This window comes from Chinchilla lanigera, unplaced genomic scaffold, assembly GCF_000276665.1.
Source record: "Chinchilla lanigera isolate Chin_1 unplaced genomic scaffold, ChiLan1.0 scaffold00075, whole genome shotgun sequence".
Classification (NCBI taxonomy): domain Eukaryota; kingdom Metazoa; phylum Chordata; class Mammalia; order Rodentia; family Chinchillidae; genus Chinchilla; species Chinchilla lanigera.
This window is the reverse complement of record NW_004955476.1, coordinates 1,372,690-1,444,258: the sequence shown is the minus strand read 5'-3', so window position 1 is coordinate 1,444,258 and position 71,569 is coordinate 1,372,690. Positions and strand designations below refer to the sequence as shown.

The window sequence follows — 71,569 nt, the reverse complement described above, 5'->3', positions numbered from 1 at the left end:
CCTTCCCCCCAGACCTTCCCTGCGGTGGCCTCCCCCCGTTGGAGATCGCTGCCGCACCCCCTATTTGTCCTGCTTCCATCCAGGAATGTTATTTATAACTGGAGTATACAGTCGTGAAAATCAGAAGCAACAGAACTTGTGATTTATACCAAATGAGCCCTACATGATTCAAAGCGCAGAGCTTTAAACTCTGCCTGGAGCTCCCCGGCACCACGCCCCTGACACGCAACCCGGGTCCCAGAGAAGGAAAAGAAGACTTCCACAGCCCTCTTCCCTTTGGAGGGGCGGGGGGGGGGGGGGGGTCCAATTCCAACAATTTCAAAACACTTTTCTCTGAGCTTTTGCACCTCCTCTCCTTCCCACGCGTTTAACGCCTAAACAACTTTGGCCCCAAGTGTCCCAAAGATGTCCACAAATTAGCAAGACGGTTTTATATTAACAGAAGTTTCACCTACATGCTCTTCTGGTCTCTGCCCTATTTTTCTTGATATTTCCGTATGCAAGCTACTGTCTCATTTGCCCCTCCCTGTACATTGTGTTCCCTTAGCAGGTTAAAAAGATCATGAACAACCAGATAAACTCCAACTCCTTAGTGTACAGGGCAGGGCATGGGGGTTTTCACGCTGGAGGCTGAGCCAGAAGTATTAAGTTTGAGGCCGACTTGAACAATTTTTTGGAACCCTATCAGAAAATTAAATTTTAACAAAGATCTGCGGGTGTAACTTAATGTATAGCACTTGCCTTGTATGTGTGAGGCCTGGGATGGCACCTCCAGAACACACACACACACACACACACACACACACACACACACAGTCACACACAGAGTGTATTGTGCAGTCCAGACACTGAGCTGAAAGATTAAGAGGTAAACTGATGTCAAAGCTCAGTGATTCCAAGAGATCTGTCTGCTTCAGCAGTGTATTTTCATCAGAGTCGGGACAGTACTTCAACCTGGAGCATGTCACCTTTAAAGCGATCATTAATAATCACACACTTTGCAGGAAATGGGATTTCCCAAGACTCCTGGCCCTGGTGGACAAGGACACCTGAGCTCATGTTGCATAGTGACACCACGTCTGCTCCGCCCTCTGCAGTCTAAATACACCTCAGCCTTAGTGTTTGAACTGTTCTCTCCAAGGCCCCTTTTTGCACCTCAGGAATCTCAGAATTCCTAAGTCACGGTGATCCCTGAAAGAAGGGAAGCTGGTCTGGGGAGGACCGTGAGAGCTCTCTTGTCTTCAAGTCTCAGTGTAATTAGCCCATCTGGGGGATGGGGCTTTTAGCTCTTTCCATTAAAAAATAAAGTGAAAAAATAAAGTGTGACATATGTTCTGTCATCGCTTTGCAGCACCACATCCATTAACAGTAACAAGGGTTAATCTCCACAAGGTCATAAATCTTTCCTAGGTAACTAAGTACTTCAGTCTCCTCCTACAAGTGCGTTTCTTGAGTGAGGATTTTTTATATGGATCTGTTAGGCTAAGGAAATCCTCATAGAATAGACCCAAGAAATTCTAGCGGCAACATGGTTGCTTACGTGTTTGGTAGTTGGTGCTGCAAGTGGAGGCAGAAACTGGCTTATCTAGCACCAGGTCCCAAGGCCATCTTCCCCTGCAGGACAACGGGCCTCCATGGTTTCTCTGGTGCCAGGGGCTTCCTTTGATCATCATTCTGCCTCTTTTTCTAGACCCCCACATGCCTAGGGCTCAGTCCTCAGCCTTCTAACCACACTCGCTCCCTTTAACAACATCTACGAGTGACTCTCAAATGCGTGTTTCCTGCCCCAGTCTCTCCTTTGAATCCTAGGCTCAATTACTGGTTGCCTAGATATGGGGGGGGGGGGCATTAGAGGAAACAGCAAGGGCTGTGGGGTTTACTTTGGGGGACGATGAAAATGTTCTAAAGTTGACTTTGGGATAGACCTAAGACCTGCACAGCTGGTGGTGGGTGTAAAACCCTTACAGATATGCACAGTAATAAAAGGATTGTGTACTTTAAATTGATGAATTGTGCAGTGTATGAATTATATCTCAATAAAGCTATTTTTGAAGCTTTCCTTAGCCTCAGAAAAGACTGTAATATGGCCATGTAGGAATTTTGACTTTTTGTTCTTCCCGAACTTGCTAACTTCTAAGTGGATGGCACCAGCCCTTGGCAAGTGATTTAACCAAATAAGCCCTGGTCACCCTCCACCTGCTTTCCCTATGCCCCTGACCAAAGCCATCCAGCCCTTCTAGGATACCTTTAAAAAAAAGTCCCAAATCAGCCACTTCTCATCAGCTCCACAGTTCCCGGCTTCCTCCTATCCATCCTCATCTCTTTTTTGGACCGCAGCCATAGATTACCAAGTGTTCTCTTTGCTTCTATTCTTGCTCCTTACAATTCAGTCACCACACACACACACACACACCCCACACACACACATACCAGAGGTCATAGTCTGTTTTTTCCATTGCCCAACATTCCACCTGCTGTCGTGGTGTTTTGGAACAATCCAAACGTCTTACGGACTCCCTGCCTTCCGCCCCATCCTGCCCCTCGCTCCAGGCGCTTTCTTGCGGTCCTTCACACCCTCACTGTGCTCTTTGCATTTGCTGTTCCCTCCACTGGGAATGATCTTTCTGAGTCTTTGTATGACTCACTTCTACCGTGACTCAAATCTCTGTTCAAATGCTGTTTTCTCAGAGAGATCTTATTTCAGGAAGCTTCTCCCTTCAATCCCCACCTTCTGTCTTATTTTATTTTTTATTTTAAAGAAAAAAGTAAAACAGAATTTCAAAACAAAATGATAAGAGAGTAACAATAGTGAATACAGTGCACATTGTTGTTCTCAAAGTAACTACTCAGAGTCCAAGATATAGGCATGAAAAATTGTCCAAATGATATTAGCATAAACCTTTTCAGTGAGCTAAGAAAAACTAGTAATGTAGCTATCTTAACTGTCTTGTATTTTTTTTTCTTTTCTTTTCCTTCCTTTTTCCTTTTTTCCACCCCAATTTCTCTTTCCTCTTGAGCAGTTGCTTCCCAATGCACAATATCTGTTGTGCATTTTGCACCTTATTTACTCTTTCAGTTTCTCACACCAGGGAGACAATACAATGTATACACATGTGAGTCTGAGTTATTTCACTTATAAGTATGGTCTCAGGTTGCATCCATTTACCTATAAATGTCTCAAGTTTATCCTTCTTTGTGGCTGAGTAGTACTCCATGGTATAAAAATACATCTTTTCTATCCATTCCTCCACTGATGAGCATTCGGGCTGTTTCCAAGACTTAGGTATTACAAACTATGTTGCTATAAACATGGACATGCATCTATCACCATGGTAAAATGTTTTTAATTCTTCTAGGAAGATACCCAAAAGGGGAACAGCTGGTAGAATGGGACTTCCATTTCTAGTTTTTTGAGCAATCTCCATACTGATTTCCACAGTGGTTGCACCAGTCTACACTGCCACCAAAAGTGGAAATGGATTCCTTTTTCCTCACACTCTGCCTTGTTTTCCACAGTGCTTATTGTCACCTGAAATTGTAGCAGAAAATGTCCCCCTGCCAGTACGCTTCAGTTTCTTAGTTGCCCAGGTAACAGTTCCTGTTCCAGGTCAGGCTGCTCCTGTCTCCTAGAAATGACAGAACACTGTGATGCATAGCTGGTCACTATGATGCACGTCATACAAGCCAGTCCCCCATTGAGAAGCCATTCTACCTCTGCACTTCCTGCTTACTTATCTCATCTAAGAGATGATCTCTGTGGCCCTAGACCACAGAGATCAGAGCCTGATATTTTGGGAATGATCCCATTGACGTAAACAAATCTGTCTCCACATCCTGGATGTGGCTTTGGTGTTTCTGCTTGCTGTTGCAAAATAATGTAACTGACATGTTTACTTACGGATTACCTGTCTCACCCACCGTAATGCATTCGCCACAAGAGTAAGAATTTTGTCCTTCTTGTCCACCATGCATCTTTCCACCTAAAGCATTGCCTGGCATATTTTAGGAGCTTAGTAATTCATTCACTAGGACTTGAATGAATGAAACAGTTTCTCCAACAGGAAACAACACAGAGAACTGACTCTTCCCAGCACCAGTCAGCAACTAGACGACGGCCTTGCTCACCTGGCTCCACTGTGACTCTGTGTAGAGCAGCTGCCTTATCCCCAGGACCCCCGGAGCTGCTCTATCACTGACTGTGTGGGGCAGCTAGAGGAAGAGCAAAAGGGACTCCTTTTCACTATCTAAACTAAACCCATAAGCTAGAGCTAGTCCAAGCCCAAGAAACAATCCATCTCATTTACTGCCCTCCGAATTCCCCAGACTAAGTCACTCTCCTTCTTCCAAACAGCTTTACAGCTACCTTTATATGCTAGACATATAACAAGTTTCCTTATAAAAGAGGAGAAAATGAGATGATATTGCTATTATGGACTGGATTTTGCCTGCCACGCTGCCCCAAAAGATATGCTGAAGTCTTAGCCTCTGGTACCTAAGAATGTGGCCGTATTTGAAGGTTGGATCTTTGCATATATCAGTAAGTCATGGTCATTAGTGTGGGTCTCACTGAATATGACAACATCCTTGAGAGAAGAGGAAAACTCCAAGGGGAAGCAGGCAAGAACAGGCACGAAGGGAGAGAACATCAGGGGATGATGGTGGCCGACGTGGAAGTTGGCGGCCTGGGGTTACCAGAGGCTGGAAGACGCAAGGAAGGACCCTCTCCTAGAGGGATCAGGAGAGGCTCCCTCAACCTTGATTTTGGCCTAGGAATCTCCAGGACTGTGAGAGATTAAATTCCTGCTGTTTCAAATTTCTCAGTTTGTAGAGCTTTGTTAAGAAACCTGTAGAAAACTTATACAAATGCCAATTTGCTGTCAGAACCAGAGAAGTGTAAAAACACCAAGTTTCCTCTGTGAACGTAGCAGCCCCAGTGCTCTGTGAAATTATGTAGGGCTGACTTGGGTGGGTGTTTTCCATCCCTGAACTATACATGCGCTCATAAGGAGGGCTCCTACATCAATATGTGGGTTCCACATGAAAACTCTGTGCTTTATCCTAACAACTACAATCAACTTCAATGATATCCAAATTAGATGGACCTATATTTTTCTAAATTAACTATCTTGCCTTACAGAGCTTCAGACACTTTCAGAACAAAGCTGGTATAGATCTGTAGGAAAAATAGGTAGAAAAACATATAGGTAAAACACCTCATAATGTTTTAGATGAAACTGTTCTGATCCATAACATCAATAATTTGGGATGATCTTCGAGTTTCTGATGACAAGAACCAAGGTGTGCACATATTTAGGTTTTATTAAGTGTTAAGTAAGCACATGTTTATCCCAATGGAACAAGTAAGAGCAGGCACGCTGCCCTCCAAGACACCCTAAAAAGAGGCTTCACCCCAGCCCTGAATGCAATAACCTTACCTACATTTTCTTAGTGCAACTATGGGTGGGTGACTGCCTTCAGGCTTTCCATGAACTAATGTATTTGTCCCTCAAGCAATCCAGTCGGGTAAGTGGAATGACTAAACCTACTCTATAGATATGGAAACTGAGCCAGTGACCAAATATGTATCGAAACCAAGCTTCAAACTCAGGCAGTATGAACGCAGTCTGTGTACTAAATTATTACGCTCCACTCTCTCCACTGGAATGAAGCCTGTGAATTCAGCCTCTTGTTGAGATATTGTGAGTGAACAATAAATAACTACTGACTGAGTTCTGGACTCGTTGAGAAATACTAGAATCGGCAGGAGGCTAAAACATCACCTTCATTAATATAGAGATGGTGCTGGAAGAGAGTAACATTATGTGAAGGCCAAAATAGACTGGCCATCTGCCCTCACTCGGGGCTGGACATTGCTACAGCCATCTGCCCACTAACTGGGCTGAGAACAGAAAATAAAAGAAATCTCACTGGGAAATAAGGACCACTGGCTGTCACCCTCCTCCATGAGGAATGGGAGAGTAGAGAATGGGTTTAAAGGCCAAGAGTAAATGAGAAAAATTCCCCACCACAAAGACCAAGAGTGTAAAGAAAAGACAATCCCTTCAGTCAATGTTAAAGCATTTCTCCATAAATATTCCCTCGATTGTCTAATAGGTCAGGGCTGCCCCGAGGGCACTCACCCGGGTCTTTCTCTCTAGGCCTTAAAATGACCCTTTATTCCAGTTAGAAGTCCTGCATGCGCGGTGCTGTTATTACCACTCTGTAGGAGAATTAGCAGGAAGGCATCTTTTTCAATTTATACTGAATTGGGAAAGATGGAGCACTCCTCATTAAAATATAATTTTCATAGGCAGGCCTGTTGACCCAACACAGTGAATAGCTAATAGAGAAAATTCAGGCCACAGGATGGTGCTATGGAAAAGATAGTGTTGAGCAAGGAGAGCTCATTCTAGGTACATTAGGCAACAAATTTTCACATCCATCCGTGCGACTGGCTTTGCCTATTTGCATAAACTGCCTGGTCTAAGTGGTCTATTCCAATGCTTTTAGATTGTTCTCAGAGTCATAGGCCAAAAAATTTCTCTTCGCCACCACAGTAGCAATAAGCTCCCACACATTTCACAAAGGTCCAGTGGTCCTTCTGGTCATCTCAGTCCGTCTTACCTCCTGTGCCAGTAAGAATTCTATCTGGCTTCATATAATAAGAAAACTCCCAAATGATGGTAATGGAAACAGTAGATGTTCAATCTTCTCTCAGGTAGAGTAATTCTAGAGTTGGAGAGTCTAGGTTCAGTCTGACGGCCCTGCGAAGTCCAGGCCCCTTCTAGATCTCTTCGTGACTATACAAAGTCTTCCTGGTTAAATGTGGCTACAGATGCTCTAGCCATTGCATCCATGGTCCAGACACCAAACAGTGTAAGACAATGGAGAGAAGGAGATGAGCAAGCCAGGAAGTGCCACATATCACTTCCATTTACATTTGGGCAGAATTTAGTCACGTGGCTACTCTTTCCGTATCTATTACGCAGTGCCACGGAACAAACAGCCACGAAACTCTGTGGCACACAACATTACGCTTTTTTTTAATTGACAGCATTTGAGACAAATTAATGTTGAAAATGTCCACACTATTCTGCAACACCAAGCATCCATTCTCACATATCTGCAGGTTAGCTACAGTTCTGCTCATCCTGGCTGGCCTCAGACAGGAAGTTCTCAGACTGCATGGATTGAGCAAATTCTGCCTCTCACTGTGGATCTGTGAATTAATTCAATGACTCTGCCCCCTTGTCTTTTGTATTCCTTGGGCCAAACTGCCAGCCATCCAGGACATATTCTTCCAAGGATCCAAAGAGCAAGTGGAAATGGGTGATGCCTGTTAGGATCCAGGTGTAAAACTTGTACATGAGCTCCTTGATTCACGTGCTTGACCAAGGCAGGGGCACACGGGCAAGCCCAGTGTCAAGGAGCAGGGCACACAATCTTCCCACTGTCATGCAGCTAGTTAGACAGTACAGGGCTTGAGGGATGAAGGGGTCTAAAATACCATGCTTGCCTTACAGCTAAAGAAAGCTTCATTTACTATATATTTATAGCTAAGTGAAGAGACCTCAATGTGTAATACATTTAGTCATTTGTGAGGTCTCAGACCCAAAGTGATCCCACAGAGCACAGTACACATTGTGCACATTCCTTCCAGCGCTTGCCCACCTGGGCAATTATTTCCAAAACAAAGCACATAGCATTCCCAGGAGCCACGGCCTCTGCCCAAAGACTTCAGAGAGAAGAGCCTTCTTTAAAGACCCTCCCTGCTTGGGCTGAGACCTGGTTAATATAAAAACTTTTCTTTCATAAATTTCTTTCATAAGTTTCTTACATGATTAAGGCCCCAGAGGAGCACTGACCATCTGAAAATAACAAGGAAGATATTTTTGAGATATCAGCATTCCAAAATAACCCCTAAGAGGAATGCCGATAAACATCAATATCACTGGAGTTCCCTCCACCACAACAGTGAATTTTATGTATTTACATGGGATCCATACTCTGACTGGGGCAGAGGTCTTTGTGACTCTGCCCACCTTCTTGCTTGAAGAGATCATTCTCTCCGTGTCTGCTTTACAATAAATTCTACCTATATCTCTGTATGACCACCTATGTCTCTTGAATGAACTCTGTCATCAAAGGCACATAGAACCCAGAACCAAAGAGCAATGGCCTGGTTCTTCATAGAATCAGGACCCCACTCCCCAGTGACACCATGGTGGGATTCAGAGTAGGATGAAGAAACGGAACCAGGTCAAGCTACCAGACCTTGCAGGGAACCTAGAAATGTCCTGTTCTGGTGAAGTCAGAGATGTTGCTAAAGAAGGGAAGAACAGGAACACGGAGACAGTTAGCAGTCCCCCATCCCTCATGTCATATCAGCTTTGTGAAATACAAATACTTTTGCAGTTCCAGGTCACTGTAATCCTACCCTCCCCTGAAGACAGGGTTATGGAGGCTTGAGAACTTCCCATAAGAAGGCAAGGAAAGGGTGCTGGGGTTGCACAATCTCCATGACATGGAGATTGTCATGGGCCTCTTCTTACAAGTGTTCTCTTTGGAGCAGGTGTGGCAGAGTGATTTTTAGAAATACTGTACTTCAGAGGCCAAAGCTAGGAAAGATCAAATTCGACATCCGCATCAGTGGCCCCCGGCCAGGAAACACCAATGCACTCTTCACTAGCCTCTGTATTCCTTATGTCCCAGCAGATGATGTCTGAACCCTGTGCTGTCGCTGAAGCCACGGGATCGTCAAGTCCTAAACTACATTTCCAGCCTTCACTCTCACTTCCTCTCATCACATGGCAGACTTTCCAAATCTATCCATCATTCATTTGTATTTGCTGTTATCCACCTGGAAGACCACTCAGCTGCCCTCTGATGGTCAAAGTTCTCCTCATATACCAGCGCGCCACTTCATGAGGTCTTGACTGACGGCTCCTCCAACCCAGAGGGAATTTCTCCCTCTACTCCTCTCAGTCTGGTCTTGCCCTTAATCCTTCTGCGGCTCCCAGGACTTCCCACTGCATGTGAGGGCAGCACAGATGCAGGTCTTAAATCCCTGCTCACCGTGAGTGACTCCGAGGGAAACACTTGGTCTTACACATGCTTCTTTGCACATGGTAACTCTGAGCTCTGTTCCTTGTACAGAGCCCACACTCATTATTTGTTCATTCAATTTTTTAAAAACACGTATCTGAGTATTTATGGTATGCCACAAACTTTTAGGTCCTAGAGATGTACAAATAATTAAGACACTGAGTGCAGTGCAAGAATAAATGAATGAGCACTTCATCAGTGCCTGACAAAAACATAATTCTGCCTCCGTGTTGCTCCCCCATCATTACTGTCATTATCTCCTCGTGATCCTACTAGCGTAAAGAACGGAGATGAGCTAGATGATTTACAGTGTCAAAGTTCTCATAGAACGACAAATGGCACATAAAGGCAAGAGGAGAGTGGTACTAACCACATGTGGACTCAACTTTGTACAACACAATGTGTGGCCAGAGAAGTAAACCCAATTTTTGTAAAGTTTAAAGGCACTAGAGGAGATTTTGACTGTAAAGCCCCATCCCACCCATACTGTGACTCCAGACACCAGCTACTCACCCCACTGCATCATTTTGCAACCCTAGTTCCCACAAGGCGGAGTGTTGTGAAAGGATATGTGTCTCGAATACACTGGAATTCAAGGCCTTGGGGTTCTGTGCAGTGGTGAGAATCTGAATCCCTGGTTTTGGGAAAGAGGTCCAGAGAAAAGCGAGGGAAGGAAGCATGAGCAAAGGCGGAGAGTGATTCAAGGGTCAGGGAAAGCCGGGTAAGAAAGCACCTGCCAAGTGCAAGGAGAGGAATGGATGCCAAGTAAGTGCAAGAAGAAAGATGGGATGGAGGAAGTCGGTGTGGTTCTCACAGCAGACGTCACGTGGGCTCCTCCTGATAGATCCTGCACCCCTTCTGTCAATACACAGTAGGTCCTTCCATGGCTGTGTGAACTCCAAGCTTCACACTTGACCTTATCCTTATTTAGGGAAAGACTAGTTCAAAAGGTTATAAAAACACAACAGAGCATCTCCAGTTGAAGTATCGTGTGCCCAGTATCTGCTTTGAAACACTCCAAAGAAATGCCATGCACAGTGAGAAGAACGAGAAAACGAAATAGAGTTGATCATGATGGAAACCTAATGATCTGAGTCCAGGCGCTCATCCTTCTTTTCTCTCTGATTTTATGTGTAGCTGAAAATTTTCAGCATAGAAAATTTTAGAAATACAAGGAGGAAAGCAATCCGAGGAATAAGACAAGGCGATGAGCCGGCACCGAGCTCTGATCCCACAGGACAGGCGCTCTTCTTGCCGAGGACCCTGGGAAGGTCAGGCCCATCGCTGAGCTTGGCATGTGCTGCTCTGTGCATCTGCTGAAGCTCAGCTTCATGGCCAGACCTGAGCGTGTGTGTGAACTTCATTTCAGCGTTGGCTTGTGAGGCTTTTTCTGTTCCCACCTAGGGTGGCCCCGATCACACTGGGAGCCATCCAACACTGACACTGAGGCAGAGCGTGAGTGTGTCATATGTGCTGGAGGACAGAGTCAAGCTTCTGGGTCTACATGACCAGACAGGAGAGACCCCTTGGGGCCCCACCTCTGGGTGCGGAATATGGGGGCTACACCTCTCAAAAAGACGGGAACGGCATTGCTTCAAATATTTGTTTACTATGAACTTTGAGTTCCTTGAAATCTGCTATTGCTTTATTTAATTTGCCTAGGGCAAGGCTGGAGCTTGGCAGATGTTCCCTGAATTGGCATAAAATTGAATTGGAAATGGACAAAATAATCATTAAAATACACAGGGAGGTTTAACCTTTCAGTCCCCCCATGCAGACCTCTGATCTACCCAGATACTCTCTTTCTTTCTCCCTCTCTCCCCCTCTCTCCCACTTCTCTCCCCACTCTCTTTTCCCTCTTTTTCTCACTCTCTTCCTCATGAAGGATAATTAATAATTCAACCAACAATAGTGCATTCTGAAGGTTAAGAATATAGCAATTTAATTGATATTTGTTTCTGCTGGAGCACAATAATATCTCATTTTCCCCCGAGGGCAATTTTCCACTGCTGCTCCAGGTTTCTCACAATAAAACCAATCAATCCCGGGAAAACCTGAAGGTCGTTTGTTAAAAAAGAAAGATGGTAGGTAATGGGTTTGCAACAGACACAATTCCCACAATCATTATGTTTTAAACACTGACATTTATTTAGGGTTTTTTGGGCTCATACATTATTCGGATAAACTCTAATTTATATCTGTATATAATAGGCAAATATATAATACAATAAATTGCATTTATACACATAAATACAAAATTTGAGGTAGGGCCTCAAGAATAATGACTTTGTAAGTGAATAATGCACAGTATATAATACATACTCTACAAGATACTTGTGATGCATCACTTGTAACATAATATATTTTCTTCATGTACAGTTAATGAAAAAATATAAGGACCTGATTAGCGAACATATCTTTATTCATGGGCCACAGTACCCACATAAGATGCTTGCATTTAGGGTAATATCCAAGTATACAATTTAAGAAGTAACCTATTCCTTGATAGGTCCATAATAAAGTGCAAAAAAAGACCAACAAATGAGAGACAAAACAGTTCCTAGAGAATTACTAAGTATCACCCTAACAATAAAATACACCTATAAGGCAAATGGTCACCTGAAGATGTATTTCATCCACAGCAGGCAGATCAAACCAGTGCTTGCTTTTCAGAGGTGATGAATACACAGTCTGAAAACACCTTCTCTTTGGCTACAGGCTGCTCAGATGCGACCTGAGCAGAGGCCACAATTCAGAATTCCTTGGCCTTCCTGGACAACCAAAGCGAAATCTGGGCAAGACTGGAAGCTTCACTTTCCAAATCTCAGGCCCACTTTGTGGGAAAATGCGTATCCAGATGGAATCACCTGCCTTTGCTTCCAGCCCGCAGGTTTCCCTCGTGATACCCAGCGTGAAACACAGGAAATGCCTATTTGTTGGCCTTGGCCTTTTGTCGCTGCAAGACAACCTGCCACGCAGGGCACCCTCACTCAGGTCATCTGCCTCAAAGAAGCGAGTCGCAAGTGCAAACCCAGGAGCGACCACAGCGGTATGATCTTGCCACCACCTGTACTGAGTAACAGTGGTTGTGCAAGCCCCTAGGAAGAGGACAGTGACTGATGGCCATGGAAACAGAGAGAGAAGAAAACATTTAGGCACGGGAAACCATGCTGACAGGAGAGGGTGGACAGGAAGCGCCGAGGCACATGGAGATGTTAGGACAAAAACGTAAACAAAACTCAACTCCCAACGCCACTGCGGCATAAAGACACCTCAAGTCTCACCCAAAGATCATTGCATTACACTCTTTGTAAGGTGCTGCTCACAGAAATACAAGCTGATTACATTTCTTAGTATTAAAAACACATTGGAAATTTCAAAGGCGTTGAGGTCATTCAGATTCTGCATTGATCACAGATTTCATGCAATAAATAAATATACTGGAAACAAAGAAACAACTACCAAAGACATATTTGCACGTGACAAACGCAGCGTGTGACACAAAGATTAAAAGTTACTAGTATACAAGACAAATATTTGCATAAGAAGCCACAACACCAATAGTTAAGAAATATACATTATTTTCTCTTTTAAGGAAATAACAGGGTTACTGTTTTTCAATATGGCTTGTTTTTCTCTGAAAGGGTTTCTGATATCTGTTGGTGTTAGGAAATAATTTCATAACTGAAAAACCAACCAGTTTACACAGTGACCCATTGGAAGTACTTCCTAAGCAACTCAGTGTTTCCCCAGTTTGAAGGGAACCCTTTGGGTGGCAGGTGATAACCACACTATTCATTTATTTTTGTTCATTTGTTTTTTTCTTCCAGTTGATGGTGCATTTTAATAGCATGGGAGCAATCCATCTGGTCAGATACATCTCAGCTGTGAGCACCCAAGCTAAGTCCAGGGGAAGCACAAAGCTACAGATACATGACAACTTGACACACCTGGGACACTGAACCATCCTGTCAGAGAAAACCTCAAACTCCAACATGGCTGTAAAACTGACAAAACCAAATCTAAAAGCTAGCCAGTTCCAGAGAAGTCCAGAACCATTCACCTGAGCAAGTCTCTTGAAGCAAACTGTATATGAAATTAGAAAAATGTAGGAACAGAGGTTGGCACGGGAGCCCTAGCTGTTTACCAAGCATCTACTGTGTTTTTCTGGACAAATCCTAAGAGACACAAATACTGTATAACTATCCCCAAATACTACCTAAGGAGGGGGTCTCCATTCTCACAATGGAGTTAGCTTTCAGTCTGTAGACAGCGGTATCCATGTGGGGGAGCCCTCCCTCCCTTTAGTCACAAAAGTATTAATTAGCAGAAATAAGGTTGATGTCCAGCATCAGACTCAGTTTCAGCCAAGAGGCAAAAGGAAAGCCAAAGCCCATTCATCCTGACATGAACATACCAATCCCAAGAGAGAATGCTAATCAGTTTGAGATCTTTCCTTCCACCTTTGGATTGGAAAGTCTTATTATTCTGCCCCACCTCTCTTTATCAATTGTACAGACTAAATTTTGGTACCACTCTGTGACATGTGGAAGGGAATGGAGGTTCCTTATCCATATGGCTTCCTTGGGGAAATTTGATAGCGGACAGATCATAACAGCAAACACTGGACAGGCAAGGTCACACCTCAACTTCCTGAAAGTGAGTTTAGAAGCTCCAGGTTCAGTTTTTGTGAGAGTCAGCAAGGTCTAGCTCTGGGAGACAAGGGGAAAGGGAAAGGAAGAGAGAAGGAAAACATACTCCAGATGAAAGACATGAAAATCTACAATTCAGACCCATCTGTGTTTCTTTTCCCAACACCTTTCACGGGCTACTCTGCAAACCTGGACATTCACAGCCTTGTTGGCAAATGGTGATGCTCTTTGCCCTAAAAAGAAGGAAAGTGCTTAGAAAAAATAGTTCGGACACTTGCAGATACAAATGAAATCATCTTTTTAAAATGTTAACAGGAAAATCTGTTGTTGGGTTTCATTGCTGCTGAACAAGATGAAAATGTCACGTCAGTATACAAGATTTGAACTGAAAACTTTGCCTGAGACCCTTTATATGAAGGCAGATGAGTAAGAAAATGATTGAAATGGTCTCCCGGGGAGGAAACAATTTTAAGCTTAGATATTAATACTGTAAGAAAAAAAAAAAGCCCAGACTACACTATTCTAAACTCACCATCTCTATAATGATTCCTAAGATATTTATAAGGACGGAAAACACCACTACGAGTACACACTACATAAGCACGTATCACATTTTAAAAAGTTCATAAATGCATGTTCAGGATACAAGAAGATAATAAAGGTTACGGCTTCTTCGATCTCTGCAGACACGTGATTCGCTCTCATTAGAGTGCAGTTACAATGGGTGCTGTGAATAGGAAACTCTTGAAATTGAATTGGCTAAATGTAGTCTTAAAAGCTATAGTCTTATCTGGATCACTCACTACTTACCTAAGCTGCATTTATCTGAAATTTCTGTAAACACAGTGACCTAAGATGTGCTACCAGTGCAGTGAATATTATGGTTCCTTTCCCTTAAATTCTTCACGTCTTTGATTTCTCTATGACCATAATTGGCATTTAATGTCTTTTAAGAGTTTATGTCTTATATATATAATATATAGACAGAACCAGGGTAAGTCTTGTTTTCCCAGAGGTTGAAAGACAACATATCTACAGCTTATAGGAAGACACTTAGAGGAGAAGAAACAAAGGATCATGATGTTGAACCACGATACCAAGCATCACATAGAAAGCATAGTGGAGCTCTACTGTGAACATACAAAATTAGGCACAAATTATAAGATGGCTTCTTGTACAGGGAGGAGAAGAAATGACCAAAAGATCTCACAAGTGTGGTTATTAAAAGAAAAGATGTCTAAGGGCAAAGAATGGACGTTTTACTCAGCCCCCTAGTGTACAAGAGCAGAGCATCTGAGTTTGTAGTGTCCTTGCTCCAAATGAGGAAACAGATCTGGTGACGGCTGAAAATATGAACTTACCAGCCTCAGTAGTGTCCAAATGGACCAGCTTTGCTTTATATCCAAAACAATGTCTGGCCACTGCTGTCCCTCTAAATGTATCCTGTCCTGAGCTTCGGAGGCCTGAACGAAATCACTGCATTACGCAGCTCAGTTCTGCAATGCTGCTGTGTCCAAATTCACAGTCCTGAAACTCTGCCCTTCTATGCCTGGCACCCCAGTGACAAAACACAGCAGATCCTCCTCTGCTAACCAAACTGTGTACATCTCCTAGCACTCACTGAGGCCCCAAGGGATGAGACTGTGCTCAGGAGACCAACACTTCTAGAAACTGACACCATGAGCACAAACAAACAGCGCTTCAAGTGGTCCATATAGCTCTCACTATAGCAGGCGGTACTAGGTCCTACTTTTCTACCACACTCATGCATGGTTGTGAACCAAGATATGGAGAGGAGGATGAGAGGGAGCCTGGGAAAAATCTTAGGGGGAGGCAGAGAGAACACACAGGATTAAAGACTGGATCATTCCACACCGCTGGACTAGCACTGGGTACCCAGTTCCAAATCCTTGACTGGCAGTTTGAGTCCCAGGGACGAGGTCCCCAGGGGGTCGATCATGTTCTTGTAGCGCTCCCCGCGATGTTGAGCTAAGAATGGACCCCAGTCTGGCTGCGGCGAGCACACCAACTTCAGCCTCTGCAGAGAAATCAAAGACAGTCGTGGTTACAGAAGCAATGCACACCACCCCTACCCCCAGGGACCGTGCACTCATGCCCAAGCTGCTTAGGACCACGTTGGCACCGCCCCTGCTTAGGTTCAAGAGAGGTAGTTAGGAAGATCAGTCCCATTAATGAACTAGCCCAGGGATAATAGAGAGGAGAGTCAGTGTGGCTCGCTTGAAACTATTTCTATCACCCTGCAAGCAATATTACAAATGCATGTTTACCTTGCACAAAATTAATGAAGGATAAAGGGCCCATGCCTTAATTATACCTTTTTCCCTCCAAATGACAACAGTCTGTGAGCTACAGTCTGTGAAAGACGTGTGCTCAATTACTTCTGTCCTGTAGTCTCAAGAGTGGATCACTACATCAAAATAATTGCATTTGGTTTAGTATATTTTCCAAAAGTATATAAATGACAAGGAAAAAAAAAAGCAACCCCAAAGATACACTGCCAGCAGTGAGCAAAGGTTGTAATGGTCTATTGACAAAAATACTCGCTTCTGACTTGGTTCAATGGTGTGGGTTCTCTTAGGCAAGCTGAAAATAATGGGAGTGTCTCTATTCCTTCAACTGAAATTTTTAGGGAAAACGTAATTTGTCTGGAACGTTTTCCAGAAAAAAAGAAAGAAAACATATTTCTGACTATATAAGAGGGAATAATTATATGTTTATTACCTATTAAAGCAAAGCTGGTTCTTATAGCTATTAGTTTAATCTCTCTTTAATCATCATTTTGCAACCTTTGTGTCCCAAATCAACCATAATAAATTTGTAGAACTGACTCATTGGTTTAGAGAATTTAGCCTAAGACAACAGTAGCAGGAGCTAAAACTGGGTTCTGCTTCAAGGGAGAGAGATTTCTGGGTCTCACTGCGGGGAGGTTGATCTGGGGCAGGCACAGGCCCTCTCTGGAGGAAAATGTGTCCCCTTTAGCTCAAGGGGATGATGCGTAGGATGCAAACTGGAATGGAGCTTTAATAAGAAGACTCCTATGCTCCTCTTACCAACTCTAACTCCATCTGCAGGCCAAGGAGTACAGAAGCTGCCGGCCCACCTGCAGACATTTGTTTTGTGCACCTACTATGCACCGTATTCCCAACCCGCTTCTATGCCTCTTCCTTTTATCAGTCTGGCTACCAAGAGCAACACCTCCATGGCTGTTCTCTGCGCTTTGCTGACAGGTGTTTCTTCACCTTGATCTAGTCCAGGGCTTCTCTAACTTGAGCATGCAGCTGCATCACCTGCAAGCCATGCCAGGATTCCATTTCCTCCCTATTCTGGTTCAGTGGAGCTGCCTGGTACCTGTTGATTTACATTTCCAGTATCTTCATAAGTGGTTTCTGGACGAAAACCTAAGTAGCACTGGTGTGGTCCAAAATAACCCTGAATCAGGGGCTGGGGAGTTAGCTCAGAGGCACAGAGCCTGCCTGGCTAGTGCAAGGTTGTGAGTTCAATTCCCAGTACCAGAAAAAAAAAAAAAAAAAAAAAACAGACAAAATACCCCTGGATCTTCAAGCCAGAGGCAGGGCTGGAGGATCTGTAGCATCCCTACACATGTGACTTCTCATAAGTAAGAAAAGCCTGACCATACTTCACAGGTGACTCAACAAGTGGTGATTGGGGATTCTTTGCATTACAGATGGGAAACAGGTTGGGCAAGGGATTAAGAAAGCCAGTCCCACCTCATTTCAGTGACTGCCAGAACTCTCATTAAGTTAGACTAGAGACAAGAATCAGCTAGGACCTCTCAGTCATTCCTAACACAAGGACAAGAGGAACGGGTGGCGATTGTGAGTTTAATGGTAACAGATGTTTGGGACGGAAGGAGGCTTAGAGGAGAACAGGAGAGGGGAAAGCTGATGTCGATAAAAACGAGACTTTGGGATTTTAAATTACGGCTGAGGAGGGCGGAGGAGAAAGCTCCAGGAAAGAGGAGACACCGATCATTTATTCCCCGGAGCCGTCACCACACTGAGGAATAGCATTATAACAGCTCAGCCTGTAAATTGGCTGAGCCGTTCCATTAGAGGAAAAATAATAAAAATGGGTTTAATAGAAATGGTGGCAACTGTAATCACTTAATCACCAAGTCTCCCTCTTGAATAAGTTTACTGAATCTTTTGTTTTATAATGAAAAGAGCTTTTAGGGGTTCTCCCTTGGGAGAGGCTGGGGGGGTAGAATTACCTCAATAAATCTGCCAGGAGCCAGATGCATTTTTATCACAAACATAATTGGGATCCAGATAACGGAGCAAGCGAGCATGAGCCATCCCAGCACCATGGACCAGTTAGGGTAGCGGTAAGAGCCGTACGTCATGGGCTCCCACTGGTAAAAGCTGAAGCACAGGATAAACTGGGAATAAAAGAGAAACACACGCATTAGGACAGTGGTGTGAACTGTTCATTCATTCACCAGGCATGCGCTGAAGCCCCTCTCATGTGTCTGATGCTTTCGTCTCTATTATTGCATCTTATACCCACATTTGCCCTGAAATGGAATTTTCCAAATGAAGAAAGTGCATTTCAAAGAGAGGAAGATGACACACACTCAGCCGCTGACCCTGCACTCGCTGTCCCTTGGGAACTGAGACACACACACACACACAGACACACATACACACACACACACACGCACGCACACACACACACACACACACACACGCACACACACACACACACACATGCACATACACAGATATGCACGCAGTCAGGCTGAGAAGCCAACAGAAAGGATGTCACCAAAGAGACCGGGGGTGGGGAAGGGGGGAGAAGGTGGAAGTTTTCAGAGATGGCCTTTTTCTAGAATGGGCAATCAAGCTTCAGTGAAAAGAAAGAAGCCTGGAAAATTTATGTGTTTTAATTTTTAATGTCTTGAATCCACTTGACTTTCTCCTTGACTGGACCATTTCCAGAAGCTGCCACTAAAGCTCATACTCAAAGTGGTCCCCAAGCAGTGACTGAGCCAGAAAGCTGGTCCTATAATAAGCTGCGGGACAATGAAAAGCGTGCACAGCTCCCGCCTCCACGGACTCCAGGTGAAGGAGTCAGCACCACATGGCGAGCCGAGAGCCCAGAGATGAGCAGACTAATCTTGGCTCCCACTAATTAGCTGAGGGACCTTGAAGCCTCAGACTCCCCTGCTATGAGGAGCCTACAGTTCCCACCACGTGCAGAGCACAGGGGTTGTGGGAACAACGGTCTAGTATTTCCTCTGGAGCCCTCTTGGCTTTAAGAGAGATCACCAAGCATTTTCTGCCCACTGTCCCCATCGCTGCAAGCTTTGCCTGGCAACAGCAGTGAGACTGTCCTGAGGGCTGGGGTGAGGGGACAAGAGCGCTGAGAACAGAGGCACCTGCAGAGATGGAGGGAGGGCTCTGGCTGCCCCAGCCAAGCCTTCGCGGGGGTGGCGTTTCCCAGAGAAGACTGTGTGGCTCGCTGTATTTACCCTACCTACAATGCTTCAGCCCGGAACTATGGTCCACTTGCCTTCTCCATCTCTCGCCCTGCCATAAGCTATAAAATAACTGCCTGAAAATGATTGCAGGAAATTATGTCAGGAAAAATAACATATGGGAGTGTTTGGGGGAAATCACGAAGCACTGTACAAATGCAGAGCATCTATATTATTGTTGCAAAGCTCAGGCTGCTGGCGTGAGCCATTATTTCCAGGCAAGGATAATTCAATATATTGAATTGCACAACACAAGCAACACAAGCCTGGAGATAACTGTTGAGAAAAAGATGCTCCTATGGAAAGAGATGTGTACTTTAGGCCCTCTGTTAAACATATGCCTGTCGACTTACAAGCTTTATTAACCAGTCTATTGGAAGTATAGCCCAACGTAATTATGGGAAGCTGCTCCATTTCATTTACTATATAAATAGCAATACATCTGCTATGTGTGTGCATAAGTCAGTAACATGATCTGACTATGTATACAATAATTGCATGGCGAATATTTATAGCTCTATAAATCCATGAAGGCATGTGTAAAATGATCAATTTTATTTCAGAGGCTCTGGAGCAATTGAAACACATGATCTTAGTATACTGCAGCACATCACAAATATCCGTTTTATAGCAGGGCAAATGGCAAAGTGGAAGCACTGGGTGTGGTCCTTTGGTGCCCATTTCTAGTTGCACAAATATCACATCAAGCTTAGAGGTATAAATGTGTCCTGTGCTAAACTGGTTCCCCCTGCCACATCGGCTTTGGTAAATCCCTGTCCTCCAGTGGGCTTGACCATGAGTGATGGTGATCTAGCCACCAAGTCAGGTCTACCCCGACCTTTGGCTGAATGGCAGCCAATGAAGGTGCTGGGAACTCACAGACTGGCAATGACAATAGAAGTGAGGATGGAAATGACCACCTCTAATTGTCCCTACCTTCTCAACAGCACAGAGGGGAAATTTGGTTCAAGATACTTTCCAAAGCATTCTACAGCTTTCCGACATGAGTTTTCTCATTGAAATCAAGCAAAACACAGCATAGTTGAGGAGCATCCTCACAAAGCACAGCATCTCTAGAATTCCTCTTTTCTAATATTGTGCTCATAAAGACTAAGAAAGTTTAATGCAAGTACACAAAACTAACCCCGCTTGGAGATGACAGCCTGGGTTTAGAACATAGACTGGAAGCCTAGACATCCCTGGCCTCAGTTGTTGGCTCTGACATCTCCAAGCCTCACAGCGCATCTATAAAACGGGGAGGGCATTGACCAGCAGGAGGAGTGGTCATAAACTTTTGAGACAATGTCCATCACACGCCTCTCTCATAAGGGACCTCAGCACCACAGAGCAGCTCTGGTTATGATTGGGTGATGTGCTTCTCCAGGAAACAGCTAAATTCTCTCAAACTTAATCCCTTCTAGGACAGGAGAAAAAGGAAGACAGAAGCTAGAACAAATTCTAACTTGGACTCAGCCAAGAATAAACCACGAGGAGCAGTAACTGGAGGAAATGGCCGAGCTGGGCAGACACAGAGAACACTTGTGTCCGAGAGCCTGGCCGCTGAAGGGCCCCGCCAGGGACTGCTACTCGCCTGCAGGGAAGCCCCAGTTCCTCACACATGTTCAACTACCTGTCTCAGTCCTTTCCAACGTCACACCCCAAATCTGGTGGGACTTTTCAGACAAATTCCAGCCTCCTATCTGGGTATGACGTCTGCGTCAGTGCAGGCAGGGACAAGTCCTGAGTGGCCCTCTTGTCACAACCTCTAGCTTTTCAGGATGAAACTGGGGCATTTTGATTAAAACTCACTTTGTGACAAAAATAAAAAAAGGAAGGAAGAAAGGAAGAAAAGAAAGAAGAAAGGAAGAAAAAAAGGAAGGAAGGAAGGGAGGATTTTCTTTGCAATCATATTTTTATCCATTCTGTCTTGTGCTCCTTTTTTAATATTTGATTGGTATATATTTATGATGCATAATTATATTCATTTTGAGAAATATAATCAAAAAAGACAGTAAACGTTTTTAAAAATGTATCACAGTAAAGGACACATTGACATTATTTCCCCTCAAAAATATTCAAAGTACTCTCCCGCATTTCAGACACATGTGACCTGTCATTCTTATCAATGTGTCTTTTATCTTAATAAGTTTTTTTTTAATGTAAACATTCACTACCTATTTTGACCATCATTTTTGATCTCCTTACTCCCACTCTTCCCTTGCTCTCCTTCCCCATCTCCAAAAAGGCTACATCCTCCTTGTGTCTCTTTAAAAAAAAAAAAAAAGCTATATGTTTGCAGCACATAATAATTGTATTCCTTGGTCTTGTTTCCTAAGCAAAGTATGCACGCTGAACGAAAATGAAAGATCTTAATCTGGCTTCTACTGCCACCTACTGGGTGAAGCAGAAGTTACAACTTCCTGGGGATTTGACAACATGATCCCCATAAGAAGCCAGATAATAGGACAGAGGCAGGTGGGCTAGACAGGAACGGAAAGCAAGATCTCCATTAATGACTGTGCTTGGAGAGCAGCGCGAGGGAAACATAGCTTATGGCAAGTCCCGAAGGCGGCAACATGTGACTGCAAGACTTCACAGATTTGCTGACATGTGAAAGGGTCCCATCTTTAAAAAGATGAATTTCAGACGATCCCAAAATGTTACCTTCACACTGGAGGATGACAAGATAGTCCTCAAAAGCAAGAGAAATGAACAACAAAAGTCTGATTAATGCTAGCTTAGTTGTGGAGCAGCTGCACCGAGCATTGCCTGGGGGCATGAGTTCAAATCCAGACTATTGTTAATCATTAGGTGGACGAGGCTGGTCAAGTCACAAAACCTCTGGGCTTTAGTTTCCTCATCTGCAGTGTGGAGATAATTACTATACCTGCCCCATACAGCCCGTCATGGCTTAATCAGAATGTCCCCAGAATCCTGGTATGTCCAGCGGTGGGGCTTTCTGAAGGTGATTGGGTCTCGGGGGCCCTGTGCTTGTCAGTGGATTTATCCTCTGCAGAATTCAGAGCGGACTTTCTGCTGGGAGGGGCGGCCACTGGGGGCATGACCTGGAAGGGTACAGCCCCCAACCCAGCTTCTCCCTTGTCTTTGTGCTTCCCGGATACCATGATGTAAGCAGCTCTCCTCCACCAGACCCTTTCACCACGCCCTTCCTGCCCTGGAGCCGGCTGACTATTGAGTGAATTCCCTAAAACCCATGAGCCAAAATAAACCTTTCCTCTTTTAAGTTGTGGGAGTCAGGAATTGTGTCCCAGTGACAGGAAAGTGACTAAGACAGAACGTCCAAAGGAGACAGAGGAGGACCCTTGAACAGAACCTGAAGCATGTTAGCATGTGGTGCATGTCAGCTGTGACTGCGTTTGCAACCAGATTATAAGGCAGGTTCATATAATGGGAAATGCTCCAAGGAGTGCTCCAAAAACCCATGCATCAGATGCAGCTCTGCACCTGACCAGCTGGATACCTTTAGGCAAGTCACTTCACCTCTCTAAAGGTCAGTTTCCTCACCTGAAAGACAAGAATACTACCCCTCCCACCAGCTTCCCAGGTTCACACACAGGCACACATATCTTCAAATGTAACTGTCACATATGCATGCAAGGCGCTATCCATGAGAGAAAACATGCAGTCCTTACAGTTAGAATGGTTGGAGTTACAAACGCCCAGCAGACTTTCCAGAAAATGTTGGGCTGGAATCCAATCATCATCTCTATGTCCTCACAGAATCTTTGCAAGCCTGCAAATAAAGAAGCAGAGAGAAAGAATGAGGTACAGAGCCCCCAGGTGAGGAGGGGCAGGCACTAGAGCCCTTCATTCAAGAGCCATTGGTTGGGGATGGCCCCAGCCTGCTGTCAACTTGACCTCTATTATGCAGAGAATCATCAGACCAGTGACTTGTTGCCAGGAAGATTAGGGCAAATGGAACATTTAAATAGATATTAAATACTCTCTGCAGTGAGGTGCAAAAATGTCAGACTGCAGTGACATATAAAAAGCTCAGTTCCAGCCCAAAGGTCTCAGCACTGCCACAGCCTGGAAGTCCATGTATGTGGCTGTTTTCTGAGTTAGTCTGATGTGCTTAGGGAGAAGTCTGATACAACCAATTAAGATTGTAGTCAATAAATACAGTGTCTTATGAAAGCCTCGGGATTTAGAGCAAAAATCACTATATGTTGGTTTTCTGGCCCCCACCTCCCAAGAATGCTTTCCATCACCCACTTTGTTTCAGTCAAAGGATGGCTGGCTGTCTTCTCAGTCACTCAGCAACATCGCTTACGTAAAATACAAGGAAGACAGTTATTGTCCTGGCCCATGTAGCCACCATCCCTATACCCTGTTGGTTCAGGAAGGTTTTCAGACCACTCCTTGAAAGGGAAAGCCACTGAGGAATGTTTAAAATTGAATAGTTTCCCCCATTCCTTCCTGAGCTTGTTAGATGTGTGGCCTTCTCAGAACTGTGGGATCGATAATGCCAAACAGACCTGAGGTTCGCAAGTTCAAGCTCCTTTGAATTCAGCATTTCTGAAAATCCATCCAGCTGTACCTTGAAGTCACATGGCCCTTGTGGAGAGAAGGAGGCCCTAGTGCACTCACTCTTGGTGGGAGTGTAATTGGCACAGCCACTGTGGAAAACCTTCTGGGGGCTCCTCAAAAAGTTAAAGTTACCATATGATCTAGCAGTCCTACTCCCGGGGTAGAGTGAAGGGATTTCAAGTCAGTGTGGCAAACTTGACCTCTATTATGACACTTTATTAAGACACTTGCACTCCTGTGTTTACTGCAGCAAGATTCACAACAGACCTGAACACCTCAGCTGATGGCTGAATAAAGAAAATGTGAGATAGATATAGATATGTATAATATTTAGCCCTTACAAAGAGAAATAACGTCATACACAGCTACCTGAGTAGACCTGGAAGACATGATGCTACGTGAAATAAATAAGCCAGGCACAGAAAAACAAATACTACATGAGCTCACTTATAGGTGGAATCTTTAAGAACGGAACCCATAGGAGCAGAGAGCAGAATGACGGTAGCAGCCACAAGGTTAGGGGAAAAAATGATAAGTACTTGAGGTGATGGATACACCCATTAGCTTGATTCACTCATCCCACAATGTACACATATATCACTGTATCACATTACACCCCATAAATATACACAACCACAACCTGTTAATATCCAGTAAAACAAGTAACTGCCTTTATACTCTTAAAAAGAAGTGCTGCTTCTCCTATGCATGTAAAACTTTCATGGTAAAGTTTAGTAGAGAAAGGCCACTCTGGCCACCACCATCAAAACGCTGATGTTGGGATCATTTCCGGTCTTCAGTTCCTCGGATTTGCTTCTGCTTCCTGCCAACCTCAGACCAGAACATCGGCGAGCCCTCATCACTGAATCTCTGGGTTTCCTGGACAGAAGCATCTCAGAGCACAGCCTAAACTCAGGATGCGATACAGCAGCCCGTGCAAGGGGAGTTCAGGGAGCACCAAAAGCAACTTTACTCAAGTCGTTTGACAGTTTCTTGCTGAAGCTGAGTTTCCTGCTCTACTTAAAGGCAACTCTGATGGCGGAGCAAGGGAAAAGCCCTGAACCAGGAGCTAGGATCCAAGAATGGAGCCCGGTGCTGCACCTAACCCACTGTGTGAACTTAGCCAAGACCCTTCCCCTCTCAGAGCTTCGCTGGTTTAGTGAGAGGACTGGGCCAGGTGAGCTCTTGGGTATCTGCTCAGGGACAGAGGCTTCAGCTTGCTTCCTTGGGTTGATAGGCAAGAAACGGATCCTTTAAGCAGTGAACGTCACCAACTTGGAGTTGGTTGGTTTGTTTTCTTTAGTGTCTTGTCAAGCACCTTCAGATGAGTGACTTCTGGATACTACACCCCATAAATGTAAGTGAGGAGAGAGGACCAAAGAAACACAAGTCAAAGTTAAGGTCCTCATCACACCAAAGCACTGAAAGCAGGCCTCAGTTCTGAGAGGGAAGGAGAAAGAGAAAGATTCTAGAAACTTCTGCTGTTAGCATCAGTCCCGCTGCCCACTCTTCCTCTCCACTCACCCATCCCCAAGAGATAGTGACATGTGGCTTGACTGGGGACACTGATGTGACAGAGTTGGGGTCACACCTGAAGAAGACAACTAGCAGCCTCCTTTCAGAGGTAAGAGACCACGGCAATGTGCTCAAGCTTCCCCCGAGGGGAAAGGAGTGGCACCCCCAGTTGTGGAAAGGGAGGATGATAGGTGTTCAGTTTGAAGCAAGAGGCACCTCAGTAGCGCAGTCCTGGGGCTGACAGTGAAAAGGTTGAGTCCTGGGGCCATTTCAGACCTGAGTGTCACCTTCCTCTTTGGACCTCCCACAGGTGATACAGACACCTGATCTCTGCCTCAGACAGCTCCTGGTCCTGTGACTGCTGTCTGTGCTGCCAATTTGGAGACTGGCCCTGCAGATGCAGACCAGGGGCACCTACTGGGAACCACCAGGCGACCCTCCTCCCCCGTGCCTGCTACCGAGGCAAGCTCTCAGTCAGTGTCCGCAGCCTCTGCCTCACTCCAGAGCCCTCCAGCCCGGGTCTCCAATGCCTTGGCTCATGTCCAAGTCACCACTAGGAGTCTATTGTGTCTACGGCTGTCTTCACCTAGGCCTTTGTTTAGAGGGCTTCCCCTACCTGCTCTGTATGTTCCGCTAATCCAGTCCTTCAAAGTCTAACTTCTAACAAGCAAGTTGTGCAGGGAGCTTGGGCGCATGGAGAGATCTGCATGCTGCAAGCCCTTGAGGCCAGAGCATAAGACAGCAAGTGGTCAGCAAGAGCATAAGACAGTAAGTGGTCAGGCCTCACAAGGGAGCTGAGCAGCTGCTTCTCCATGACTAGCCTGAATTCACAGAAAAACATGGGGCTGGAGGAAAGCGGTGAACTCATGGCTGCTTTCTACACTCAACAAACAGAAGCAAGACTCAGAAACTGGTCTCCATAACAACCACACACGGCCAATCATCCAGAACTGGGAAGTCAAGGCCTTTCTTCAGTTGATCCATCGCTTGCCCTGTGAAAGTGTGGGGCTTTGGCCTCTGTAAACCACACCTTGCCCTTGGTCTGGACAGAATCCTGGGTGGGGACTGCTTGGGGTGGGGCTGGAGCGTCCTGGCACTTCAGTTGTACAGATGCCCAGGAGGACACTGTACCTGATTTTATGGGGTCCAGGAGGACACTGTACCTACATTTATGGGGCCCAGTCCTCTCACTAAACCAGCGAATCTCACTAAACCAGAATCAGGACACTGTACCTGATTCTTCTGCCACTGGCTGGGAACTCTTAATTTTTTAACAGGGGATATCACATTTTTATTTTATATTACATCCCACAAATTACATCTCAGTCCTGTGTGTACCTATGTACAAGAAACCCCCAAATTATTGTTTTACGGCTAACGTGAAATACCATACCTGAGACCCAAAGCCTTCTGCGTTAATTAGGTTTCCCTGCGTCGCTTAGGATTTCAGCCTAACAAGCCTAGATCTCAGTGTTCATTCCTTTTATATTATTCATCTCTGAGGTGCCACCTTCTCACGCTTTTCCTGACTACGCAGGCCCTGCTTTGGCTCTGGGCAGCACAGGGGCTCCTAGCTAGGGAGCCAACACTTAGCATTGACCTTCTCCATTTCGTAAGCACATTTTCTCTCCACTGGTAGCTGGTAGGCCATCTCCATCACTGTGGGAAGTTGTCCTTCTCCTCCCTATTTTTAATAGGAGCACACAGCATACAGTGAGCTAGCGGGTGGATGCCAGGGCGGGACTGTTCCATCGCATCCTCCCCCAGCTAGAAAGTCCCTGTGCTGGATCCCAGGAAAATGCCCATCATTTTTTCAATGTGATTCGACTTCAATAAAAGTCAGTGATGAGGTTCACCACTGTGCATACTCGGGAAATCCCACTTTAGACCTGAAACTGGCTGCCGATTGGCCTTTGAGCCAAGCTGACCTGAGAATCTTAATTGGCTATTTCAATCTAACCTTGAATATTGTATCCAAGGTTAACTTGAATATTGCATTCAAGTTAAAACTTGAATATTGTATCCGCTGTATATCAGCTGCCAGAAGTAGTCTAGTAGTGTAGGAGTCTAGAGATTATTAGGAGTAAGTAGAAAACACAAACAATCCACTTGCTTATTTCTCAAATTCTGTAGCCAGGAAGGCAATGCACTAAATGGATCAGGTTTCTTTTCATTCTTTGCAAAGGTTCTTTTCTTTCATTCTTGGCAAAGGTTCATGTTCAGGTGCCTCACACTAACTTGACCCTGGTTTGGGGCCTAAAGAAAGCTCTGTCCCCAGGAAAGCAATTCACATACTTGTGCAAGCTCTTTTTCATTGCTAACAACAGTGTTAGCTAATCTCACTGTTTTCTTTCTGAGATTTACTTCTTAACACTCCACCTAGATCCAAGTCCAGCCTGCTGGAGTTAGGATTGTGAGAGCTGCTTAAGGCCACCAGCTCCCTTAGGGACCAGAGGGTTTCCTGTCCCCAGTTAATTTAGCAAAGTTCAGGGGCTGAAGCACTCAGAGTTTATTTATTCCTTCCAAGCCAAGAGATCTAATAGCAGATATATGTGAAAGAGGGAGGAGGAAGCTATTTAACGTTTAAAAACAGAAATGTTAAAAGGTTTCCATTTTAATGATGCTTTTAAACCACACTGAATGGGCCTGCTTTATAGGGCAAACTGCACTCTCACCAGTGGAGCTTGTGGTATCATATCTCATTCTCCACTCTCCTAAGAATGAACTTCCAGTTCCTTTACAGTTTGCCCTATAAAGGAATAAATAAACTCTGAGTGCTTCAAGCTACACAGGCTTTGCAGCTACCAAGACTAAGATCTAATTTCACACCTGCAAGGTAGCAGCAGGCCATCGTCCTCAGATATTAACTATTCACCTGCCAGACCACACCAAAGGCACGCCCTAGAGACTTCTGAGTTTCACCACCAGTCACGTTTGGTCACTCTATGAAATCTGGATCACAGTGATTCTGAGGCAAGCTTGGAAGTAAAGGAGCAATTTTAATCCCATCATTGTCTTGTGGATACAGGTATTCTGCTTGCCAGGAATGCCTCAGGAGCCCTGAGGTCCTGCCTCTCCTGCAGGCATGGTGACTCCCTTACCGTAGATGTAGGAGATTCCCACGAGCTCGAAGATGGCAATGATGACGAGGGCGTAGGAGGCAGCATACGTGTCCACAAGCTGGAACATGTAAATTCCACCCTAAAGAGAGAGAAGCAGGCACCATCAAGCGGGCCCTGGAACTAGTCTCTCTCCTCCTGCTTCTAAAGCCAAACTTCCCCATCTTGGGGCACAAACAGGAGTCAAAGGGTCTCCCCTCTTCCCAAAAACAATAACCTAAACCTGGGCACATGTGTAAACTGGAGACCTCACCAGGACAGCAAAGCAGTTCCTTGACCCGCTCTGAATAATCAATTGAACAAGCACTCAGAAAAGTGATTTAACATCTGATGTTTCAAAGGCAAAGGTCAACACCTGAAGATATATGTGAAAGTAGCCGAAATGCTTTGTTTCTGCCTAAGCAAGCAATGACCCTTTTCACCCATATGTGCGTTTGATTGCCCTTCATATGACCTTTAGATACCTCTGGGCATTCTTCGTGCATCCCAACGTTTCTCTACCTTACTCTTTAAATCTCCTTACAGGAGGTAAAGCTTAGAAACCAACTCATTCAAATCCATCATTTTACAGAAGAAGAAATTAAGGCCCAGAAGAGTGACTTGCTTCAGGTCACACAGACAGCAAGAGCGGTGTATACACTGAGCGCGTCAACATCCCATTTACCCAGACATAGAAGAGATGGGAGTGACTCTAGGGTTTGGCCTAGGATGAGTAATAACTTGGAAATGTACCTAGCTGGTAAATGTGAAGTTTTATGTTTGCCATTACATTAAGTAGGACACACCTGTCTTGTTGGCTTAAGAAGGCTACATCTCTATTACAAGGATGCTAGAAACGTCCCTCGTGGCCAAGATGACATATTTCCCTCTGCGGTCAGAAGCCCTAATGAAGTGGTGCTGTTGAAGTGGAAATGGTGATGATGTACCTAAGCGTATAAGGTCTGAGAGCTAAGGCCATCGGCCCCTCGCCCACCTGGCCCACTCCAAGCCTGAGCCCAGCACCCCTTACCTGCGTGATCATTGGAAAGCCCATGATGAAGAAGCAAACACAGCAGCCCAGTGTGAAGACCGGCTTGTGCGTGCGCAGGTACTTGGGAAACTCATCGGAGATGGACGTCACTATGGTCTCGATGGTGGCAAACTGGAACAAGTGTCAGAAAAGCAGCAGCTGCGTCAGGCTGTCCCACTCACAAATCCCATAGAGAGCTCTCTGCAGGTCTCAGCAGCGAAAGCCATGTCGGTGTTAGGTTTGGTTTTAAGGAGGGCATTCTTTGGTTGGGTCTAAAAGACCTTACTGGGGTGCAACCCACAAGGCTACGCAGGAGAAGTCCAGCAGGGTAGGAGCTTCAGAAACCATGCTTCTAGCCCCCAGAGAATGCACTCATACTCATCCATCAGGATGTTTTAAGCTTCATTTTGCATTCATGACATGTAAATTCCTCTCCTCCAGTTAACTCACATTTGATCTTCTCCTTGAGAAAAAACCCTCTTTGTCCCAGTGACTAAACTACCCGTTTTGTCAGCATGACTTGCAGTAGTCTCAGGCCCACTGCAATTTCCCTAACACTGACTTCGTGTTATCCTCCCTTTGTCAGCCCCATAGAATATACTGTGGTTAAAAAAAAATGCCAAGAGGCAGAAGTATGCAGGCTAAAACCTGGCACAGTGTGTACTAAGGGCACATGAGCACATAAGCACCAAAAATGCAAGGTGACCCTCAGCCTACACAGGTAGCTCACCCTCCCTACCCTGCTCAGGGGAGAGCTCCACACCCCTACGCCTCCCTGAATGCTGGACTCAGGGTGGGGAAGAGGTCTTTGGAAAGACCCTGGGACAAGGCTGCAAGGGGAAGGGGCTCACCATAGTGTCGAGTCCAAGAGTGAGGAGCATCAGGAAAAAGATAATGGCCCAGAACGGAGAGAGGGGCAGCCTGGTCAAGGCTTCTGGGTAAACCACAAATGCAATGCCTGGCCCTAGAGGAAGAAGAAAAGCAGTTACGGGCAGACCCAGCTCCAAGCCCCTCTTCCCAGAGCCCAAGACCTCCCCTCCACCCAGAACCTGAATGATGATGACAGTCAACATCTGCTTCTACTGTTCATTACCAGTTTTACTCCTCTCCACACATTCCTAAGATCAGGCTATCTCTCACGCAAGTAACACAAGAAATCACATTTTTTGTTGGATGAGTCAAGGGTAAATACAATAACTACACTGTAATACAGCGATTCTCAACCTGGGTTGATGGAATGATCTGGAGGTCTCCTCAAAGCCTCTTGAATGCACAGATGGGGCTTTGGGGAGGTGACTGAATCACAGCAGCCTGATGCTTATCTGTGGATTAGGCCACTGATGTATTTACAGCTAAATGTGATGATAGGAGGCAAAGCCTGGTTGGAGGAGGTGGGTCACTGGGGTGTGGCCTGGAAGGGTCTGTCTCTTTCCCTCTTCCTCCCTCGGTCTTTCTCTCTGCTTCCTGCTGGCATGCCATAAACTATTTCTTCTCTCCGATGCTCCTCTGCCTTGGAGCCATCTGCCTATGGACTGAACCTCTACAACTGTAAGTCGAAGTAAACTTCTCTTCCTTTAGTTGTAGGTGTTGGGTATTTTGTCTCAGTCATGAAGAAAGTTACTGAGACAGTTGACATTATGTCTCTTCCTTTCCCACATAAACCCAAGGGGATATATGGCCAAGTCTTTAGACCTTTTTTTATTCTCACAACTAAGATGGGGTAGGATGATTACTGGTATCTAGTGTGTAGAGGCAAGGAATATTACTCAGCATTCTCTGTTACAATGGACAGTCTCCCACTAACAAAGGAAAATCCAGCCCAACAAATAGTGCTGACATTGAGAATCCTTGCTCTGAAGGTTAGAATGGACCAGAATGACCTCATTTCCCCCTGTAACTATATTCCCTCCTCATCAGTTCTCCAGAAGCCATGCACATGAAACATGCATGTGTCTAACACTTTCAGGATCTTGCCCTACTCAGTAAAGATGGGGCTACATCAGTCCACTGGTGATTAGTTGGAGAAGAGGGGCAGTGAGAGGTTGAGCATGGCTTGGAGTTGAAATTGGCCTCTAAAGGTCAGACAGGTCTGGTTTGTATCCAGGCTTCATCACTTACCAGCTATGCAACCCTAGACAGGTTTATATAAGCCTCAGTTTTGCCTATCTATAAAATGGGAATAGTAATAATACCTCATAATATGGCTGTGAGGAAGGAACAAATGAAAAAATACCTGGAACATCATCAACACTCACAGAACGTTAGCTTTTATTGTGAGTGAACCATGAGCTTGGCAGTTAGAGGTTCTGATTCAGGGTATTTTTAAGAATACCCCATGCTTGCTGGTGGGGATATCTGAGGTGGTTTTCTCAGCTATTGTAAAGTTCTGCCAGCCATACCTACCTGCCTCAGGGCCCCCCTGGAAAGATCACGGTAACCAAACACATAGAAAGATATGGCAGGTTTGCACATCTTTGCAAGCAGAAAGCTAGATGATACTGCACAGAGACAAGTGAATGACAGCACAGGGAGAATCTACAGCCCACACACGTCTGGAAACAGGAAATCTCAGCACCTGGAGTTTTTATAACTCAGGCATAACAGCACTTTTTAAAACTGGCATTTATCAGGTTGTTAGTTCCTAGTGTTGCCTAGGGCCTCTGGGTATTTAAAATATAAAGCCTCAAACACTTAAGATGCCCCCACTTTACACATTTATTGAGCAGGGTGTGGAGACAGCCTCCAAAGGCTCCTCTATGAACCATAAAAGAAAAGTCTGTGTTAAACTACACTTCAGAATGGGTCTCCAATGCAGAGCAAGGCAGCCAGCTCTGTGCCGTGGCGACAGCCAGGCCCATAAAGCCAGCAAGGTCTTGAAGGGCCACTGCCTGGGACCTCAGTAGGTCGCTTGAACAAGATCAGACCCTTTGGGGGCTTAATTTTAAAATCCTGCTTCAATTTCAGCTGCCTCCCTAACGTACTGGAGTGAAGGCACTCTTTTCAAGCTACATTACAGCAAACTCCACTTACCCAAGGTACCTAGGGAACAGAGTCATGGAGTAAACATTACTGTTTAACATTTCAAATAGCACATGATCTGTCTGAGGGGGCTAAGTCCTGTCTCTCTCCACATACACTGGCAGAGGGTAGAGCCCAGTGGCTGAAGAGTGCGCTCCGCTCCCAAAGATTTCCTCCTCCTCGCCAGGGGCTTTAGCTGAGTCACCTATTCTCTGAGACAAACCTTCATTTTCTTATCTGTGCAATAGAGATGATAACAGTACCTACCCTCATAGTGTTCAGTAAGAATCAAGGTACTAAAACCAGTAAAGGCTTAAAACATGCCCATAATGGTAGGAACTCAGTGGATACACAGCACTGCTACCCTTCCCACTAGAGTGGATCACCGGGGCTTGGGCTCCACATACTAGCAATTTGCAAGGACAGAGATGCCAGCCTTCCTTATCCAGCGGCAGCTCATGAGACATAGCCAGGGGCTCTACCCAACGCAGTACACCAAGACCCACCCGCAGCACAGGTGGATGAGGCCAGCTGTGATGCCCATATCAAAGGGAGTGAATCCCCTGAGGATACAGCACTGGAACTTTGGGCACCAGGGTTGGGACCCCAGGCAATAGACAGGGGTTGGGATGGAGGTTGAGTGGGGAGTATTTTGTTTGAAAGTATTAATTTTGATCATAAGGGTCTCTGAGCTATTCGGGGTAAGACAACGGTGGCACGTCCTAGTTGCCTGGTTGAGAGTTACAATCCTACTTAAGAGTTCTAAATAAAATATTCACATGCATGTTCATCTGTGCAAGTCTGGCCCAGTCTTTCTGATATTGGATAAGCACCACTGTAGGGCTTCAAGTTAGATACTGAAAATGAACCACTGCCCCAAAGATAGCAATGTGAATGGTTGGGAGACACCTCTTGAAAGGCAAAAGATGCACTCAGAAGCTACTTTTCTGGAGTGGATCCCCAAGAAGAATAAGCACCTCTTTCTTCTGCTGTTATAGAAGCAGAGGGCAGCTTGGTCTCAGCCCCAGTACTACCCCCAAATTCTGATATGGCTGAGATTTAGGGTGATACTTTTCACAAAAATGCTTCACTCAGAAGGTCAGGACACACTACTAGGTGTGGTGGTGCATACTTATAATCTCAGCACTCTGGGAGGCTGAGATAGAAGGACTGAAAGCTCTAAGTCCAGCCTGATCAAGCAAGACCCTGCCTCAAAATCTAAAAATAGAATAAAAGAGCTAAGGATGCAGTTCAAGACAAAGGCCTGGGTTCAACCCCTAGTACCACAAGGAAAATAAAAAGGGAATGCTAAATGAATCAGAATTGCATTGAGTCATTAAAGAGAACCTATTTTTGGCTAAATACGAAGACTTGCACCTAGCTTACCGATGTAGGGTCAGCAAACATATCCTGAGTGTCTATATGATAATAATGTCGCTTGGGTAGGACGAAGTAGGGCTGGGATTTAGCACCAGCCTGAACCCAAACAGCTGACCCATATCTGGAGAGATTAACACAACAGGTTAGAATCTGTTAGAAGAGGGGCTGGGGATTTAGCTCAGTGGCAAAAGCGCCTGCCTGGCATGCGCAAGGTCGTGAGTTCGGTTCCCGGTACTGGAGAAAAACCAAAAAAAAAAAAAAAATCTGTTAGAAGTGCTATTGTTGCTGTTAAATCAGAGGAACTGAGAAATAATTGAAAGAGGAAATTTGAGAGAGAAATAGGCAATTATCTGCTGCTTTCTACCTAGAGGATAAATAAAATTCTGTTTGAGGTTTCATTTTCTGTTTTGTTTTGCTTTGGCAACATCCCTTTCCTAGGGCAGAAAAGAGCCCCGAACAGTTAACTTACACTGCCTGCCTCGCAGGAATCACTATTTCTGGCAGCTTGGCCGCTGGTTTCCAACAAGCTCAGTACTGTCACAGGAAATAGCAGAATGTCTCCGATCTACTGAAATTGGGGCAGAACCTCTCTGCTTCAGCGCCTCTGCTGGACGGAAACGAGGTTACAGGACACCTGGGGTTGGGGGGGCTCTGGCGCACGCCCCACACGCACAAATACACACACCTCTCCCTATGACAGAGCCTTTCACCTTCTCTGCCTGCCTCCCAGGGAGTTAGAGACGCCTCAAACTGGAAAACGCATTTGCTCAGCTCCGAGAGCCCCTCTAATTTAGCCACTGCCGCAGAACCAAACATCCCTCGGGTTTCACAGCTCAGTGCGCCCTGGGAACGTGCTGGCTCATTTAACTCTTTAGGGCCCTATCAGCAGGAGGCCAAGTAGTAATTAATTATCCTCGGGGAGCCAGGAGAGATCAGTCAGCCCGCCGAAAAGGTGACATTTCAGAGCTCAGTTCTCTCCCAGCCTTTATCTGAGAGCAGCAGGGAGCTCCTGGAGGGAGGAGGATTGACTACCCAACAAGCCTGTCCCCGGCAGCCCTGTCCCCGGCAGCCCTGCTGGCCCGGTCCCACACACAGGCAGCCCACGGGTACCTAATCAGTGAGCAGATCATAATGACAAACAACAGCCATAAGGAAGACCCTCAAAGCCTTCGAAATACCCAAATCCATTGTAGAACCAGGCTGGGTGGAAATAAAGAGTTAAATAAAAATCTGAAATGCTTTTTCTGCAAAGGCTCTCACAGAGATATGGATTAAATGAGATAAAACATGAAAACTGTCAACTCAAAAGCACCAAATGTTACCCATTCACAGAAGGCTCATCGGCGTAGAGTAAACATTTACCCTACAGCTCCCTGCTACCCACCTACCACCATTCAGTCTTAGCACTCAGAGGGGGAGAACTGCAAGTCCGCTTTGCTAACTAAGCAGAAGGCCTTGAGAACACATTTGATCTAGCAAGCAGGAAAGTGCTTTGCAAGGCAAAGGCTCCCGCGAGTCAGCACTCATTAAACCACAGTGCTCAGTTGCCAAGGGCGTCCTCCTGCGGCAGGCCTGCTGGCCGCCCCGCTCCAGGGCATCAGGTTTGCCTAATGAATCCTCTACTGGGACCTAAACAGTATAGACCTGACCTGCACAGGCTGGGACAGAATTAAGAGAAGCAAGAAAAGACAAAGGAGAGGAAAGAAAAGAAGGAAAGTGGGTTTGAAAGCAACCTTTCTGGCTAGAGACAGGCGAGTTTGAACTCTGCACTAAGCGTCTTACTGGCGATTGTCCTGGTCCCTCTGTAAGGGCACACTTGGGCTCCCTCAGCCTCCTCCTGCCCTCGAGAGCCACCTTCCCAACACAGGGCACATGAGGAGCCCAGGAGGTGAGCCCACAGCCCGCCCCCTTACCTTGGTCCGCCACGTTCTCGATGTTGACTTTGCGCTCATTGGCCATGAAGCCAATGACAGAAAAGATGACGAAGCCCGCAAAGATGCTTGTGGCACTGTTGGTGCAGGTTACAATTAGAGTGTCCCTGAGAGGAAGAGACCAGAGTTGGCCGTTAGGTGGGCTTTGCGGGAGGGACAAGAGGAAGGACAAACAAAATATGCCGTGTGCGTGTGTGTGAATGTGCGCGTGCACACACATGCGCACATACACACACATACCCAGGCATAGGTAGGTCATCTCCAAACAGGCGTTCACCCAAGAAAAGAACAAGCCATTCTGATCACAGATGCCCTTAGCCTTACTTGAAAAGGCACAGAAAGGCTCAAAGACACTTGGCCCAACTGCCTGACCCAGGGCCTCTGAAGGAGGCTTTAGCTTTGTATGCTTAGAACTGGGTCTCAATGACCCACTATGATCTAAACAGCTAGGCGGCCTCAGAAGTGGGGCCACTAGGGAGGTCCTACCTCTGCTGTCATGGTGAGGATGAGTGCCCTTGCAACAGAGCTGCAGGGCCTGTGTGGCTCTCTCACCAGCCAGGGCACAGAAACAGGGCTCCATCTGGAGCTGAGCCCAAGCCCTCCCCAAATACTGCACCTTCTGGCACCTCTGCATCAAATTTCCACTCCTACTCCATTAACCTGCTCACCCACACACCCACATCTGTACACCTCATTTCCACCCCAGGACATCTCTGCCGCTTCGAAGGTGACCCCTCCTGGACCTGCACACCTGCCCAGTGTAAATCTCACCTCATGAAGACACAGCTTGCTTGTGGTCCTTCCTCTAAGCTTCAGAGATGCTTGAGAAGTCTGACCCTTAGTCAAGGTTCTTGCAATACCAAGTGAATGAATGGACTCCTGTGGCAGTTGCTATGGACTCACTATTTTCCCAGGCATGGCCTGGGCTTCCAGACCCGGTTACTAGGACCGCTTATGCATGACCTAGAAAATATGAGCTTTGGCTGCCCTAAAAATGGGAGCAAGGGTGCACTGCTCCAGACCCAGGTGACCAGAGGTATTGAAGCCAAGGACACACTCTATTCTAATGTGACCGGCATTCATCATGGTCATCAGCACTAGCCCTCATCACCATCCTTTGCTCCCAACAGTATTATCATAAAGTGCTCGTGACACTGCAAGCTAAGCCCAGATCTCCAGGGCTCCATGGTTCTGTACTAGGCACAGGCTTTGCTCCCTGTTCCATGAGCTTTTCTAAAATTGAGTAAACTTGAGCTCAAAAAGCCTGTTGCATCTTGTGAGTATGACTCTTTGAACCCAAAGCCACACCCATGATCTTGCACCTCTCCACCTCTATCCTAAACCATTTGAATACAGGGACACATTTTGAACGTCTCTTCCTTGTTCTTTGTTCACAAAGTATCACATACATTATTTAAAAAAATAACAATAGCAGTTGCCATTTACTGAATACCTACTGGTGCAAAACATAGCTCTCAGAGCTTTGTATACGTCATCATTTGCCCCTCTACAAAATATTACAATCTGTGTTTTATAGATGACACAATGGGCGCTTAGAGAAGGAAGGGTCTTGTCCATGATTTTAAGCTTTAGGGTGTGGTGAAGCCATAATCCAATCACCTGTCAGGTTTTCAGGTGCTCTTTCCTCTATGTGATGCTGCCTTTCCTAGAGGATCCCTAGAAAAATATTCATCAAGGCATTGATGACCATGCTTTATAAGTGACGCTATGACTTTATACGTGGACAAGAGGGCTCACAGATGGCTAACACAGAACACAGCTGGCTGTACAGCAGCCTCCAGAGGGGCTCAGTTCCATCCCCTAAGATGCCACTGAGACCCCATCATGAGTCGGGGTCCAGCAGCCCTGGAAGGTCACTTCTCCCAGAAGGAGGTCACTTCTCCCTTCTCCACTCTATCTCAGGTGAGGAGGAGGAGGGATGTGACCTCCAGACCCCGCTAACTCAGTCCACTCTTCTGTCCCTGGCCCTATTTTTGCTCACTAGCACCCTGTGGATGTTTGAAATACTCCACATACCTGTAGCAGTTGTTGTGGAATTTATTGTAAGAAGAAAGAGTGATGAGACCTCCCCAGGCAGCAGATAGAGAGAAGAAAATCTGAGTGGCAGCATCTTTCCACACCTGGGAGGCAAAGCAGAGGACAGTCAAGGTCGCTGAAGGAGACGACAGGGCTCGGGGGAGGGGAGTCTCACAGACATGGTACCACCTTGTCTTCCCGGGAAAGAACAGTCAGGGACAGGACGAGTTTGGACACCAACATCAATGATAAATGCGCCTCGCTTGCGCCTGAGGCCGAAGTCCATTAAATTACCTGGGAGGTTTTAACTCTGTCTCATCGAAGGTGAGAAACTCAATGAATCCTGTGCATACTTCATGCTTATATTTCTATCATGCAATACCAGATAGAAAGGGACAGCCCTGTCTGGGCTGATACATTCTCAAAGAACAATTCATGGATACAAAACCATGGATACAAAATATTGACTTGATAATTTCTGTGGATTACAACTGCTACTAAAACCCTGAAAACCTGCAGCCCCTGATCATAGTAATGTAACCTCAGAGACACAAGAGTGAGCCTCACAGAACCACATTCTTCCTGAGCTTGGCTCATGACACAACTTGGTTCTGTCACATAATTCCTCTTGAATGTCCTCATAAAACCCCAGTGCATGCAACAGTTTGAGCTACACACTTACAATTTACATGATGGTCCTCCAATCGTCTTTATAAATTCAATCCTGTTTTTAAATTGTGCTTAAGGTATGCAAAGACCAAGTTCAAGTGTGTCCTGGAAAAGTCCATGCCCACCCCACGTCCTCCCCCACCTGCCCTGAGACACAGAACTGGGACTGACCTAGGGGCAGCTATATGCCCACTTTCCCATCTAAGGGAGGTGCAGACTTGGTTGCTAGGTAATCATAGGACTTAGTTTCTGGCCCATTGTGTGAAAATGAATGACATGGAACCCCTAGGGTTTCTCTCCTTTAAAAGAGAGGGCAGTGCCTGTTTTTTTTTAAAGGCAAAAAACCAGAATTTCCAAACAATAGGAGAATAGCCATAATTAATGCATTGCATATTGTTATCTTCAGAGCAGTTACTCAGAGTACGAGACACAGGCGTGAGCTACTGTACAAACAGCATTAGCACAAACCTTTCTTTTCAATGAACTAAGAGAAACTAGCAGAATTATTACCTTAACTACTGCCCTTCCTTCCTTCCCGTTTCCCCATCACAGTTTCCCTTTTCCTTTGAACAATTTCTTCCCATTTCACAATATCTACTGTGCATGTAGGGGTCCTATTTACTCATTCAGTTTCTCACACAAAGCAGACAGAATGATGTTTGTGCATGTGGGTCTGATTTATTTCACTTATGAGTGTGGTCTCACAGTTGCATCCATGTACCTATAAAAGTCTCAAGTTTATCCTTTTTTATGGCTGAGTAGTACTGTTCCCATGTGGATATGACGCCTGGAGCTCTAGTCGCTATACGGAAGCTGTCCATGAGGACGGTGGAGCAGAAAGAGGCGCCTGGGTCCCTGCTGATAGCATGGAGTCACTCAGCTGCCCTTGGTTGTCTGCCATGGAGCCATGGGTGAAAGAGTGATGGTTTAAACTGGTATTGTCTGGAGGTTGTTCTGCACAGCCAAATTCAACACTAGCTGTGTTCTTAACATGTTCTGAAAAAGCAGGCTTTTCTTTAAGGTGGGAAAAATCCATCTCTCTTTAAACACCACCCCCATGCTTTGAGCTCTTTGGATTGCGAATCTTAGAATAAAAGAAAGGTCAAGCGTGTGTTGATCCTGCATGGGTTTGCAAAAGTTTTCAAATGTGTCTGAAGCCTCTAACATAATAGAATTGCTTTCGGTTTACCTAAGTGCTGTTATTTCACAGCCAGCAGAACTCTATTTCCCACATACTATAATTAGCAGCAGATAAGTGGTGTGAGATGGCCCAAAGCTATTAAAGGGATTTCACTCTTCATTATCAGCCTGCACTGCAACTCCAGCTGTAGGACAACTATTCCAGGAATCTGAAAATGCTCAGCTGCTCATTGCTCATTCAGTTATGTCCTGAGTGTATAATGTACTGGCCCCATCAGGACCCTGTAGAAGCTGACTGGGGGATTCCCTGGGGAGCACGGCTGCCAAACACCACCCCTCGCAGGACCCATGACCGAGGGCCACCTCCATGCCACCCCCATCCTGTTATCAATGAAGTAGTGAACCCACCGTGGCATCCGTGAGTTTCTCCCACTTCGGGGTGATGAAGTACCAGATGCCAGCCCCGGCTCCAGGCAGGGTGACTCCCCGGATGAGCAGGATCACCAGCACGACATACGGGAACGTGGCCGTGAAGTACACCACCTAGAACACCATTGGGCAGAGAGGCAGGGTGAGCGCATGTGCAGAACGTGTCCTGCGTGTGATGCATACCACAGGCAGGATGGAGCTGCTGCCCAGCAAGGCACCCTCCAGAGCTGGGGACTCAAGGAAGGAGCTAGGACTGACTCAGTCACTTTCCTGTCGCTGGGACAAAATACCTGACACCTACAACTTAAAGGAGTTGAGATTTATTTTAGCTTATGTTTTAGAAGTTTCAGTGTGTGCATGGTCAGTGGCACGGTGGAAGGGCCTGGTAGAAGGAAGGTGAGCATCTCATGGTGGACAGGAAGCACAGAGAAGGGAAGAGCGTGGGAGGTTCACAAATCTATCCAGGTCACACCTTAGGGCCCCATCTCCTCCCACCAGACCCCAATTCCTAACAGCAAGCTAGCCATAAACCCCCGCAGTACAATCACCTTTCCAACATGAGGCTCCGGGTCCACTTTGGATCGAAACCATAACAAGGTCCAAAGATGAAGCAGAGACAGCCAGAAGTAAAGCTTCCCAGGGGAAGGCCTGAGCTGTGGGGGCCAGAAGGGCCAGAAGGCTCGGGTAGGTGTCACCCTGCCCAGCTGCTGAGTGCACAACTCTTCAAGGACCCACAGGGCAAGAGGGAGGCTTCGTTCCTCCCTCCCCTCAAACTCCTCACCCATCACTGATGGAGGCCCCTAATGCCACCGTTAGAGATGAATTCCTTCTGCTTAAGCCTTCATCTCTTCTTACATGAGCCCCCTAAGTGACGCAGTCCAGCAAGATGGAAAGACCGTGATTTTAGACACATTTGAGTTCAAATGAAACAGAACCTCTGGCCCTGAGTAACTGTGACCTTGGACAAGCTATTAAGCTCTCTGAATCTCAATTTTTGGTATCGGTAAACTGGGCACAAAAGCACCTTTCTTACAAATTATCACGAGGATTCAATGAGTGAGTGTGTGACTAGCACCAAGCACCGTACCTGGTCGGTACCATGAGGTCATAAAAGGCAGATGAGTGCAACAAGCATTTACCAGGCTGTTCCTGCAGGGAGGCTGCTACGCCAGTCACTGGCTTGTGAAGATGATGGGACTCAGCAGGAAACAAGGACCGTGTCTGGCTGACGGGAGAGGCAGCTGCCCACAGACCTTAGCAGAAGCGCAGGGAGACGCGTGGAGCTGAGGCCTGAGCTGGCTAAGCGAGGACAGGGGCAGCATCAAGGTGGTGCGACAAGGAGGGAAATGAAGGCAAGACGTGGGCAAGGCGGGCGTGCAAGGGCGAAGCACGGTCTCTGGCTGCAGAAGAGTGTTAGGCTGAGGCCCAGGCGTGATGAGAGACAGCGGAGAAAACCATGTGTGGGTGGCCGTGGGCCCACTAGGGGATTTCTGTGTGCTGAAGAGGGAGGACCAGGGCCCAGGAACACTGGGAAGGAAACTGCTTAACCCCGGAGGCTGGCTGCGGGGGGGGGGGGGGGGGGGGGTGGGAGTTACTTTGCTTCTTTACCTGCCAGTCAAGCTTCAGGGTGAAGGAAGGGCCAAGATCAGGATTTGGTAGATGGGGAGGGGTGTAAACTATGAGCACTTGGGCTCCACAGTCAAATAGGCCTGAGTTCAAATCCTGACTCCACCACTTCCAAGCTGGGTCTCGTGGAAAGTGATTTAACCACTCTGAGTCTCCCTGTCCATACCTGCAAGGTGCTGGTAACAACACTACATTCCTCATGGGCTGTTGGAAGTCTACAGTGGGACAATCCATGCAAAGAGGAACAGGCCCAGGGGCACTGGGAACAAAAATGCCACTTGGGAGGCTTGCCTGGGACTCACCAGTCCCAAATTTAGTAACACTGACACGATAGCTGGCTCACAAAGGACCCCCTCCCCAGTGTGCTAGGAGACACTTGCAGGTGAAGCGAAGCTCCCACTTAGGCCACAGCACCTTCTGTGATGTGTGGGGCAGGCGTTACAGCTGCCTCCATGCCCGATGGCCATCCTGGACCCACCGGACCCGTGGCCCTGTGAGAGGGACAGAGACTCTGCCGCACACCAGCTGGACACCCTGGGGAACCTGGCAGCCAGCAGCAGGCACTGGAATCTCGGGATGGAGACTCATGAGGGGACTTGCAAGGGAGAAGTCTTGGGGAAGGTCAGAGTGGAGACTAAGATCCAACCCCTGGGGTCATGTCATTTATGCAAGTAAATACGCATACAGGGGTACGCACATATGTACCGATGTGTTTAGAGCATCTCACATGTGCCGCGTACAGTTACGTGCCTGGGGCACAACGCTAAGCAGTCAGGTAAGAAGCGCACAGGAGAAAGAGAACAGAGGAGCAGCGAGGGGAGACGGGGCGCAAGCACGGAGGGACGACGTGGCCAAATGGTGGTGCCCAGGCAAGGCCTCCCTGAGAACCTGGCTGAACCTTGAAGAAACAGATGTGAGCCAGTTGGAGATGGGAGAAGATGCCAGGTGGTGGGAAGAGCCGGGATGATGGGCCTCAGAAGAGCGGACCTCCGACTCCCAGGGACAGCAAGGTGGCCAGCAGGAGGAGCAGGAGAGGCCTCTGCAGGGGGAGGGGAGGGACCTATCACAGAGCAGGGCGGGGCCTGGTACAGACTCTGTGATGGAGGCTGGGGCAGAGGAGTAACACAGCCTAGCACTTTAAGAGTGTTACCCGGTGCTGCCTCACCAGTGACTGCAGGGAACCAGGGACAGCGGCGAAGAGGCCGGGGCAGCAAACCAGGCAAGCAATGGCGATGGCTTTGACCAGTATGTCATGGGGGCTGGTGACAGACAGATGCCGGGTGTATCTTCAATTAGAGCAAAAGAATTTCCTGCAGTAGTTAATGTGGTGGGAGGGAGGGAGAAGAAGCCAAGGTTGATGCCTAAGGCTTTGGCCTCAGCACCAGAAAGGGTGGAGCTCCCACTTGCTGAAAAGGCGAAGTGACTTTTGTGTCTAAAGCCAACTGTTCAAGGCCATGCTCTTATTGTCTGGCTGCTGACCCAGGCATGCGCTGGCCTCTTCCTCTTCTCTCCACTGCTGCCCCCGCTGACCAGCCCATCTCTCTCCTGCCCCACCGGAAGCAGCCTGTTCTCCCCTCAGGTCCCCAAGAACTGGCAATGTCAGGCACTGGGGGAGGAGGCAGCAGCCAGCTTCCTCCGCTATCAGCAAAGCTGCTTCTCTCCTCCTCACAGAGTCGAAGGAAGAGCAAAGCCCTGTGAGATGTCACAGAACTCAAGGACACCTGACATCGCAGGAGAGCACTGCCCCACCTCCTCCGAGAGGAGATGCTACAAGAAAGGATGTCGTCTTGGTGGTCTTGATCAGTCTGACTTCTACCCCACTGAGATGGCAACTGGTACAGGGGACAACTAAGGGCCACCTGAGCTGCGACCAGTGGGAAAGAAAGGCAGCAGGCGGAAGCAAAGGAGAACTGATAACCAGATAGCAGGCGCCGGCAGGGGGCAACCTCCAAGACTCCTCGCTCTAAGACTGGTACCCTCTGAGCAGCTGAGATAACCGTCCCCATTTCTCCGTTGGGGGACAGGTTAGGCCTGCCCCTCCTGCAGTGCCCTCAGGGACCAGGTATGTTGCTCAGTTCCATTTTGCAGAGGAGGAGGCTGGGGCTTCATGTTAAGCGTCACACAAGGGATTAAATATCTCATTCAAGGTCTCCCCATTTGAACCAAGATCCAAACCAGGAGCTTTCTCACTCTAATGCTGCTCTTTGCATTGTTCTATGGGCCTCATCGTGGGAAGGGTGCACTATGCTGAGGTAAGTAAGGCACCCAGGGTATAAAATTTAAGGAAACCTCCATGCTTGGGGGCGCCCCACACCCTCAGGAACCTGAATGCTTCCTTAAGGTTTGCCCCCTAAACACTTGCCTGCCCACCTGCTCCCGGCCTGGGTCCAGACAACAGAGCCCCTTTACAGATGATGGCCTTGAACTGAGAGGGCCGACAGTTGGGTTTCTAAATCCAGAAGATGCCTCATCTGTGAGGATTGTGTGCGTGGAGGCATTAGGTACAGGCCTCAGCACGCACCTGCTTCAGGACAAACAGTCAGAGGAATTAAACTTGAGCAGTAATGAATTGTACTTGGCAGGAGTGACAGTGACTAGTTGATATCAGCCTGTTGTCCTGACACCTCGAGGCATCCTCCGCGCCGCAGGAGGCCTGCGCAGGTGGTCAGGCACCAGCAGCCAGCACTGGCTAATTAGGTTGGCTTCGCTCTGCTGCCACAACTTCCAGGCAGCGCAGCCCTGAGCTCAGGTGGGCCACATTTGACCTTCAGGTGGCCTGCGGGTTGCCCCTGCCTCTGGAGTTCTAGCCGCTCAGAGGCCTCAGTCTCCGAAGAAGCAATCAACCATTTATGGCTCCTGGGGTCCTAAGTGACATCCAAGTGCATCCAAGTGACAGTGTTTGCGGAATTTCAATCACGGAGGGTTCATCGTAATGAGCACCTTCAGCCATGCGTTCACCTTGGCTCTCAAGTAATTTCCCATGATTAATGTCTGTGTGACCCAGGGCACGATAATAAAACGCGATTCATTATTTCTGTTGGTATTCCTCACTTTTTAATAAATTGGTCTTTGGCTGGAAACCTTTCTCAGTGAAGCAGGAAGATAAGTTGTCAGGGATAAAAGGAAAACGCACCTGCTCACAACTTTCTACTCTAGAATGCCTACAAAATGTAGCGCCCAGGATTAAGCTCTGGGTCAGTTGAAAGAACTGGCCACAATGCCATTCCAAAAAGCACGACCAATAGAACTTACTAGAATCTTAGAGAATGCTTACTGTAGCTCTTGATTTTGTAAATGAGGAAAATAAGCCCCCCATGCATCCCGCAACCTGTCCCAAGTCGCACAGCTAAACACAGCAGAGATGGGGTGCCTCGCAGGCTCCTGAGTCACCATGGGGGACTTTTATTCCGACTGCACACAAATGACGAGGTCATCGTTTTCATTTCCCATCTACTGCCAGCACCGTCGCCTTGGGAGAGAGTGCCAGGTAGATTCTAGGATTTACAGCAAGCCAGACCTGAGTTCAAATCCCACTACCACCACTTAAAAGCTGTGTGATTTCAGGTGATTTTTCTAAACCTCGATAAACCTCTGCTTCTTGGTCTAGAGAAGGGGAATCAATGTACTCACCAGCGGGGGGTTGAGAGTGAACTGATGCGCGTGAAGCAATCAGCACGGTGCCTGGCACGGAGTGATCCACAAAGCTCCCTTTCTCCTCCCACATTCCCCCAAAAGCCACTGCTTCCAAGAGGCCAAAGTGCATGTTGCCCCCTCAGTACCCCAGGCACTCAGAATAAGACTGCATGGAAAGACTGCATGTCACTGAAGCACTAGCCATATGCCAGCTATTTCACATGCGCTATTCACTCCTCACAGCAGGCCTGTGTGGCATGCACTATTATCCCTAAAGCACAGATCAGCAAACACTTCACAACTAGAAAACAATACAATTACCAGTTCACAATTAGCAAACAGTGCACAGCTAGAAAATGATAAAGCCATTGGTCTCTCTCTGGGGCCCCCACAACCATCCTTCCACATTCCGCCAGGTACACTGCTGTTCTAGCCCTTCTCACTTCTTAGCTCTTCTCCTGCCAGTCTCAACTGCTACCCTATCTGCTAAGTCACGGCTGAAGCCACCTTCTCGCCATCTCCAGCCATAAAGGACCATCCTGCCGGGAGGATTTTGGGTGAGCAAAGATGTGGTTGGCCTTGCTGACCAATCTCTTGGCTGGGCCCTTTGAAGCTGATAGGATCCCCATCCAATCTCAAGAATGCAAGGACACAGGCCACCCTGGCATTGCTGTAAAGGCCACTTTACCACTCCCTTGTCTTCCTACGGTCTTAAAGAAAAACAATTGATCCTGTCTCATGGATGCCAAACCCATTGCAAACCAGCAGGGTGATTTTACAGAAAGGGAAGCTGAATCCAGGGAGGAAAAGGACCCCAGCTCATTCAGCAAGTGTTAACAGAATGTTCGGACTAGAAAGATTGGACCTCACCCAGTGCCGTGGCCACCACCACAGAGATGAGGAAATGGAGTCTCCTGAAACAGCTGAGATGAGAAAATGTTCTTTCCACTTGTTGGCAAAAATATATAAAAGCTAATCACAAATCAAAATCTCAGCCGAGTTTCATGACCAATGGGAAGTGTTCCTAAACAGAAAACACCTTGAGAAGTCCCAGAGGTCAGGAGCCAAGGACTGTTCACCTACAGTCTGGTTCTCTCTAGCTGGCTGGACGCTCTCACACTGAGGGGTACTGGATGTGCCACCTGCCCTGGGCCATCCCGCCAAACCTGCCAGAATGGGCTCGCAAGCCCCTGCATCAATGGATGACACGGAAAGAGCCAGAGAGTGCTATAACCAAGAAGAATGCATGAGCACATCCACATGCCCGGAGAGATTGGTCCATGTGGCCAAGAGGTGCCATGTTTGGGAGCCTGGTGGGGGCTGTGAGGCATGTCTGTGGGTGGGAGGTAAACAGACCAGCCTCCCCATGGGGCCTGATCCTCACAAAGTCCACTGATCATAATACAATCACAGGAAGCCCTGGCTGGGACAACTGGACGAAACTCAACCTACAACCTAGTCTCAGAGTCCACCATCACATCTTCTGTCATTGAGCTGTGACAACATCTTCATTTTCACCCTGAAACATGCAATGCATCTTGAGGCAATGGAATACTATGGGTTGGTTAGCAATACAAGGAGGATTGGTTAAGCTTTCAGTGGGGGTTTTCTAAGACATCAGGAGTACAAAGCAATGTCCATGAGACACTACAGTGCACAGCATGGCTGAGGTCACCAGACTCCTTGCTTTGGCTTGGAACTGAACTGGGGAGAGAGTTTCACCGTCTCCAAAAGGGCCAGCCAAAGTCCAAAGCAAGACAGCCCTACTCAGTGCTGTGGGCATGTGGCGGGGAGAGTGCTGGGCTCGGGAGCTGGGAGAAGGGGTGAATTCGAGAACAAGATGGCCAGCGGCGAGAAGAAACCTGCTTCAGCATTCTGATCTTCAGCCAGCTTCTTGGCAGAAGCAATAACTGATCTGGCAGCAGGACCAAGAGGCATAAAGTCAGCAGCACAGATTCTAGAGTTTATGGGAAGCAACGAAATAATATCAGGGTGGCTCTACCTGCAGAAAGAGGCCGACTCTGACAGAAAAGCACAGAAACTCATCACTGTCCCTGGCCACACCTCAAGGGCTTAATACACATTTGTCTCGCTGAGTCCTTAACCCTGAAGGAAAGGTGTTTCATACCCATTTTACAGATGGGAGCAAAGTCACTTGCCCATGGTCCACAGCTCGTGTGTCATGGTACCACATGCAGAGCCCACACCCACCGGCTCTGTATGTCCCTCAGTGCACCCACTCCTAGGCAGCACAGGTGTTTTCCTTACTTGGGTAAATCCCAGTTCTTACTTTTCCTGAAGTCTTGATTCCTTTAGCCAGGGATGCGTACACGATCACCCAAGCCAGGAAGAGGCAGAAGGCTAGCGGCCATCGGATCTCACCAGGATATTCAATTCCTGCAGAAATCTTCAGCACAAAGTACCTAAGAATCAGAGAGAGGGAAGGGAGAGGGGGAGGAGAAAGAGAAGAAAAGGAGAGGTGAAAATGGCCGTGCTTTAATCTCCCCAAGAGGCAGGAACTTCAACCCCAGCAACGCCCCACAGCCGCCCACGGGACCTCATCCATCAGGCCGGGAAGGGTGTGCAGGTCTGGGCTCTGCTGAGACACTGTCTGGATCTCCCTGCTCCTAATGAAGTGCAGAGAGCCTGCTGGTGGCCCGTGCAGGATTCCGTGCAAAACAACCAGCGCACCATCACCTGCACCTGCTCCGGAAGTGCAGTCAAAATTCTAAACTGCCCAGGATGATTTCCATCTTTTCAGCACTGTTCTGCTCTTGTATGAGAATGCTATTCGAACCTACTTGTATAATTTTAAATGTTAAAAATTGGCGCAAGCCAGACAGGGCGGTGCAATCCCAGCGCTCTGGGAGGCTGCAGTAGGAAAATCTCAAGTTCAAGGCCAGCAGGAATAGCTTAGTGATTTAGCAAGATCGTGCTACAAAAAAAATAAAAAAATAAACACTGGGGATGTAGCTCAATGGAAAGGCTAAGTTCAATCCATCCCTAGTGGTGCAGAGACAGAGAGAGAGAAAGAGAGAGAGGGAGAGAAAGAAAGTAGCGGAAACTGCTTGTGCAAAATGACTAAAACTACTGGCCTGCACTTCAGCCCGGGGTGCATCCTGAGGCTGAGATTGCCTAGAATGTAAAATGCGCTGCTCTGCCCTTACCCTGGGATCGGATTCAAAGACAGGAAGGCAGCCACCAACACAGAGGGCTCTTAGCACCTCTGCTGCTGCTGGCAACCCAGGTGTCCGCGGTGCCAATGCTGACGTCACAGCCCGGCCTCCTGGGGGCAGCAGGGCAGCGCCGGTCCTGGGGACGGGAGGCAGCTCCAAGGACACGGAGTCCCAAGTGGAAGTCAGCCACTTCCCTGTGGAGCCGAGCTAGCTAGCGCCCTGTAGGAAACTGCTGGGCTTGCAAGGGGACATTTTTCTGAGGCCCGCACAAAGGGCCAGCTGGAATCCAGACTCTGGGGCTGTCGAGGGTCCTGAGCCGGTGAGGGCCGTGACATGGCAGTGCTGCTCTGCCCCCGCCAGCCCCCGCCCCAGCCAGCTCATCGCGCCCTGTGCACACAGAGCCTGCCTTTCAGAACAGGAACGGCCAAGCTCTGTGCAGACAGAGCCGCTTCTGGTCCCCAAGCTCAGAAATGCCTGGGCCCCGGGGCTGTGCAGGAGGCCTAGGAGCAGAACTTGGCTGTAAGGCCAAACCTAGGCGGCCATATTTCCCAAGTGATGAAAAGGACCTTTCAGGTGGCCCCGTCTCCAAGTGGGTAAAAGCCCTGGCCATCAATTGCACAACACCTCGGCCATCTCAACTGTACTGTGATTCAGTAAGAGGTCTCACATGGCCAGGAATACTTCTCCTTGGAAATTGTCACTGGCCTGAGGGGTGAGGAGAGGGCACCAAGAGCACGTTTGTGCACCATGCATCAGCCCATCTTGCTGCACGGATTGTGAGGCCAGCTTTGTCCAGTGCCACAAGCCAGCCCCAGTGTCTGAGTGCCCAGGGAGACCCCAAAGTCATCACACTGCCCTGCGGTGGTCAGTCATCCTCTGCGCCCAGCGTTCCTCTCCCTCTGTCCTGCAGGGTATAGCCAGTGCCCTGAGCCCAGGCAGGAGGGAAAACCTAACAGCAGAGCGAGTGCCAATTGGGAAGACCGGGAAGGTGCCAGAGGTCCTTTCTTAAGAAAAATCAAGACCAGGAACTGAAGGCCCCTGGCACCTATGTTGAATTGGGATCCAGCGTTTTATTTGAAGTTTTCTACTAACATTTACAATGAGAGAGAAGACACGACGAGCCAGGTGAACTTCTGTCACGCAGAAGCTGCATGGAGTTGGTGCACATTCCCTCATCCGGCAGTGGTGAGCTGGGGTGAGCGTCGCAGGCCTTCCTGACACATGGCTGGCATCATCCTCAGAGTCCATGCTCTCCACTGTTCTCTATGGCCATCCCTGTTGTGCTTTGCTCTTTTGTGTCCCCTGCCAAGCCCCTGAGGACTTCTGAGTCCATCACTCCTGACTTAAAGGTCCCCTGCACAACATTCTTTATTTACCTCAGTCAGGCTCTCTACCTCCCTTAAGAAACAGTTTCACGAACTCAACTAAATATTTCTATGGCATCTGAGGGTTTTCTCATATCCCTGAGCCTCGGACATCAACATATAACAGGACAGTTATTAGCACACGTCTGTGATCCCAGCACTCTGGGAGGCTGAGGCAGCAGGATCATAAGTTTGAACTCAGCCTGAGCAACTCAGCAACTTAGTGAGACCCTGTTTTAAAATAAAAAATAAAAAGTGCTGGGGGTTGCAGTTCAGCATGAAAGCCCTGGGTTCGATCTCCAGTGCCCCCAAAAGGAATAAAAGCAATCATACAGATGTAGAAGTACAAAACTGAGGTAAAGTAGGAGAAAAAAAGAAAGGAAGAAAATAATTCTTGTTTAAACTACAACTTTGACCATGAATTTTTTTATTATTTTTACCTCTCATTTTTGAAGTATAACTGAGAAAAATAACTTGATAAACTGAAGGTTCCTTAGGTAGCATTGGGTCAAAGTTGTAAAATTTTTCATCTTCAGAGATGGTGGGAGGGAGGACGGAGAACAGGGGTGGAAACGCAGCCAGGAGGGAAGGGAAGGGACATAAAAAGGATTGCGATGTGTTCTGCACAGGGGCCAGCTCCTCGCGGTGCAGGTAATCATTGTGTACTGCACGCAAGTACTAAAGCATATTTTAAAAATAAAATACAATGTGGTGAATGCAGCAGCGCTGACTTTGTTCACCAACTATCATGCAGTCTACTTTTGGAAGCCAAACCAGGAAGACATCTTTGTCCGAATCACTCAAGTACGTAAGAAAGAAAGATGAAGAGGGGGTAACCAGCCTGCAGCCCCCCGTGCCTCTGGTCTGCAAGTGAGCTGCTTATGAATCCAGTGGGATTTCTTAGACTTTTTAAGATGCATGCACACTCACACACACATACACGTGTGCACACACACTCACACAAACACACACACCCCAGCCACCTTACTTGAAGTACTCTTCACTCCCACTGACAAACGTCTTGTTGGCCTGGCTGGTGAAGTTAATCATTGTCAAGTTGGGATAGGCAGTCATACAGAAAGTTGAGTTCTTGATCTGTATCTTGGGGTGGTCGCTGATAACACAGGAGTCTGTGTAGGGGAGAGTGGGACAGAAACAGTGAAATCTGTGCAGAAAGCAGCCACATCTGTCTCTCTACCAGGCTGCAAACAAAAAGCCAGAAGTACCCACCAAGTATCACATGAAGGTTGGAAAGGCATGAACTGAGCCGAGCCAGCTGAGGAGCAATCACAGAGCTGCGTTCTATTCATCCTGGGTGCCCAGTGCCCACAGCCAGACCTTGTTCCACAGCAGAGGACCAGCCTTAGGGTGCATGCTTTGTGGTAGGATAAGCACTTTCCAAGTACTATTTCATTTACTCCTCACATCAACCCATGCAGGAGATATATTATGTCCGCTTTTCAAATGAGAAAATGGGCTTAAAGAGGTTAAGGAACTCAGCCCCGTGTGGTAGTACAGGCCTGTAATCCCAGCATGCAGGGAGGCTGAGGCAAGAGGATCACAAAGACCAGCCCAGCCTGGTCTTGCAACTAGCAAGACCCTGTCTCATTTGTAAGAAAATAGGTGCACCTGGAAAATATCATGTTGAGTGAAATAAACCAGACACACAAGCTTAAATACCAGATGGGTCTTCTCTCTTGAGTGAGGCAAAGAACAAACAAAGAAAATGAGAAAGGATGGGCAGAAAGGGACAAGGGAATGGATCTCTTGCAAAAGGGAACAAAGGTGAGGGATGCAGAGGAGGAAAGGGGGAATAAGAAGAATAAAGATCTATCATGTACAGGAACTTATAACCGCAGTTAATGTGAACATGATGGGCCATAACAGGAGCTAAGACACACATCAACATGGATGAAAAATAGGATGGGGAACTGGATGAGGAGGGAGGGGGAGAGGGCAGGGGAAGGGGCTTGAACAGAAAAAGAAAGAAAGAAGCTCAAATATCTACATGTAAACATTCCCCAAGATGATTGCAAACTATACGGACCGCAAATATGTACAAAAAATTACAAATTCGTAAAAAGACTGTCTCAAAAAATAAATAGGGACTGGGAATGAGTTCAGTTCAAAGGCCCTGGGTTCAATCTCCAGTACAAAACAAAATTTTTAAAGAGAGGTTCAGTAACTACCAAAGTCACATCGCTAATGAAGAAGAGAAACAGATTTTAAGCCTAGATCCTCATGGTGCCACAAAGTAACTGTAGAAATGAATTTAGCCAGAGATAAGCAAACCCCTGCAAGGGCCGCAGATCAACCCACTCACCTTGTACCTACTGCCCTGCACCAGGGCCAGCTCAGTCACTGCTATGAGTACTCCGCTGTGTCCTTCCAACCCTGTCATATAATCATCCTGTGGGAGACCCCACACACGTTTCCCAGTGCGTTTGATCCCGTGGGACATGGGGCTATGTCCGAAGACATCTTTAACTTTCACATCTAGAGGTCCAGGCTTACGGAACCCAAGGGTTAGAAATGTGCTACTCAGTGGGATGCTACTAAATATCCCACAGCACCCAGTGAGCCCCTGCATAAGAAATAAGACAGTCCCAAAGGTCACTCATGTTGGGGCTGAGGGGAGGGAATTGAGCACATGAATCTGACTGTGTCAAGCACCATGCTACACCCTTTTAACAATTACTCACTCGTGAATTCTTCATAAAACTCTGGAAGCATATATTATTATCTTTACTTTAAATAGGAACAAGTCTCTCTGACCATATGACAGATGAATTGGCACATATTTTAAATAGCACTACACTGTTGCCCAAAAGTCTTCTGTGTTTGGCAGGTTGGGTGGGAGGCTGTATACTCATCAGTAGGTTCATGCATCGATGAGTTCATGGCTGCATTGCAGGTAGGCAGTGGGGCCTGGTGGAGGTGCTGCCTGATGGGGAGACCTGGAAGTATGTGTTCTTGGCCCCGCCTCCTTCCTTCTCTCTCCTTCCTGGCTGCCATGAGATGAGCAGATCTCTTCCACCAGGCCCTTCCAGCATGCATCTTTGCCTTGGAGCCAGCCAACCAGGGACTGAACCCAGTGGAAACTGCGTGAGCCAAACCAACCTCTCTTCCTTTAAATTGTGTGTCTGGTACTGTGTCACAGCAATGGGAAAGTGACAAAAATGAAATGTTCACCAGAATTAATCCCAAACGAGATTATTTTGTAAAGGAGCAAATAGGGCTAACAACAGCTGGGTGGCACCTCCCGGGTCTCAGAGACTTATTTAAGCACTTCATATTCATTGGCTATTTTAAGCCTCACACCACCCTGTGAGATGCCCTGTAATTATCTCTGTGTTACAAAGGAAGGAAACTAGTGCACAGAAACACAGTGGCTTGCCAAGGTTCTACATCAAACCATGGAACAAACACTGCTCCTCCCTTTGCAGTCCATGCCCTTAGTTACTCTACAATAAAACAGACAACTGTGATCATGAACTCACTGCCTACGGAGTCCAGGATGGTGACACCAGGAGGAAGCATAAAGGGGGACAATGAGGAGAGGTGGGGACTGCAGCAACAGAACATGTGGCCAGTCCATGCTGTGCTTTCCAGATGTTTTTGCAAAGCATGCAGAAAACCTGGGGATCTATATGAGAGCTTTCATTGCACAATGTTGGAAATAGCCGGGAGGAGTGGCACACACACCTGTAACCCCAGCACTCTGGGAGGCTGAAGCAAGAGGACTGGAAGTTTGAGTTCAGCCAGGGCCACTTTGCAACTTAGCAAGACCTTAGCTCAAAATTTAGAAAATAAATGCGTAAGTAAAAGTTTTAAAAGGGCTAGGGATGTAGTTCAATGCAGAGACTCTCAGTCCAATCTCTAGTACTGGGGGGAGGGGAGGGGATACAATGTTAAAATCTACTTCAAGTACCATGAAAAGAAAGCATAAGACAGAGACTGGAGTGCCTGCTTGAGATTCACCCCTCCATGGGAGAGCGAGGTAGGCAGCACGAGGGCTCTGGAGCTCTGCCCTGCCTGAGGGCCTGGGCCAGCTTTTTCCTCCAAGACCCCGCCCTCTGGTAATAGTGACAATAGTTCCCAGGTCCAGTGAAGTGAAATCACGACTGAAAACATTTTGGCTCTCATGAAGCATCCCTGGCCTCCGCCACCACCCGCCGCCGCAGCCCAGCAAGGTCAGCGAGGCCCTAGGTACCACAGCAGCAGCAGCAGCAGCAGCAACCGCCGCTACAGAAGCTTGCAGTACCGCTTCTCGCCACCGGGCAGCAGGAGCGCGCTTCCCTGAGCCCAGGGCCTAGGGGAGCACGGACCGCTCAACCGAGCTGCTCGGCCCAGCAGCCCCGAACAAAGGACAACGGTGATGATGGGGCTGAATTGCAAAGCTGTCGGAACGGAATTTCTCTTTTCTCGGGCAATTATTAATCAATGAAAGCACAGGAAAGACTGCGGGGGAAAGGGATCATTTAATTAAAGCCCTAATGAAAATTAAGCCATTCAAGAAATAGGAGTGGTGGGGCTGGTGCTCTCATTTGCCTTGGCCCAGCGAGCTCATTTCACCAAACAGTCGCTGGCCTCACTCAGCAGGGGACAGACACAAACACAGACACCCGCGGGCAGAGGCACCTCAGGGACACAGCGTCCAACACAAATGTCACCTTGGAAAATAGGTGGCGAAGTCTCCCTTCTCCCCTAACTGGCATGCGACCCACGCTGCCCACTGGAATGAAGGCCATTCATCCCTTCTCTTCCGGTGGGGTGAGTCAGTAGGTCATCCAGGAGCACTGCTGGGAGAGGCCTGGGACTCTGTGTGCCTGCAGAGACAGTCTGGGACTGCCACTTGCCTGAGAGAGCAAGCGGACACTAAAGCCACCTGTGCCTACGCATCAGGCCACCTTTTGTGAGTCACCCTACACCCCCACAAGAAGAGCTAGAGCCCAGGAGTGGATCACGCACAGATGACACAAAAATGATGGATGAGTGGGCCACACAGAAAAAGGGGGAAGGCTCATGCTTCATTTTTCTATCAAAAAACAAAAAACGCATTACAGCCGCAGCTGAGAACCAGATAGGATCTTCCCAGCCCAGCCATTGGCTCATGGGGAATAATCAGAGTGAAAAATGTCCATTGTCTCTTTGTGCTGCAAGTGCGCATGGTTTTTATGGTTTGTACGGGTCGATCTGAGGCCTGACTGTGCCTCTCATGTTTCCTGAGAGCCAGACAGGAAACTCCACAAATCCACACCAGGCAAAGGGCACAGCCTTGCCTCTGGACCCCAACCACCTGCCTGACCCAGTCAATAGCCTTTGCTTTTAAAAAATATGCACATGCATACATGGAGATGATAAAATAAACACCAATCTGTAACAAAACACATGGAAAAGAATGGCCCCAAATCCACCATTGTTATTATTTTATATATAAGCCTCCTATGTTTGCTATATCACTAGTAAAGATGAAATCATAGTATAAATCAGAGTCTTGCTCTTACACTGAATGTTATATGGAAAAATTTCCCACATTCATGAATATTCATATTTGATGGCAATAGGATACTTTATCCTATAGATGAACCATCATTTATTTGAACTATGGCATTATATGATGATTATATGAATTTTTATCACTCATTTAAGAAGTTCTACTGTTTTCCAATACTGTAAGTATGACTGTAATTAACAATCTTGTGTGATATTTGCTGTCCCTAGTTCCTCCCTGAAGACAGAAAGGGGGTGACTAAGTTCAGTTGCTGCTCATATTTGCTCTGTCTATCATTTCAACCACAAGCAAGAGTTGGGGAACACCGGGAAGGAGGTCACTTCACTGGGACTTATGGGACAGAACCTCTGCAAGGAAGATCCCTTTAGAACCTGGATGAGCAGAGGGTCTGGGGTCCTGTGACCCAAACTCCAGTGTTAGGTCTACCTGGAGACTTATAGCTTGAGCCTCCGCATCCACTTTGTGATCTACAAAATAGCAATCAGGTCACCTGCCTTTTGGAACCCTGAGGAATCACAGAAATATCCTCTGAGGCTGCTTGGTAGATTGGAAAGCAGTTAGTGTAGTCATTAGCACCATGGCTGTGGAAAGCCAGCACACTTGGGTCCAGATCCCAGGTCTACCACACAGCTAGCTCTATGACCTTGAGCTCAAGTTTTCTGTTTTGCGTTTGTTTTGGGTTTTTTTGTTTGTTTGCTTGCTGTGGGGCTTTTTTGTTAGTTAGTTTTGTCTTTTTGAGGGAGGATTTTTGCTATGCAGTTCAGGCTGGCCTTGAACTCACTTTGTAGCACAGGTCAGCCTCAAATTCACAGCAATCCTCCTGCCTCAGCCTCCTGAGTGCTGGGATTACAGGCATGTACCACTTGGCAAGCCCACCAGGCAAGCCCACCAGGCAAGCACACTTGGCAAGCTTAAGTTTTTTTTTCCTGTAATGTGGAAACAATAACAGAACTTATATATTGACATGTCCATCTTAACATGGCTTATATCATAAAAGGGTTTTCACATGGTACCTGGCACGTAGTGAGTGATGTTAATTAGTATTATTAAGTGCACGAATACTAGTGGATATTGTTAATAAAGGAGAAGGATGTTTGTAAACTCCTATCCCATCTGGAGGACAGCTACAGGACACTGTTCTCTGGGACTCACGTGATCCCTGCGGTTAGTCCCCAGGGAAGCATCCCATGAGCCTGAAGCAGTGCGATAGCCCCGCCCCAGCAAGCACTGCCCGGAAAGCCCAGTGTGGAAAGGACAAGTCGGGCTTCGGGATGACCCGTGACTGGGAGTCACTTCTCCCTTCCAGACCCATGTCCTTCTCTAAGCTACAAGACTTTTAAATGTTAGAAGTAAGTGTGTTTGGTTGTTTGAGTTCGTCTCTGTGTGCCCCTAGCATAAGTCCAGGTGTTGAGGAATGTGTGTTCAATCAATCTCTGTTGCACGAGTGAACAGCTCAGAAATGCATCCAGACTTACCTAGTAAAAGTTTGGTTTTATCTTTGCATTCTGGCGTGTTCCAGGGGTTGTTGCAAGAGCCCCAGGGCAGCACAGACACGAAGGAGGCAAACAGGTAGAAAAGTGTGTAGCAAATGATCACATTGTAGTATATGGCTATTAGGACAGAGATGATCAGCATCGCGATGCCACAGCCTGTGGAAGCAAAAATTCCAGGGGTTCATTCTATCCTGGGTGCAGTGGCATTCTTACAGTGGGGCACGGGGTGGGCAGCTAGGTCTCGACTTTCTTGTGTGGATCAGTGTACTAACAATAAAGTGAGCTCTGTGCCCACCAGGGACCCTGGGGTATTCTGCAAGGGGCTCAGTAAGGCTGGGATGGTCTTGGACCATTCTTCAGAAGGATCAAACATAGCAAGGACGGTGTGAGTTCTCTGATGGGATCTCCATCCTAGGGTGGTGTGGCGGCAGAGGGGGTACAGCGGGGAAGCTGAGAGGCTGTCTGGACTCACCTTGGAGAGCTGGGATGGCCTTCCACACGGACACTGGCCCCTGGCTGGCAAACTGGCCCAGAGACACCTCTAGGAAGAAGATCGGCAACCCAGCCAGTGCCAGCATCATCAGGTAAGGGATGAGGAAAGCACCTTGGAAAGAAAGAGTGAGGAGTGAGGGTCCAGGAGGTAAAGACGGGGCTCTGGCCCACTGTCACCCTGTGCAATAGGGGCTGGGCTCCCCCTCAGTACACTAATGCACCTTTAGTGAGCTCCTTTCTGAAGAAGCTTTTGACATTCAGCTCAACAGGCACCCACAGGACATTTTAGAGCCCTCCTCCAAAGCTTCCAAGGGTCCACATGCAAAGACTTGTTTCTGTGTCCCATTATACACTAGTGGCCTGTTATTCTTTATAACACTTCAATTTCTCCAAAGCAAGCCCTTCCAGGGTTCAACAAATCCATGCCTTTGACTCACTATTGCAGGCAGATCTGGGGAAGTCTCATCAGAGTGCAGACCCACAGGACCTAAGCCCTGCTGAGCTAGACTCTCGCAGCCCCCCTTGAAGGAACCCAAGTTCCCTACATGCCTCTGCCCACCAGAGTGAGACCTGCTTCGCCCAGCAGGCATCCAGCAGGCCTCCCACCCACCCAGCACCATACAGCTCTCAACCTCTGGCTGCACCAGTGAGTCCCTGCCATCCTTCCAGGTAGCTCAGATCTCCCTTCTCCTGCAAGTCTACCACCTGCTCCCTCCACAGCACCTTGCCACAGACAGGGTCCTAACATTTACGCAGGTGTCTTGTCCAGACTTTGAGTCCCCTGAAGCTGGCTGCCTGGTATCTCCTGGACCCTCAGAATACCCAGCCCACCGCATAGCACATGGAGGCCTCCCCGGGCGTCCTGGGTTCTCTAGGGCTCTTTCCCTTCAAAGGATTCTTTAGAGGGGCTTGGGGAATTGCCATGATCTTTGAAGAGGGTTTGACCAGGAAGTGCTGTTGCTTGGGTGAAGGTCAATTCACGGACCAGAGATAGCAGAGCCCATCCCGCTGCACTCTCTGCAGGAAAGCGGCTCATCAACACCCCACTGTGGGAGGCTCCTCTCCCACCTTCCTGCCCTTTCCTGCAGAGGGTTCTGGGGGTCTCCAGGCCAGGAAGGCCCAACAGCAGCCACGGGCTGGAGGGGAGCAACACTGGGGAGCCTGCTCCATCCTCTCTGGGCAGCGTCCTGGAGGAAGAGCTCGGTGGGGCCTTCCTTCTGCTCCTGAGAAAGAAGGGGCGAGCCCTCCGCCCGCGCAGATGCTGCGGGGCAGGCAGGCAGAGCCACAGTTCCAGTGAAGAGCATCAGAACCCGGAACTGCTCCCGGGCTGCGGGCGCGCACAGACCGGCACTTGGCAGATCCCCTGAGAGCGCAGCACTGGCACTTTCGTAGGCCGGGGTCCCTCTGCTCCCTGGCCACCCTGCACCCTGCTATCACCCTCTTCCAGCCCCGGGAAGCCTGATTCTACCACCTCCCGCCTGCTGCTTCTGGCACCTAGCTCTGAGGACTCCCTAGAGAAAAGCAGAGAGAAACCTACATGGGTGCCTATTCCGCGTGGCCGGCCCCAACCTTCCGTTTCCAGGGCACCCCTGGTGGCAAAAGCTCTGCAGTGCTCATCAGTCCTTGTCAACACGTCCTACTTTTTTTTTGGGGGGGGGCATCTATTTTTCTGATTTAATCGTGCCCTGGTGAAGCACCTGTCTCTCCCTGAGTGCAGAATTTGGCCTGGAGCAGACCCAAAGGACAAAAAGTAAATAAAATTTTTTTAGAAAACTACGGGGTGGGGCTTCTAATCCCTTTGGTCTACGTGACAAGATGTGGAATTTCTGGGCAGAAATTCCCATTCCTGGAGGGCAACTTGTCAGTTAGCTCATGGAGGCAGGGCTTGCAGATCCCTCAGCCTAGGGCAGGCAAAGCCAGGGGACCTGATTGTGACAGGTCCTGGTCTCTCCCAGTGTGTGGACACAGAGAGACAGTGGAGTCCAGTGGCCCAGCTGCTGGTGAATGCCTGCCATCTTCCCGTCCCGGAAACAATGTTCATTCAAGCACACCTCTTTCACCCAGTTAGGACAAATGAAAACGATTTTGCTCAGATCAAAATACACCTAAGGAGGGGTGAGCTGGGGTGGGGGACCCTGACAGTGATAACCCCCAGCCTCTCCCAGCTCACACCTCCTGACTCCCCTACACCCTCCCTTCTCCACAACTTGGGTCCATTTTCAAAGTCTCTTATGGAGACTCAGATTTCCAGGATCTTTCTAATGAATTTTTAAATCAATTCACATTTGCAATATGTGAAGATTGCATTCCTCATGGGGAGCTGGTACATGTGTATCATGCATCTTAATTCTTTGTATTTCCCCTGCTCCTCTTCCCATTTGCAAAATTCCCTTGTATGAGAAACCCAAAGTATATATAATTTAATGAGCAAATACAGGATAAATAATGGAATTAGGAGATCTTTTTGTAAATGGGAAAGAGATTTCCAGGCTCTGATCTCAAACTGTCCTCCATTTGCGCCTGCCTCCGGGACTGCACAGCTACTGGCTCTAAATTCCACTGGATACCAGGAGGGCTACTGACTCCTAAATACTAGACGGCCAGAGTTCAAGCTTCCCTGGTCAGTGTCCACTTGGCTTGGCATCTAGTCCCCCAAAGTGGGCCAATGGACAGTCACAGGGCCCCACTCTTCTAAGCCCCACCTGCAGAGGATAGTACCAACCAGTTCCATCACTCCTGCCCGCCTTTGGCGCGATGCTACAAGGGATGAGACTAAAGATGAAGGAGGCTCCCCTGGACTTCCCTACTGCCCCTGCCTAAGGGTTCCAGCTTCCCTCCTACTGCCCGGTGCCCACCCCGCAGGTGGAAAGAGCTGAAAAGCCGAAAAAGCCGTACCTCCCCCGTTCTGGAAGGCCAGGTAGGGAAACCTCCAGACATTGCCCAGCCCCACTGCATACCCCACCATGGACAGGATGAAGTCCAGTTTGCTGGACCAGTTCCCTCGAGCCTTATTCTCATCCCCTTGCTCGTCCTCCTGGGGGTGGAAAAGCACATGGTCGGATAACAGCCCCGGGGGCTGAGTTGCAGGCAGGCTCCATTCCACACCGCTCCCCCCCATGAGAGGTCCTTCCCAGCAAGCAGACCCCCACTTTCCATCCGAGAATGCAGAGGATGCATCGGCAAGCAGGGCCCCAACTCCAAAGAAAGGATGCATCTACAAGCAGGCCCCTCACCCTAAAACCCTGCACGGAGAGAGTCTCAGCGAGCAGCTCCAGTGTGGATCTGCAGATCCATCTTAAACAGACCTCCATTCCCTCTTCCCAAATCCTACAGTAGGGGTTACCAGCAAGCAGCTCTCCCCAAACCCTGAGCCCGTAGGTTCATTGCAAGCAGGTCCCTCCATCCCCAATCCCTCGCCAAGAGTTCATTTGGCAAGCATCATGCCTGGGGTTCCCAGCAAGCAAGTTCCCATCCACCCCAAGGAGCCCAAACCTCACTGCACCCCTTCCTCAGCCCTTTCTTCTTTGAAGTGTGTGCCAAGGCCAGAAAGAGAGATGCAGTGCTTCAAGCCAGCCAGAGCATTTGCCTCACTGTCTGCAGAGCCTATAGGCAAAACCTGCCCGGTCAGCTAATTCAAAGAAGGGTCTTTTGACTGGGGGCCAGGGAAATAGGCAAGACAGATTTGGAGGTGATCTGAGAGAGGTCAGGGAAGTAGATGTGCTAAGAGACAGGCCATCTGAGACCTTGAGTTCTAATCTAAACTGTATTACTAACCACATAGATAACTAAGATGAGGGCTTAGAATAACTGTCCCCTCTGGCACCTGCCGATCCAGTGCTCTATGGTCTTTGCGCCCTCTTCTCTGAGCTTTCACTATGACGCTTTCTTGGGACAGTACCTGGTTCTGGAATCCCTCACTCCTGAGCAGAAAGGCCAGGACAAGACCACCTCAGATGAACCCTAAAAGCAGTAGGGACACCGCACGGAGTATCAGGGACTCTGGCCACTGCACAGCCTCTGTATCCACCTCCTCAGTCACCCTTCTCTTCCTCCTCCTTCTCCTTCTGTTGTAACAATCTGTTCTCTTCTCCTCCTTCTCCCCATGCCATTCTAGGGGTTTTGGAGGGAAAACAAGAGCTGTCAGGAGGGAAGGTGGTCTTGGGGATAGAGAAGACCAACAGGGTGGATGTCCACAAGGCAAGATAGGAGAGACGGGAAGGGCTGGGAAAGAAGTATTCTCTGCAGTCTGATCCCTGTAACCTCCTCCCTGCACTCCTCCCACACACAGGCCTCCCAGCCCCAACCCCACCCACCAGTCCTCCCAGGCTCAAAGGGTGGGAGTTTGAGCTCCTTTTGCCGCAGTGCGGTGGTTAAGCCAGGCACGTGAAACGCGTTTTCTATTCTACCTGGGGTCACAGAGTGCAGCTAAAGCACATAGACCAGCACTCTAGAAATAGACCCCAAAAGCAAGGTGAGTGGGACCAGCCAAATTTTTGTTTCTTTGGAGTTATTACAGGCCCTGTCACATGGGCCTGTGGGTAAGCGAGACTGTAGATGTGTGTGTGTGTGTGTGTGCGTGTGTGTGCACAAACACTAGAGTGCCTGAACCAGGCTGCCTGCTCCCTACTGGATACACGCCTTGCCCCTGAGCCCAGACAAGAGAGGAGCTGGGGAAGGTTGGCAGCAGGGAAGGAGACCCCCTTCCCTCCTGACAGAGCTGAGCCCATGAAACTGGACAAATGGAAACAAAGCCTGTGCGGTACAGGAGAGGGGAAACTGCCTCTGCCCCTAGCCAGCTTGGGGATCTGCTCTGTGGATTTTCACGCCTTTGGTTGGACGACAAGGAATCAAATGCAGGGATAGATTCAGGCGATGGAGCGGGAAGGTTGTACCGTTGAAGGTGTCCATGTTAGGGAAAAACGCAAAATTGTGACGGCAAAGTTAGATACCGGGTATTGGAAGGGCTCGGGCAAAGAAAGCGGGAGGTGGCGGGGCGGGGGGGGGGGGTTTGCTGAAGCTTAAGCTTCAGTGAGGTCTGGGCGTTCACAGGGGATAATGTAACTCACAGCATGAAGGCCACACAGCACACTTAGTTATCCTCGCCTCCCCTCACGCACGCTCGGGCCTTTTCTCTGGGTTTCTTTCTAGTTAAAATTTTAGAAAATTTAAGCCCAGCCACTGACAGGAGAGGGTGTCATTTCTGCATACAGAGGTAGAATCTATCGCTTCAACTACTTCCTGGATTCGCACCCGGATTCGCTACATCCGAGGCTGGGAAGAGGAGGTCGCCTCCCCTCTGGCGGGATCGCTGCAGCCTTCCTGCCCTGGCCTGAGAACCCCAGCGCAGTGCGAGCTTCCGAAGCCCCCAAAGCCGCCTTTCGCATCCGCCAACCCCTGGCGCTGCCAACCCCGGGCACTGCCAACCCCTCCCCCCGCAGCACACGTGCACCCCTCGGCCCGCTCGGCTCCCTCGCGCCGCTGGAGAGCGGGAGGCGGCCCGGGCCCGTGCTACCTGCTTACCTGGGCGGCAGCGGTGGCCACGCTGCCCGGCAGCACCGACGCGATTCCGTCCGAGCCCAGCACCACTGTGCTCTGGCTCATGTTTACCCAGCCCACGGCCGCAGTGCTGTTCCGCTCGAGCGTGCCCTTGCCCACGCTCGCGTCCGCGTCCCCGTCCGGGCCGCGCAGAGCCGGGATCTTGCAATGCAGTGCGTTGCCCGCCCCAGCGGCCCCAGGAGCCGGCGCGCCTTCGCTTAAGTCCCTCAGGGCCTCCGAGGCTGCCTGCGCCCGCGGGCTACTGAGTTTGCAAAACCCCGCTCCCTGCCGCTCGGCCTCGCAGGCTCGCAGGTCCGCGAACTGGAAAGTTTGGGCGCCTGTGGAAGCGGACCTGGGCACACGTGGCGGCGGCGCGGCGGCCGCGGGAAGCTCCTGCTCCGGGCTCGTTCTGGGCGCGCACGGGCTGTCCCGGTGGCCCGGCGCCGCGGCCTCCAGGCTGCTGGCTGGTTGCTTATTCATGTCCTTGGGAACTGCAGTCCTGCAAACACAACGTTAAGTTCGTGCAAAAAAAAGAGAAAGAGGCAGCTTAAAAAAAAATCGGCGTCTGCCACTGGAAACGCTCAGAACTCAGGTCCAAGACATACCCGGGGTTGCAAAGGAAACGGGTTTTATTCTTTCTTTCACCACTGTCATCGGTAATTCTCATTTGCCAGCCTCCTTCATAACCGGATGATACAGAAAAGCTAATATTCCCTCCCTGACGGAAGATGAACTAAGAAAAGAGGCAAAAATGTTTTTTTTGGAGGAGAGGAAGAGGTGGGTGAAAATAGTCCTACCAAGCCAAAGGCTCCAGGCTTTCTTTGGATTTCAAATCACGGCTGTGGGGTACCCAAGTCCCCACCACCATTGTAGAAAGATTCTTTAATTTTCCGCCCCATTTCCTTTGTCATTCAACAATGCACATTGCATTTTTTCCCCGGTAGACAAGCTGCGGCCACAAAGCTGATATCCTGGCACCAGAGACTGCTCGAGGCCACGTCGCTGGTGAGAATCCCCGCGCTCCAAACCTACCCCTGCCTGCCAGGTACCAGATGCAAGCAGGAGGGTCACAAGCAAAATAACACTAATGAAAACCCACAACAGTAACAATAAGCCAGATTTAGAAAGTAGTAACGGTGTTTATCATGCCCAGTCTGCATTGACTTCCAGCTCCCCAGAAATGTATAAGAGCATGCAAAGTTTTTCAACTGTTTTTGCTTCCCACCCTGCATAGTATAATATCCTTCACATCCCTACACTTGACTGGGGATAAGAATTCGAGAATAATTTTCATATGCTTTTTTCTGATTGACTCTCCAATGAAAAGAATCTCTAGCAGGGTTTTCCAGCCGCTTTCTTCCCTCGTGTTATTTTTCAGGGCTTCCAACCCATGAGCCCAAATTATTATTATTATACTGTAAGATTAGTCATAGTACTGTCACCTAAGCTTCATGCTTCTCGTGTAACCTCTGTTACAAAGGTACTGATTAGAGCTCTTTCATTTGCACCAAATCTAAGTACCTCAACTTCAGCCTGCGTTCCTGTGTCCTTAACCGCAGCACCCAGAGCGACTCGCCGGAGTACGGGCGGCGGACTTTTCAGCACCTCGGACAGCGCCCGGCGTCCTGTCACTGGGGGCCCACCTCCCTCGAGTTCTACAGCCTAAGAAACCTTCTGACCGCAAAGGGAGGCTCTCAAACACAACCCTAGCTTCTAGAATTGTCCTCCTCACTCCCTCTTGCCCAATGTACAGACATTTCAAAAAGAAATATCCAAAACGAACCTGGACTTCCTATCCCATTAGCCCCCTATCCCCTCCAAGAACACAAGCCAATACTCACCACGTCTGGCACTGGCAAGAGATGGAACCCGTGGAGTGAAACCCGCTATTGACGAGGCTGGGTTTGGCTCCGGCTGCAGAGGCGCTTTCTATATCTCCTTGGGAAAGGCCAGGTTTGCGTCAGTGCAAAGCAAGGTGCCCTTCGGTTGACATCTTCTTGATAATACGAGTTTGATAAATCATTACCCCCTTGGGTTCGAGTTTTAAAGGGACAACAGCCTAGAGTACGCTGGCCAGTCGTCACCGGGGCAGAAGGGGGCTGCGTGTTTGTCGTGACTCATGTGGGGTTGATTACTAAACCAAACCCGATGGGAGGGGACGACAAAAGTTTGCCTCCTCCTAATTAAGGGAAACATGGGAGGGACACGTCCCACTGCACCCAAGGCGGGCTCCAGCGCGCAGCCGCCAGAGAGTGGATTGGGGTAGAGGTGGGGGAGGGGACTACATCACGACAGGGTTTCTCTCTCTCTCCTCCATTAAATTCCGATGCTGTCTCCCCACCTTCAGCAGAATTCAAAATATTAACCAAAAAGGGACTCGGGGTCTGTTAGCACTTAGCCCGTAGCTCTACAATAGCTGCTTCAGGCACAGGTCCTGCATTTGCACGGTTGTGCTCACCTGGTTTGTGTGCAGATTCCAAATTCTTACCTCCCTCCCCTCCCAGGCAGCCAGTTTTGGAGGCATCCTGGATTCTCACTTAAAAACTGAGATCTGGAATTTGCATTTTTATTTCACCTATGTTAACACTAGTAAGAGAAAATCCTCAGTACAACCGGCTGCTCTTACTGTGTTTTTAGATTCTCCTGAACACGTTAGGGAAATAAGAAGGACATTATTTGTAACCCTAACGGATTCTCCGGCCGGTTGCAAAGTCAAAGGAAATCCACTCTTTCTTCACTGCCCTCTTAATAAAAATTCACTAGAGCAGATCTGATTTGAAAACGCATACTGAGACCCCCTCCAAATCAGGGTGCTCAATAACCAGCAGACAGAGCTGTCCATCTGGCAAGCCACTAAGAGGAGGACGTCAACCGTACTGCACCCACTGGGGTTGGGGGTGGCCACGTCAATTACATGAACTTCCCTGTTGGTACAAAGCAATGGCCGATAACAAAGGAGAACACTTTTCCGAGGAAGATATCGTTTGCAGACTGGAAGGGGATTCTCGAGAAAATTCTTCCCTTCTTGCTTTGCCCGCCTAGCTCGGGAACCCCTGGCCTACGGGATGAGAAGCGACAGAAAGCATTGTGCCCCTTACTGCTGCGGCAGCCTGGTCCACCGCCTCGGGGTCCTCGCCGTCGCATCTCTGCACGCCGCGTGAGCTCCACGCCGCGACGGCCGCAGGCGGGGGCTGCGGTGGCAGATTGCAGATTGTAGCGGGCGCCAGAGGGCGGGGGGAGCACTGCAGGCCCCTCCCGCTCGCTCCCCAGCCCGCCTGAGACAGCGGCTGGGAGGGAGAGCAGGGCCTGTGCGCCCAGGCTCCCCCTCCCCTCCGAACCAGCCAGCTAGGGACCCTCGATGTGCACTCTTTGGTGAAGGGAGGTGCGGGTTTTCTGTGGAGACTTTGCCTTGGTGTCGCCTTGCGATTTTCAGGCTGCTTTTGATAGTAGCTTTGAACTAACACTTACTGAGATCTCAGTATTGGACCGCGGTGCCAGGGCTTTCCATGACATCAGCGCATGTAACATTGACCATGGCCTTAAGAAATCGCCTCAATTTGTTCTATTTTGTAAATACTTTCGTTAGGATATGTTTGCCATACATCGTGGGGATTTGGTACATAGACATATTGAGCCTTGATTCTTTTTATATCCCCTTTCCCTCCATCCCAATCTTAAATCTGTTGAAACGGAGACTGAAAATCTGGGAGCCCACGGTAGCCCCTGACACCTCCCACAGGGAGGGAAACCCGGTGAGGCCCAGGAAGAAAGTCCGGGCGGGGCTCAGGTGGCCTCTGGCTGGAGACGGTTCAAGGACAGGAGGGCGCGCGGGGACCAGAAGCACACAGGCAAAGAAGGCTCCAGCCCTGGCTGGCGCCAGCAATCCCCACCCCAGGCTCTTGGCGCCGGGGGGCCTGCAGGGCGATTCTTCCGAAGCGGACCCCAATTTCCGAGAAGGAGCGAAGCAGGGATTGAGAACTGTAGAAGGTAGGCTGCCAGGCCCTGGCATCCGAGACTGGGGCCGCGAAGCACGAACCCAGTTCGGCGTGGGCTCCCTCTGCGGTTCCTGGACGGCCTTGCACCAGCGATAGTCACGACTCGGAAAGGTCTGGACAGTCTCCAGATTTGCATCCCAGCAGCCCCCGCAAAGGGCCGGGAGCAGGAAGAGAGCCCGCTGGAGGCGCAAAGACTGGGCAGGCGGGGGGCGGAGTCGTGCCGGCCTTTCTGCTTCCCACAGCTGCGACCCTGGCCGGCAGTGACGCCCAGCGCCCCCGCGCAGCCTTCAAGCTTGACGTGTCGCCCGCTGACCCTCCCGGCCAAGTGCGCACTCGGGCTCCCGCGTGGGGCCGCGCGTCAGGCCCTGCAGAGGCGGGTGACGCGCAGGAGAAGCTGCGGGGTTGGTGGAGGCGCAGCGCGCTCTCTGCATCTACCCCCACTTTCCAGCCGCAAGATTCTAGAAAGGAGGGGCGAGAAGGTAGTGGAGGTTGAAGTCGGAGCTGACGCCCAGAGGGGTCGCTCTGAGGCCACCGCGGGGAAGAGTAGCCGCCCCTCGGGGTGCGAAGGCAGGAAAGATCGTGAGAAGACCGGGGGCCAAACCCTGGGGTAGCTTGTCGTGCGGGGGGTTAGGTGTCAGAGCCTGCGAAGTGCAGAGGTTGGAGCTGCTGTATTAAAAAAAAAAAAAAAAAGGCAGGAGCGGGCGGGGTGGAAGCCGAGGCCACGTTCCCCGCCTTCGCCGCCTGCTCCGAGTGATAATCCGGCCCCTAGCGCTGCAGCCAAGGCGGCCGTAAATCCACATCCATCACGCGCAGCCGTGCGGTCGGAATTAGCCAGTCACTACGGCTTTAATTACTTTGTCAAAGATGAAAAATAGTAATTGATTTTGTCCTCGATCACTGTGTACCTCCCCCTCCCCTTCTTTGCAGATAAGCAAATAAATAGCTATTTGTGGAAACCCGTGTGCACCCGGGTGTACCGAGGGAGTCTCCAGCAGCCTGACGCCAGGATTGGCGCTGCAGCGTCCGGAGAGGAGAAGGGGAATTCAGGCGGGACAAGGCCCGGAGGACGGTCTCGGGGGTTAGAGTCGCTGCCCTCCTTCTTCCCCGGGGAAGGAAAGGAGAGAGAAAGGAAAGACAAAGGTATCTTACGGGAGGGCGCTTGGGCAACGCCTCCTCAGAGACTCAGGACAGCCGGTGCGGTTTGACAGAGGGAAGAACCTGCCCAGGTCAGTGGGCAGCGCTGGGGACTTGAGCCCAGCTCTGTGTTGATTCGGTGGCACCTCACCGCGGGAATGTGAGCTCTTGTGTCTCTGTTGAGGCGATTTTAATAACGACCCTGCCAACACCTAAAACTTCTACACATGCTGAATCCGAGGGATCAGTGTGATTTTCAGGTGACATTGCTCTTGGTCAAGAAGCCATGCAATACTTTTGTCCCACTTACCTACCACCGTCCAGTTTCATTGTAGCTTTTTTTTTTCAGTGCTAAACATGTGGATTCTGCAGACAGACTGCACCATCTCCTTGCTCTGTGACCTTGAAGGAAATGCCAGAGCTGTGAAATGAATTCACCTGCTGCTCCTAGGGGGCGGGGGGAGGCTGGAGAATTAAATGCAAGTATGCATGGAGTGTCTAGCACATCTTGTGTACTTTCAATAAGACTGCTGTTGTTCAGTTGAGAGGCATTATGCATTTGAAGCCCTACATACTTTGCAGATAAATCAGTTTTTTCTCCCTGGTCCAGAAGGCATTTTGGTAGTCCTATTGACTCATTGTACATACACAGAACAGAAAACACTCTCCTCATTCAGTGGTTTGGTCACCCAATAATCAGAATTTATCTTTCATTAAAAGAAATTTCCATGGATCTTGGAAAAGTATGCAAACCCAGAAGCTGTGTGTCCTGAGGCACCTTTTGAGTGGATCAAAGTAAATCTCAACTTAAACCAAGTCACTGTCCCAGTATCAGGCAGGCATAAACCAATCAAACCAAGTTTCCCTCACCAGAGCTTTGAAGAAGAGTCCAGACTCAGAAATCAGGTTAAGTAACTCATCTGTGTGCAAAATGCGGGTCCCAAATCCCGGGAGCAGACAGACAGGACAATGGCTCCTGAGTCAGCAGTAGTGACACTTCCCACTTCGCTGCAGTGAGACACAGGGCAGTGGGTGCTGGGGTAGAGGAGGATGTCTGAGGTCATCCATAGCACCACGTGCCTGCTTTGCCAGTGAGCAAAGAGAGTCCAGCAAAGGAAAATGAACCTTCAAGGTCACGGGGCGTATTAGAAACAAAATCTAGCAGATATACAAAACCTTATGGAGACTGGAGAGATTTTTATGAAGCATTGTGAAAAGCCAGATCTCTAGAAGAATATGAATATGATGGTCCTACTTGTGTAAAATAAACAAATACTACAGCTCTGTGTGTGAGAACATTCCAGTGAAATGTGGAAGCACACATGGTAGGTAGGGAATAGGATTAGGATGATTGTGTAGGCAAAGTAGGCACTGATATGGTAGAATATGTATGGGAGAAGCCAAAAGTTTAAAAACCATACTTTACAAAAACTGGCTGTAGTAAGCTTAGTTATAAAGTTATGTTAAAAGGTGTATACAAATTTTAAAGAAAACATTCCTTAGTAGAACCTACTGCCTTAATAAGAATATTCACCAGGCACCCTACTTTCATTAGGAAGTATTAACCTTCCATCTATTCTACTGTCTTTCTCTGAGGAGTAGAGCTCAGAAAAATGAATTCAGTTAATTAAGGATCCCAACTACCAGTACTTGGCTAATCCTGCTTCCTCAAGTCCTCGTGTTTCTATCTCCTGGCTCAGCTGGAGTGGAACCAGGGCATAATTAAGACCTTTGGAGGACACAGCCTTGGAATACACGAGGCCAATTTTCTCCCTCTATCCTGTAAAGTATACTTAGCTATGAAATCATTTAAATTAAAACTACACCAAATTGAAAATTTCTGATTCCTGGTTTTTCCATAATGACAGCATTCATGTTTTTCTGATAAACATCATATGATCATCTCTGCTCCCTTTTTAAAACTACATTTTGGTAGTCCTATTGACTTACTGTATATATGTTGACTCATATATATCTTCTTCCAAGTATAAGTCTTCTACGTTTATCCCATTTAAAGTTCCCAAATGCAAAAATGGAAGAAGTTCCCTCTTTTCTAAGAGAGGCCAGACCTCAACTATATTCATGATTGGAAATGGAGATTTTTCTAGTATATGAAGTACAAATGAATTGACACTGTGTGTTTGCCTTGATGTGGTGTTAGTACATAAGATTCTGTTTCTTTGTTCCTTTTTGTTCTGGTCTTCTACTGCTGTCTTAATTAGCAGGGTAAAAAATCTAGGTTCTACATTAGACAAACTTAGCAGGAATTCCCACAAGTAGAGTGGAATACATGTTGTGAAACAATACTGTCCGGGCACTTTATGAAGCCAGCCAAGGATGTTGAGTAGTATCAGAAGGAGGTTTAACAAAGAACAATGATGAGGTAAGACAACAGCCCATGAAATAGGAAGATCCCCCAAAAATCTGGACACCAGCAGGAACTTCCAGGAACACTGATTAAGCTTCAAGACTTTTGCTTTTGTCATCAGAGGGTGTCCATGCAAATTGGGCGTAGGTGGCCATGGCCATGAGCACCAAATTTGGGGTGGTTTTTTCTAGTCAGTCGCAGCACCCAACAGGATGAGACCATGTCTAATGACCTGGAAGAGTCCAGCCTAGTTCCCATCTTGCACAGACACCTGGAGCTGGGTAATCCTGATGGTGATTGTCTGCTGCGATGTCATCACTATAGCTTGGAAGTGCTCCGTGAGATCTTTTTAAACAATCTCTTAGGGTTTGCTCTCTATTTTAGGGTATTTCTATTTTAGTCCAAACCTCTTGATGGGTGGAAGGTAATGTAGTAAAGTGAAAATGGAGCTTTAGAATTCTAATTAGACGTGAGCTCCGAGTTGGAACCATATGCAACTCTGTTCTCAGGCAGTTACTCTTCCTCTGAGCCTCACTTTTCCTTTCAGTAAAATAGGTTTCCTATGACGATGAAGCAAGTAACTGGTATGAAATTTGCTAGCACAGTGGCTGACACAGAGTATGAGGTTCTGGATTTGAAACTTACAACTTTGCACCTGAAGTCATGATTCCCTACTAGCTGTACCCACATGACGTTTTTCTCCAGTACCCAGAGCCTTCTCATGAAGCTACATTTCCAGTAATTTTTTACTTTTCATTTTGAGAAAGAGTTTCACTAAGTTGCTACGTTTCCAGACTGGGTTGAATTTGAGATCCTCTTGCCTGAGACTCCCAGTGTACTGGGATTGCAGGTGTGTGCCACTATGCCTGGCTCCAAAAGACTTCTTTATGCACAACTCAACATGCCTGGATTCATTGACTGTTATGACTTGCATCTAGATGTCCCCCAAAGCCTTATGCAGTCATAGGTGGGGTTTGGGGAGCTGCCTGGATCTAGGGTGTGTGATGCTGGGATCAAGCATGCAATGCTGGGACTAAGGGTGTGAGTGCTACCTGCCCTAAGAGTGAGTAGCCTAGATAAGATATAAGGGACAGAAAGAGGGTCATCAATTGTTGCTTGTTGCTTATTGCTGCTGCTGCTGCTGCTTGTCTTCAGCGATGCCCCT

At 48.1% G+C, this 71,569-nt stretch overlaps 1 protein-coding gene and 1 long non-coding RNA gene across 2 annotated transcripts; one reads left to right on the top strand and one right to left on the bottom strand.

Moving 5' to 3' along the window:
* Positions 1-11,253: 11,253 nt before the first annotated feature.
* On the bottom strand, positions 11,254-63,390 carry Slc6a5 (solute carrier family 6 (neurotransmitter transporter), member 5). The gene is made up of 15 exons (XM_013502900.1): positions 62,893-63,390; positions 60,268-60,406; positions 57,353-57,484; positions 56,863-57,036; positions 50,861-51,002; positions 47,623-47,755; positions 40,053-40,187; positions 37,836-37,939; positions 35,781-35,905; positions 30,321-30,433; positions 29,470-29,601; positions 28,443-28,542; positions 22,929-23,029; positions 18,010-18,177; positions 11,254-15,795 (listed from the first exon to the last, which is right to left on the bottom strand). Exons 1-15 carry the CDS (start codon positions 63,385-63,387, stop codon positions 15,640-15,642), a joined length of 2,349 nt encoding a protein of 782 aa, XP_013358354.1. The 5' UTR covers positions 63,388-63,390; the 3' UTR covers positions 11,254-15,639.
* On the top strand, positions 43,374-44,717 carry LOC102007114. The gene is made up of 3 exons (XR_001230779.1): positions 43,374-43,761; positions 43,847-43,951; positions 44,471-44,717. It is a non-coding gene; the product is annotated as an uncharacterized LOC102007114 (long non-coding RNA).
* Positions 63,391-71,569: the final 8,179 nt, after the last annotated feature.

Bases quoted from the DNA above. Each gene is read 5' to 3' on its own strand.
- Slc6a5 (XM_013502900.1), bottom strand. From the start codon at position 63,387: ATGAATAAGCAACCAGCCAGCAGCCTGGAGGCCGCGGCGCCGGGCCAC. The intron at 57,037-57,352 runs GTGAGTCCAGAC...TTGCTTCCACAG, and splicing joins GGCCATCCCAGCTCTCCAAG to GCTGTGGCATCGCGATGCTG. The intron at 51,003-56,862 runs GTAAGTCTGGAT...TCCCCTACACAG, and splicing joins TAAAACCAAACTTTTACTAG to ACTCCTGTGTTATCAGCGAC.